We start from the raw sequence: 72,089 nt of genomic DNA, 5'->3' as shown, positions 1-72,089 counted from the left end.
TGGATGTGAAGCATCTGTTCACGCTTTCAAAAAATACTAGGACTAGGGTACTAGGACTAGGGGGCATGCGATGAAACTACAGTGTAGTAAATTTAAAACAAATCAGAGAAATTGTTTCTTTACCCAACGCGTAATTAAACTCTGGAATTCGTTGCCAGAGAACGTGGTGAAGGCGGTTAGCTTGGCAGAGTTTAAAAGGGGGTTAGACGGTTTCCTAAGGACAAGTCCATAAACCGCTACTAAATGGACTTGGGAAAAATCCAAAATCCCAGGAATAACATGTATAGAATGTTTGTACGTTTGGGACGCTTGCCAGGTGCCCTTGGCGTGGATTGGCCACTGTCGTGGACAGGATGCTGGGCTCGATGGACCCTTGGTCTTTTCCCAGTGTGACATTACTTATGTACTTACTTATGTGATACTTTATACCCGAGTTTGATTTGTTCTTGCCTTTTTCAGGGCACAGACCGTAGAAGTCTGCCGAGTACTGTTCTTCTATTAAGTTCTGAAGCTAACATCGAAGACTCTTAAATTTAGACTCCAGCCCATCCCTTATCTATTCAGTCATGATCAGGGCATAGACCGTAGACGTCTGCCCAGCTCCAGTTTTGTTTCCAATTGCCGGCGTCGCCACCCAATCTCTGCTAAGATTCCACAGAACCATTCCTTTGAAACAGGATTCCTTTGTGTTTATCCCACACATGTTTGAATTTAATTACCGTGTTCATCTCCACCACCTCCCACGGGAGGGCATTCCACATATCCACCACCCTCTCCGAGAAAAAATAGTTCCTGACATTAGTCCTGCCCCCCTTCAACCTCAATTCATGTCCTCTAGTTCTACCGCCTTCCCGTCTCCGGAAAAGGTTCATTTGCAGATTAATACCTTTCAAAAGAACCCCTTAGATTCTAAGCCCCTAGGAACAGACACCTGAATGCTATTTGCCTTGCACTAGTGAGAAAGTTGTGATCTGAATTCAGTGCAAACCTCTCAGACATTTCCAAAGATATTACTTTAAAAGCAGAAGCATGAGAAATGCATGTCTTTTGTTATATGAAAAGCTTCAGAAGGACCAATAATCCATTGGGGATGATAACCGAACAAAGCCTCTTGCAACGTACTTTGAACGGCAGCGACATCTTTCCAACCACACCTCAGTGCATACAATCCACGAAGTGCTCTGATGGTGACAGAACGGGATGAATACTGATTGTCCCTGGTTCCTCACAGCACACACTAGGGTGGAAGCTGAGATAATGAAACTCGGAGAAAAATGAAGGCGTCTGCCATTACCCATCATTTCCCATTGGAAAATTGTATTCAATTTCTTAAGAACAAAATTATTTTAAAATGTGAACAGCCTGTTCTATTATGCCTCAGTGCTTTCGCTATGAATTTTCATAATGTGCAGCGAGTGGCTCTTGTCACACGGTTGTTTATTTCCATCAAACTTTTACATTTACAAGTTTTTGATGTACAGTGTGCCCCTGCCATTAGCAGAGTGGTCTTATGTCTGCTTGTCTGGCTTGGAATTCCGTCGTGTTTTGTTTTTTTTTTTTTCTTTTGAAAAGGTCAATAGAACAAGGTTGCATTCTTTCCATTTTTTTTCCTCCTATGAAGTAGCAAACTCACTATTTACAGACCTGCATAACAATCAGCCTTTCAAAGGACACCTGCTTTTTAATAACGCTAATGGCATTTTGCATGCAAACTTTGGCTTGGTATATGCGTAGTCAGACAAATGAGGTATGTGCGCTGCTTTAACCCACCTCATGGCATCAGTTTGCTGTTAGTTGCTGTACGCTAACACGCTTAGGGGCCCCGTGCTTCACTTTTGAGTTACCGCCGGCTACCACGTGGCCCTTGCGGTAAGTTCATTTTTCATGCGCGTCCGCTACGCGCGTCGGAAAATATTTTTGTTTTCTGGCACACGGGAGCAATCGGCATTTTACATGCATAGACTATTACCGCCCGGTTACCACACCTGAGACCTTACCGCTAGGTCAATGGCTGGCGGTAAGGTCTCAGACCCAAAATGGTCAAATTGGTCTCAGATCCAAAATGGACACGCGGCAATTTTCATTTTGCTGCACGTCCATTTTTGGCGAAAATGTTTCTTAAAGGCATTTTTTACAGGTGCGCTAAAAAATGATTCTGCACGTAATGTAATACCACTTGTATCTCTCACTCCGGAAATGGCGATCGCCATGACGGAACAATGTAAGCCACATTGAGCCTGCAAATAGGTGGGAAAATGTGGGATACAAATGGAACAAACAAATAAATAAATAAAAGGGCCCCTTAGGTCCAGTCAAGGACAGGGCATTTAGCAGGGTAATATATGCTAATGTTTTATATGTATGGCCTTATTTTATTTTATTACTTTGTGGGTGCAGAATTTTTAATAACTTATTTTCCATGATTTTCATTTATTTTTGTTCTGATTGAATATATTTTTGTATTTCATTTATATTATTGCATGCAGAGGAGTGGCCTAGTGGTTAGGGTGGTGGACTTTGACCCTGGGGAACTAAGGAACTGAGTTGGATTCCCACTTCAGGCACAGGCAGCTCCTTGTGACTCTGGGCAAGTCACTTAACCCTCCACTGCCCCATTTAAGCCGCACTGAACCTGCCATGAGTGGAGAAAGCGCAGGGTACAAATGTAACAAAAATAAAATAGATACTATTGGAGATTCTACATGGAATGTTGCTACTCTGAGATTCTACATGGAATGTTGCTACTATTGGAGATTCTACATGGAACTATTCCACTAGCAACATTCTATGTAGAAGGCTGTGCAGGCTTCTGTTTCTGTGAGTTGGACGTCAGTCTCACAGAAGCAGAAGCCTGCGTGGCCACATTGGTGATCTGCAAGGGCCGACTTCTACATGGAATGTTGCTAGTGGAATAGCAACATTCCATGTAGAATCTCAAATAGTAGCAACAGTGGAGGAGTGGCCTAGTGGTTAGGGTGGTGGACTTTGGACCTGAGGAACTGAGTTTGATTCCCACTTCAGGCACAGGCAGCTCCTTGTGACTCTGGGCAAGTCACTTAACCCTCCATTGCCCCATGTAAGCTGCATTGAGCCTGCCATGAGTGGGAAAGCGCAGAGTACAAATGTAACAAAAAAAAAACATGTGAGTATATACTTGTATTCATACAATTGTATTTTATTTTATGATTATTAGGCTTGTTGACCCATGAGGTAGGCTCACACGCTGAAACACGGCCGTGTCAGGTCCTACTATGTGATACAATAAAGGTCCTTGAATACTGGATATCCTCTTGGTATTTGCCTCACTCTTTTGTTTGGTGTTCACTCTTCCGTGAGGATTTTGTTTCTTTCCTCCTCCTTTTTTCTCCTCTTCTTAAGGACAGGGCAAAGATAAAAATGACAAAACCCTTGAAAAATTGCAGTTATATTTCATATAGTAACAGAACACTGTAGATGACAGCATATAAAAACCTGCACAGACCACCCAATTTGCCCAATAAGATAAACAGATAGCACATGAAGCAATAATGTGATGGATCATGATCTTTTATTAAATTCTGCCATTACAATGGAACATGACTTGCAGGCACTCTATCAGGACACTGTGAATGTAATTTTGCCGGTTTGTCTCCCGAAGAAGCAGATAATGAAACGGAAGCGTTCTGTTGAGCAAATCGAACAAGAGAAGAATTTCCTCTGAAATAGATAAGTGCCCTTTAAGTCTTAAGGTTTCAACTAGAGAATGAAAATATAAATCTCAAGTAAAGTAAAGTGATTATCCACCTTATAATTGAAAGAGAAAAACGCCTAGATTTTGACCCAAATCGGGAGATAGACGTTTATCTCACAAAAACGAATAAATCGGTATAATGGAAAGCCGATTTTTGACGTTTTCAACTGCACTCCATCGCGGAAGCGTACAAAGTTGACGGGGCGTGGCGGAGGCGTGGCGAAGGTGGAACTGGGGCGTGGTTATCAGCCGGAGAGATGGGCGCCTTTCACCGATAATGGAAAAAAAGTATGCGTTTGTAGCTAGAATTTAGGGCACTTTTCCTGGACCCTGTTTTTTCACGAATAAGGCCCCAAAAAGTGCCCTAAATGACCAGATTACCCCCAGAGGGAATCGGGGATGACCTCCCCTGACTCCCCCAGTGGTCACTAACCCCCTCCTACCACAAAAAATGATGTTTCACAACTTTTTATTTTCACCCTCAAATGTCATACCCACCTCCCTGGCAGCAGTATGCAGGTCCCTGGAGCAGTTGTTAGGGGGTGCAGTGGACTTCAGGCAGGTGGACCCAGGCCCATCCCCCCCCCTGTTACACTTCTGCTGGTAAATGGGAGCCCTCCAAACCGCCCCCCCAAACCCACTGTACCCACATGTAGGTGCCCCCCTTCACCCCTTAGGGCTATAGTAATGGTGTAGACTTGTGGGCAGTGGGTTTTGAGGGGGATTTGGGGGGCTCAACACCCAAGGGAAAGGTGCTATGCACCTGGGAGCTCTTTTACCTTTTTTTTTTTTGTAAAAGTGCCCCCTAGGGTGCCCGGTTGGTGTCCTGGCATGTGAGGGGGACCAGTGCACTACGAATCCTGGCCCCCCCCCCCCCCCCGAACCAATGCCTTGGATTTATTCGTTTTTGAGCTGGGCGCTTTCATTTTCCATTATCACTGAAAAACAAAAATGCCCAGCTCACAAATTGTCGAATAAAACATGGACGTCTATTTTTTTCGAAAAATACGGTTCGGTCCGCCCCTTCACGGACCCGTTCTCGGAGATAAACGCCCATGGAGATAGACGTTTTCGTTCAATTATGCCCCTCCACGTGCAAGAATGAAAAAAAGATTATTTAATATTATTAGCATATTATTAGCATTAATATTATTGAAGCATTTGAGGTATTTTCCTTCCTCTAAAACAATATAATCAATATATTTTGAAGTAAAATCAGCAATATTAGATTAACTTGCTTCTTTTATATGTGGAGTATTTCTAGCAGCAAGATTTATGTCATATGAGTTTTCAATAGATTAAATTTAGTAGACTAAAATCTTGTTCTGGTTTTAGGGCTTCCTGAAGTCTTACAGAGCAAAAATGTTGGGCACATTATCAACGCCTTCATCTCCAAATTGTGGTTTGCCGCAAGGCTCACTCCTATCTCCAATATTATTTAATGTCATGATGGCTCCACTGGGGGGGGGGGGGGGGGGGGGGGAAGGGAGTTCCCATCCTTTTATCTATGTGGATGATGTCACTATTTACACCCCTTTTCAAGGTGACATGCAGGGAATTCTATATAGGATTAAAACTGGCCTTGATTTAATGGAATCCTGGGCCTTTCAATTCAGGCTAAAATTAAATCAGGAGAAGAGTAAATTTTTGGTAATAACTAATCTCTTTGACCATAATCCCTGCATCGATTTTAGCATTGACTGTATTTCTTATCCTTTGGAGTCCACTCTAAAAATTTTAGGGGTTGTTGTTGAACGGCACTTAACCTTTGAATCTCAGGTGTCCTCAGTGGTTACTAATGGGCTCATTTTCGAAAGAGAAGGACGCCCATCTTTCCACACAAATCGGAAGATGGACGTCCTTCTCCCTGGGTCATCCAAATCGGTATAATCGAAAGCCGATTTTGGACGTCCCCAACTGCACTCCGTTGCAGGGATGGCCAAAGTTCATGGGGGCATATCAGAGGCGTAGCGAAGGTGGGACTTGGGTGTGCCTAACACTCGGACATCCTTGACCCATAATTGGACCTGTTTTTCTTACGACTAAGGCATAAAAAGGTGCCCAAAATGACCAGATGACCACTGGAGAGAATCAGGGATGACCTCCCATTACTCCCCCAGTGGTCACTAACCCCCTCCCACCCTCAAAAAACATCTGTAAAATTATGTCCTGCCAGCCTCTATGCCAGCCTCAGATGTCATATTCAGGTCCATGACAGCAGTATGCAGGTCCCTGGAGCCAGAAGCAAAGCCAGGATGAGACAAGTTGATGGCGCGTGGGGAGCGAGAGCGGACTTCCACCGGCGCTGGTGCACATTTTCACTGCAACAGGATGAAAGAAAATAGGCGCTGATGCCTGCAGAACTCCGTTTGGGGAAGCGACCGCTCCCCTAGAGCCCCACCTAGCTACGCCACTGCCTGGAGCAGTTTTAGAGAGTGCAGTGCACTTCATACAGGCAGACCCAGCCCCATCCCCCCTCTACCTGTTACGTTTGTGGAGGAAACAGTGAGCCCTTCAAAACCCACCAGAAACCCACTGTACCCACATCTAGGTGCCCCCCCTTCACCCATAAGGGCTATGGTAGTGGTGTACAGTTGTGGGTAGTGGGTTGGGGGAGTGGTTGGGGGCTGCGTTGGGTTTACCGACACTTTGTAAAAGGATCCCAGAATTAGGGAAAGGAGAAGGGATTTTGATATACCACCTTTGTATGATTACAATCAAAGTGGTTTATATAATACATAGAGGTATTTATTTTGTTACTGGGATGCAATCGAAGTTTAAGTGACTTGCCCAGAGTCACAAGAAGCTGCAGTGGGAATGGAATCTGGTTCTCAGACTAATGCACTAACCAGTGGCCCACTCCAATTACCCCTGTATAGCCTTCTGGAAAGTTGTGTTTTAAGTAGAGGGAAACTTGTTTTGTTGATTTTTTTTTCATTTGTTTCTGTTTTCGTGTATGCAAAATTGTTTCAACACACACAAAAATGATTTAACGGGTGCTAAAGCAAAGAACCAAAACAAAATGAAAAAAATTGTTGTTTTTTTTTCTGTTGTTTCAGATATGAAACAATACAAAAACAAAAAATGTTTGCAAAGTTGTTTTGAAAGACTGCTCATCCCTAATTTTAAGTTTATGGTTCTGCCTGGGTAGAAATACTAGGATACTGTTTTGCTTACACAGAAAATAAAAACATACAAATGCTTCATTGTGGCCTATGAAACATTCTATCTACAGAGATGCATAAAGGGACCGTTTCTCATCTTTATCGGCATAATAGTAGAGGAAACCGCAGGACTAGTGGGAACCAGCATGGTAGGCTTTGAGCTTCCAGGTCTGGGGCTCAGATTAGTAGTAATCAAAAGTAATCACCATCCAAAGAACATCTCCCATGGGCAGAGGCAACGGGTAAGGGAAATGATAGAGGAGTTTCAGGATGTTATCAATCCCCTACCTGTTCAAAAGGAAAGGATCCTCAGGAGCTTAACCGAGATTGGATAGCAGAGCCGGTAGTGGGAGGCGGGGCTGGAGGTTGGGAGGCGGGGATAGTGCGGGGCAGACTAATACGGTCTGTGCCAGAGCCGGTGGTGGGAGGCGGGGATAGTGCTGGGCAGACTTATACGGTCTATGCCAGAGCCGGTGGTTGGGAGGCGGGGCTAGTGCTGGGCAGACTTATACGGTCTGTGCCCTGAAGAGCACAGGTACAAATCAAAGTAGGGTATACACAAAAGTAGCACACATGAGTTGTCTTGTTGGGCAGACTGGATGGACCGTGCAGGTCTTTTTCTGCCGTCATCTACTATGTATATGTTACTATGTATTAAGCACTGTATTAAGCACTATGTAATAGCACTGTGGGCTGCTATTAAGTCAGGTTATTTCACCACAAGTCGTGCTATTGTTCTACAGGGGCTCATTGCAAGTTAGTGGTTAAGTAACATGTCTTAATGGTAGCCCACATTTATTTATTTATTTATTTGTTTATTGCATTTGTACCCCACATTATCCCACCTATTTGCAGGCTCAATGTGGCTTACAGAGTGTTGTTATGACATAGTCATGGCAAGATCTTAGATACAATCAGTTATAAGCAGAGATTGGGAGAGGAATTAGAGAAGAAGGTGTTAGATAGGGTAGTGTCCGAGGTGTATTTTGATATCTGGGTGGGTTGGTGTGGTGATTTTGTGTCGTTAAGGGTTCACTTTGTAGGCTTTGTTGAAGAGGTGTGTCTTCAAAGATTTGCGAAAGTTAATTAGATCATCCATGGTTTTCAGGGCTGTGGGTAGTGCGTTCCATAGCTGTGTACTCCTGTTCGAGAAGGAAGTGGCATATGCCTGCTTGTATTTAAGTCCTTTACAGCTGGGGAAGTGTAAGTTGAGGAATTTGCGGGCTGATCTTTTGGCGTTTCTGGGAAGTAGGTCCACTAGGTTTAGCATGTAGAGTGGGGCATCTGCGTGAATGATTTTGTGTACGGTCATGCAGATCTTGAACTCAATGCGTTCCTTGAGTGGGAGCCAGTGAAGTTTCTCTCTTAAGGGTTTCGCACTTTCATATTTGGTTTTTCCAAATATGAGTCTGGCTGCAGTATTTACTTATTAGGATTTATATACCGCCTTTTTGAAAGAATTCTCTCACGGCGGTGTACAGTAAGAATAAATGAAACATGAGCAATAGACAATTACAGTAGTAAAAATATTCAAATAACAGTACAAAGTATGGCGTGAGTGTACTACTTACAATGCCATACATAATAGAATACTTTAATAGACAGCGCAGGGTATAAGCAAAGATATAACATATAAATAGGTAAGAAAGAAAGAGGAGTTAGAAAATAAGGTGACTAATTTAAAGAAAGTCACATTGAGGTCAGAGGGATGATTAAATGTTATCTCAGCTAGGGTAGGAGTGGATAAACATGTCCACATGCAGCCCATGTCACTTCTTGAGTGTGTGTGTGAGACTAAGAAGTTAATTACTTCTTCCATTAAAGGCCTGGTTGAAGAGCCAAGCTTTTACCTGCTTCCTGAAGTAGAGATAGTCTTGTGTTTGATAACTTCTCCCCTTTTAGTGTGAAGAGTTTTGCTATCTAGTAACCAGAGCTCGTATTGTGATGTCATAATGGCTCATTCCACCAATGCCTAAGAGCTGACCTCATCAGTGATGTCACAATGACTTGGCTCACTTTTAGGGAAAGGGACTTGATATACTGTCTTTCTGTGGTTACAATCAAAGCAGTTTGCATATTATATACAGGCATGTATTTTGTGCTTGCATATACTTGCTCAGAATCACAAGGAGCTGCAGTGGGAATCGAACCCAATTCACCAGGATCAAAGCCCGCAGCACTAGCCAGTGGTGATCCTAGGTCGGCTGCCATCCGGGGCGGATCGCCGCTGCACGCTCCCCCCCCCCCCCCCACGGGTACAGCAGCGTCCATCCCCCCAGTGTGCAGCATGACACCCCCCCCACGGTGCAATGACACCCCCTCCCTGGCGCATCAAGCCCCCCTCCCCCCCCGGGTGCATTCTTGCCTGCTGGAGGGTGCAGAGAGCAGCCACGCGCCTGACAGCTCCACTGGTTCCCTGCTTCCTCTGCCCTGGAACAGGAAGTAACCTGTTCTGGGGCAGAGGGAGCAGGGAACCAGCGGAGCCAACAGGCGCGTGGCTGCTCTCTGCACCCTCCAGCAGCAAGCACCCAGGGCGGACCGCCCCCACCGCCCCACCCTTGCTATGTCACTGGCACTAACCATTATGGCTTTTGATTTCGATTTCTAGAGACTAGTAACTAGGTCTCAATGCATAAAATGGGACATGTTAAAATAGCACAAGTTAGTGATAAAATAACCCAATTTAAAGGCAGCCGTCTTTGATAACTTCCCCCCTTAGTGTGAAGAGTTTCAGTCTCTGGTAATCAGAGCTGATATTGTGATGTCATAATGCCTCATTCCACCAAAGCCTAAGAGCCAACCTCATCAGTGATGTCACAATGGTTGAAATACCCTATACTTTGCTCACTTTTATTACATATAGCAGTGATTTTTATTTCATAGAGACATTTCTCTTTTCTTGAATTATAGGAGAAGTTATTGATGTAGGCTACTTAAGACGGGATATTTTACTGTTAACCCCAGTTATTAGTAACTAGGATTAATTGTATAAAATGGGACCCTGTGCTAAAACAGCACAACTTGTGTTAAATGAACTCATTTTAATGGTAGCCCAACATTGATAACATCCCCCCCCCCCTTAGGGGCAATTCCATAATTGGACACCTCCATTTAGGCACTCGGAGACCATGCAGTAGGATCTATTCTGTAACGCTACCAAAAGGGACATAATCGAATGGCGCCGGGCATCTATATGGCCGGCTCCGCAAAGGGGCGGTGCCAACCGTATTAACAAAAAAGATGGCCGGCCATCTTTTCTTTCGATAATACGGTTGGGGCCGGCTAAATCTCAACATGTTGAGATCGCCGGGTTTACAGATGGCCAGCTTCGAAAAAGTGGGAAAAGATCCAAGCACTTGGGCTTCTTCAGTAGTACCAGTAGGAATTGAACTGGCCACCTCTGGATTACAAGAACAGCATTCTAACCACTTGGCTATAGCTCCACTTACTTGCATGTCCCTCCCTTTTGATTATGCCCCTTCAGGTCTCTCTCAGCCAATCACAGACAGGGGTCTCTCTCAGCCAATCACAGACAGGGGTCTCTCTCAGCCACTCACAGACAGCTGAATGTGCTGTGATTGGCTGAGAGAGACCTGAAGGGGCATAATCAAACAGGAGGGACCTCCAAGTAACTGGAGCTGTGGCCAAGCGGTTAGAGCACCCCAGTTCAAATCCCACTGGTAGTAATGAAAAAGCCAAGCAAAAATACTTTTGATTTAGGACGTCCCTGACGAGCACTTGGATTTTTTTTTGGGTGGGAGGGGATTGGTGACCACTGGGGGAGTAAGGGGAGGTCATCCCCAATTCCTTCCGGTGGTCATTTGGTCAGTTGGGGCTCCTTTTTGAAGCTTGGTCATGAAAAAAAAGGGACCAAGTAAAGCCGGCGAAATGCTCGTCAAGCCTGGCTTTTTTTTCCATTATCGGGTGAAGCCGGCCATCTCGTGAGCGCGCCCCCATCCTGCCTTCACTATCCTACCGACATGCCCCCTTGATGTTTCGCCGGCTTCACGACGGAAAGCAGTTGGCACCGGCCAAAATTGGCTTTCGATTATACCGATTTGGCCGGGTTCAGGAGATCGCCGGCCATCTTCCGATTTGTGTCGGAAGATGGCAGGCAATCACTTTCGAAAATGAGCTAGCAAGGCACCTAAGTACCCTTAGAGAATATCAGTGCAGCCTACTCGTAGCTGCCCACATTTATGCCAGTCATAGAGCTGACACACATGTGAGCAACTAAATGCAGCAGGGACGCTCTCCCTGTGTCCCATCCATGCTCCGCCCATGTGTACATACCCTTGCAAATACACACTATGGGATTACTTTACTAAGCTGCTGTAAGCATTAATGCTTGCTTCTGAAGCTTAAGATGGTGTACTGAGGTATCCCATAGTAATTTCTTAACGTGCACATGCAAACCACGCACTAAAATATTTTAAAAATATTTTCATTCTGAGGGCTTGTCTGGGGGGGGGGGGGGGGGAGATGGACAGTGGGCGTGTCTATGCTAATCAGCACAACTAAATTGTTGCATGCTAAATGATTAGCTTGTGATTAGCATGTGAGCCCTTATCACCTACAAAATAGATAACAGTAATCTTTTGTAATGGCCAATGTGCTCATGGGAAAATTAGCACGCGGCCATTAATACAAAAAAATAGGAAATGTGGCTGTTTCACTGCTGTGGTAAAAATGATCTTAGCACACAGCCACGTAAGACTACACTAAGGCCACTCTTTCCAAAAATACTAGGACTTGGGGGCACGCAATGAGGCTACAAAGTAGTAAATTTATAACAAATCAGAGAAAAGGAACGTGGCTATGGGAGGAGCATGAATAGGTCACGGGCATTCCTAAAATATATGCGCAGTGTTTTAGACTAGCCTGCTTCATGCCTAAAGTTAGGCGTGAGCATTTACACTAGGTTTTCCTTGGCATAATTTGCTGTGTCTAAATTCTAGTCGTCTGGACGGGCTTAGGCGTATTCTCTGAATTGCGCCCAACTTGAGGCACGGTTTATAGAATATACCTAACCATATGTAATGAGTTTATCTTGTTGGGCAGACTGGATGGACTGTACTAGTCTTGATGTGCCATCATCTACTATGTTACGTCCCATGGCAACCTCTAATATTGAACATGGTTTGCAAGATATTAAGAAATTAGACGATTCTGAGAAACTGATTTGACTCTGATCTGAAATGTATTTTGTTACCTACTTCAATTAGACTACTACAAATCATATATCTAAATCAAAATACATTATTCTTTATTATCAAAATAGTTAAACGACACCATCACATAAAATCCCACATATCCCACATCAAGTCTGATCAGCAATGTGGTGAGCCGCATATTGGGGGAACTCCTTGGTGTTCCAGACAATTTTGAAAGGCTGTATGAGGGTCTCCTGATGAAGAGATTGAAACACGGCCGGTGTTGAGACCGTTTGTAAGTGAAGAATGCATGTGAAGATCACGTCTGGTTTGGTCAAGCCTTTGGTTATGTAGTGGAAGTGAAGATTTGTTTAAGCTCCTGTGAAGAGTGACGGATCAAGTACCAAGTGGATTGGATTCTAATTGTGAGATTTCGAGAGTGTGGATTTCATTCACGTTCATCATTTATGGTGAAAGCAAAACACTCAACAGGAGATGTAATGAGTTGAAAATTGTGGACTTTATTTCCTACATAACGGACTATTTTACGGGACTTGATGTGGGATATGTGGGATTTTATGTGATGGTGTTGTTTAACTATTTTGATAATAAAGAATAATGTACTTTGATTTAGATATATGATTTGTAGTAGTCTAATTGAAGTAGGTAACAAAGTAAGATCTACTGACATTTATTATAACCCTTGTATTGTGTAAGCTGATCTGAAATGTATGAGAATTAAGGAAACCTGAATTTCAAACTACGTACTCAGTGACTTGTACGTCTCTAAGTAAAGCCAGTGGCATAAACCGTGCTTTTCATTTAATGGGGTTTTTTGGCATCAGAAAGACTCAGCCAAATAAAAAAAATGCAGGGTTGATATTGAAAAAGATTTAAGTGATTAACTTTGGAAAGAGCTACCTACATACTTCTTTTTCTTTAAATTCTGAGTCAGCCAAAGCATAAGATTTACCCAAACATCTCAATATCCAGGGAAAATTTACATATGTAGGAAAAGACAGGCCAGAGGAGTTCTGGGGTTAAGATCAATGGTGATAGTGTAGAAATAATTAAATACCTTGACTTAAATAATTATGTTTTTATATTTAGGACAAGAAGTCAAAAAGTGGGAAATGAAAGACGGCTAGACAGACCACTGGTTCAACCAATCCAAACGTATATAGTATTTAGGACCACATATTCAGCAGTCCTAAACAAAGATGTAGAGGAATAGTCTAACGGTTAGAGTAGCAAGCTTGGAATTGAAGGTCCAGGTTCAAATCCACACTCAAAAGGGGAAGAAACGATATCCAAACCAAATATACAAACACCACCAAATACTCAGAAGCTCATAAGTACATAAGTAATGCCACACTGGGAAAAGACCAAGGGTCCATCGAGCCCAGCATCCTGTCCATGACAGCGGCCAATCCAGGCCAAGAGCACCTGGCGAGCTTCCCAAACGTACAAACATTCTATACAATCTAGCCATTGTGACATCACTAATGAGGTTGGCTCTTATTGGTGGAATGAGCCACTATGACATCACAATAGGTTAAATCACTGCTCTATGTAATAAAAGTGAGCCAAGTAGAGGACATAAGTACATAAGTAATGCCACACTGGGAAAAGACCAAGGGTCCATCGAGCCCAGCATCCTGTCCACGACAGCGGCCAATCCAGGCCAAGGGCACCTGGCAAGCTTCCCAGACGTACAAACATTCTATACATGTTATTCCTGGAATTGTGGATTTTTCCCAAGTCCATTTAGTAGTGGTTTATGGACTTGTCCTTTAGGAAACCATCTAACCCCTTTTTAAACTCTGCCAAGCTAACCACCTTCACCACGTTCTCTGGCAACGAATTCCAGAGTTTAATTATGCATTAGGTGAAGAAAACTTTTCTCCGATTTGTTTTAAATTTACTACACTGTAGTTTCATCGCATGCCCCCTAGTCCTGGTATTTTTGGAAAGCGTGAACAGATGCTTCACATCCACCTGTTCCACTCCACTCATTATTTTATATACCTCTATCATGTCTCCCCTCAGCCATCTCTTCTCCAAGCTGAAAAGCCCTAGCCTCCTTAGTCTTTCTTCATAGGGAAGTCGTCCCATCCCCGCTATCATTTTAGTCGCCCTTCGCTGCACCTTTTCCAATTCTACTATATCTTTCTTGAGATGCGGCGACCAGAATTGAGCACAATACTCAAGGTGCAGTCGCACCATGGAGCGATACAACAGCATTATAACAACCTCACACCTGTTTTCCATACCTTTCCTAATAATACCCAACTTGTGGCCTTGGACAATGTACTTAACCCTCCATGTCTCAGAAGAAAGCAGTAGCAAAAACTATTCCTGTATGATACTAAGAAAACCACAAGGGGCGGGGGGGGGGGGGGGGGAGGAGGTTCCTCCCTCATTGTGTGGTCACCAGGAGTCAGCTCTGATTCAAGGGCAGATCTGGGTCTAAACAGAGAGAGACAGTGGTGTTCCTTGGTCGGCTGGCACCCGGGGCAGATTGCTGCTGCACCCCCCCCCCCCCCGATGCAGTGTCATCCCACTCCCCAGGTGCAGCGTCATCCCTCCCCCCAGCGCATCACAGGGGCATAGCTAGACAACTGATTTTGGGTGGGCCTAAGTAAGAAGTGGGTGGGCACCAAGTGTTCTCTTCCCCCCACTCCCCCCACCACCAAACAAATATCTCAGCTGGTGGGAAAATGCTTCTTTCCACCTTGGCAGTCTGCAGCAGGCATGCATTGAAAACTGAGAATGCGCAGGTGCTGATATCATGGAGAGTTGCGTTTTATTTACCATCAGAGGGAAGTTTTCAATGGCAGATCTTGGGATCCCCACCAGCTACTGCTAAACGTGTGCTACTGTTGGGTGGGCCTGAGCTCTAAGTGGGTGGGCCCTGGCCCATCCAGGCCCACCTGTGGCTATGCCACTGGCGCATCACCTCAAGACACCCCCCCCCCCTAGGTGCATTGCCTCTTACCTCCTGGGGTGTCGTCTCCGCCGGTTCCCTGTTCCCTCTGCCCCGGAACAGGAAGTAGCATCAGACGGAGCAGGGAACCGGCGGAGTCGACAGCCACGTGGCTGCTCCCAGCACCCCAGGAGGTGAAAGGCAATGCACCTTGGGAGGGGGGGTGTCTTGAAGTGATGCGCCGGGGGGGGGGGGAGAGAGGGGAATGATGCTGAAGCTGGGGGTTGGGATGATGATGGGGGTCATATTTAGTTTGAAGTGGTCAGACTAGGGGGTCTCTGACCATTTGTTGTTACAGAAAAGATTTGTTCTGTCGTGAATCTGTATGCTAGAAGGTCGAGTGCGTGACCTTTTACTTGTGTTGGGTGCACCTGTGGCCACCGGAAATCTCACAGTTGAAGAAGTTCGATGCACTCTTATATGCAGTTTGAATTTTGATCTTCTAGAAAAACTATTTTATTTTGAATTTCTTAATTGGAATAGGTTAGCTTTTGGAAATTACAATTGCAGGTGTAAGACCAACAATATTTTGATTGCTAGTCCTTTGCTATAGATTGGTTTGCTCGGGCATTTAAGCCTGTGTGATAAAGTTCAGCATTTTAAACTATTTTTTGAAGGCCTTTCTAGAAGAACAAAGTGTACTGAAATAACTGGTTTTCAACTAACCAGGCCTGATATATTAATTGCTGTTGATTTTTGTTGTTTATTATATTTTAATGTTTTTATTGATTATATGTATGTGGTTTTTTTTCTGTTACCCTCTTTGGGCAAAGGCGGGATACAAATAAAAGTAAGAAATTTTTTTTTTCGATAGAACGTCTAAATCAGAATTTGGACGTTTTTCAAAAATGTCCAAATTCTGAATAGGAAAGAAGGTCATTTTCGAAAAAGATAGACGTCTATCTTTTGTGTTCGAAAATACTATGGACGTTTTGTGATTTGGACGTTTTTGTTTTTTGGTCATTTTCGATAAAAAAAAAAAACATCCAAGTGCAAAACATTCAAAATCAAGCCATTGGGACATAGGAGAAGCCAGCATTTTTAGTAGACTGGTCCCCCCCCCCCCCCCCCGACATCCCAGGAAAGCAATAGGGCACCCTAGGGGGCACTGCAGTGGACTTCATAAACTGCTCCCAGGTACACATCTAACCATTGCTCCCTTACCTTATGTGCTGAGCCCCCCAAAACCCACCACCCCCAACTGTACACCACTGCCATAGCCCTTGCGGGTGAAGGGGGCACCTATAGTTGGGTGCAGTGGGTTTCTGGTGGGTTTTGGAGGGCTCGCTGCTTCCTCCACAAATATAACAGGTGGGGGGGGGGGGGGTATGGGCCTGAGTCCACCTGTCTGAAGCGCACTGCACCTACTACTAAACTACTCCAGGGACCTGTATGCTGCTGTAATGGACCTGAGTATGACATCTGACGCTGGCATAGAGGCTGGCAAGTAATGTTCTTCATCACAATTTTGGGGGGTGGAAGGGGGTTAGTGACCACTAGGGGAGTAAGGGGAGGTCATCCCTGATTCCCTCCGGTGGTCATCTGGTAATTTGGGGCACCTTTTTGTGCCTTATTCGTAATAAAAACAGGTCTAGCTCAAAACGTCTAACTGTTTTGTTCCATTATGGCTGAAAGATGTCTAAGTCTTAGGAATGCCTAAGTCCCGCCTTGAACACGCCCCTCACATGCCCCCTTGAGATTTAGACGTCCTTCTGACGGACTTCAGAGAAAAACGTCTAAAAAGAGGTTTCGAAAATACTGATTTGGACGTTTCTGTGAGATAAACGTACAAATGCAGACTTATGTCATGTTTTGGACATTTTTCTCTTTTGAAAATAAGCCCAATTGCCTATTTAAAGTGTTAAGAGCTTTGCATTTAAGTTTCCCTTTCTGTAGTATTGCTGTATGCAGAATCTGCCTTGAGGTTTCCAGTTCTTTTTTTTGTTTGTTTGTTTGTTTTGCCTTCCTTTCTCTATTACTAATCTGTGACCCATTGCTTCATATTTGTTTTGTGTGTTTCCAAGGCGTAATATTCTGCTAGCATGTCGTTTCTGTGTAGAGATCTGTAGCATTCCAGTTTGTTCTGTTTTCTCACTAGATAGTGTGTTGGTGTTGTAATGCCTGATGTAGTGCTGCCTTTTCACACATAAGGTTATTGCTCTTTGAGTCCTGGGAGTTAGTGCTTTTGTGTTTGTTTGTTTTTGTTTTTTTAATGGTAAGGTTCTGAATGTGTTTTTGCACAAGCCTGTGAATAATGTTTTGCAGTGGAGGGATTGTGTGTTGGCCTTATTGAGGTGATATCAAAACTTTAATATAATGTTAGTGTGTCATAACATCAGACATGATCTGATGGCTGAGGGCAACTGAGATGTGTAAGAGATAAGAGAAGCAGACTTTTTTTTTTTCAATCTGCTTTAATTGAATTGCTTAAGAGACGTAAATATGTCTAATCTCTGCAACACAACCAAACTAAAGCACGTAATGGACATAACACAACTCCTCCGTTCTCCGATTAACTAATGTGGCTGTGCCACATGAACTTGATCTTACCACATCATCACCCTGTATTTGTTCACACTGGAGCCTGCAAAGGCCTCTCCGGTACTATGTAAGCCACATTGAGCCTACAAATAGGTGGGAAAATGTGGGATACAAATGTAACAAATAAATAAATAAATAAAAAGACAAGAACATAGTAACATAGTAGATGACGGCAGAAAAAGACCTGCACGGTCCATCCAGTCTGCCCAACAAGACAACTCATATTTGCAGCTTTTTGTGTATACCCTACTTTGATTTGTACCTGTGCTCTTCAGGGCACAGACCGTATAAGTCTGCCCAGCACTATCCTCGCCTCCCAACCACCTGCCCCACCTCCTGATCTTGACTAAGCTCCTGAGGATCCATTCCTTCGGCACAAGGACAGGGCATTTGGCAGGATAATATATGCTAATGTTTTACATGTATGGTCTTATTTTATTTTATTACTTTGTGGGTACAGAATTTTTAATAACTTGTTTTCCATGACTTTCATTTATTTTTTGTTCTGATTGACTTTCCTGCTTATAATCGAACGAGAAAAACGCCCAAGTTCCGACCTAAATCGGGAGATGGGCGTTTTTCTCACAAAAACAAATAAAGCGGTATAATCGAAAGCCGAACTTTGGACGCTTTCAACTGCACTCCGTCGCGGATGCGGACAAAGTGGACGGGGGCGTGTCGGAGGCGTGGTGAAGGCGGAACTGGGGCGTGGTTATCACCCGAACAGAGATGGGCGCCTTTCGCCGATAATGGATACGTTTGTAGCTAGAATTTAGGGCACTTTTCCTGGACCCTGTTTTTTCACGAATAAGGCCCCAAAAAGTGCCCTAAATGACCAGATGACCCCCAGAGGGAGTCGGGGATGACCTCCCCTGACTCCCCCAGTGGTCACTAACCCCCTCCCACCACAAAAAAATGATGTTTCACAACTTTTACTTTCACCCTCAAATGTCATACCCTCCTCCCAAGCAGCAGTATGCAGGTCCCTGGAGCAGTTGTTAGGGGGTGCAGTGGACGTCAGGCAGGTGGACCCAGGCCCATCCCCCCCCTACCTGTTACAATTGTGCTGCTTAATGCTTAGTCGTCCAACCCCCCCAAACTCACTGTACCCACATGTAGGTGCCCCCCTTCACCTCTTAGGGCTATAGTAATGGTGTAGACTTGTGGGCAGTAGGTTTTGAGGGGGATTTGGGGGGCTCAACACCCAAGGGAAGGGTGCTATGCACCTGGGAGCTCTTTTACCTTTTTTTTTGTTTTTGTAAAAGTGCCCCCTAGGGTGCCCGGTTGGTGTCCTGGCATGTGAGGGGGACCAGTGCACTATGAATCCTGGCCCCTCCCACGAACAAATGCCTTGGATTTATTCGTTTTTGAGCTGGGCGATTTCATTTTCCATTATCGCTGAAAAGCAAAAACGCCCAGCTCACACCTTGGCGAGTAAAGCATGGGCGTCTATTTTTTTTTTAAAATACGGTTCACTCCGCCCCTTCACGGACCCGTTCTCGGAGATAAACGCCCATGGAGATAGGCGTTTCTGGTCGATTATGCCCCTCTTTGTATTTCATTTATTTTTTTTTTTTTATTATTTATTTATTCATTTCTTTCAATAACTTTACAAGCAAAAATACTTGCACAGAAAAGAGAAATTAATACAAAAAAGTTAAAGGAAACCTATATTTCAAAGAAAATATTAATTATTATTCTTAATTCTCATAAGTCCTCATTTGGGATCCCAAGATGACGTTATGGAGAGTTTGCGGATAGAGATCTTTAAAAAAAAGACCCTTTAAATGATATAACTAGACATGTGACGGTGTATTCATACTAGAGCTTCTAAGTGTCTTTAGTTCCTTCTTGTCTTGCTGTGACAAATGATGACAACTGAGAGGGTTCGTAAAAAACAAATTTCTGTGACCGGTAACCGACCAAACATTTACACGGGTACTTGATGAAAAATGTACCACCTACTTGAAGTGTCTGTTGTCGAAGTTGAAGAAATAGCTGACGCCATTTCTGTGTGTCTTTCGACACGTCGGGAAAAATTCGAACTTTTAATACTTTAAACAAGTTATCTTTCTTTTGGAAAAAAAGTCTCAAAATCCAGAGTTTATCATGAGGCAAAGCTACTGTAGCTACCAAGGTAGCTGTTGTTAACTGTTCCAAGTCTGTCATCTCGAGTAAAGCAGAGACATCTATTGGTTGATTATCCTGAGGTGTTTTCTTATTATCTCCTTTAGTGGGGAGATAATATACTTGTTCAAAGGGGGGATATTTTCTTCCCCTATCCCTAGTATCTCTTTTAAGTAGTTTTTTTTAACATTTCTCGAGGTGATATTAATTTTTGAACAGGAAAATTAATGAAGCGCAAGTTTTTGCTTCTTGAATAATTTTCAAAATTTTCAGATTTTCTTCTTAGATACAGCAAGTCTTTAATCATGGTATTTTGGATTTGGACTGAGTTTTGTAAATTGTATTTCATTTATATTAATGCATGCAATCATGTGAGTATATACAAATAAATACATAAATACTGAAGTTTGTACTGTTTAATTTTCTTACCACTATTTTCGGGTACTTGAAGCATATTTAATATCTAAACTTAATAAAAGGTATTACTTGCCATTATTTTACTGACCCTCCCTTTTGCATGTTGTCAGGCAATTATGGACTCAGGCCCCGTCCCAGCTCCACCCGAGCCCTGCACCTGTCCCTGCCCCAGCATCATCCACTAAAGCCCCCCAAACAGCCACTGACCATTATGTTGCCAGTTGTCAGCTGCACTGGGAACAATGGCATCCTTGAAAGAAAGTCCATGGCAGGAGAAGAGACGTCCGATTTGTCGCCATCCTCATAAGTATTGCCATACTGGGAAAGACCAAAGGTCCATCGAGCCCAGCGTCCTGTTTCCAACAGTGGCCAATCCAGGTCACAAATACCCGGCAAGATCCCAAAAATGTACAAAACATTTTATACTGCTTATCCCAGAAATTGTGGATTTTCCCCAAGTCCATTTAATAATGGTCTGACTTTTCCTTTAGGAAGCCGTCAAAACCTTTTTAAAACTCCGCTAAGCTAACCGCCTTTGCCACATTCTCTGGCAACGAATTCCAGAGTTTAATTACACATTGAGTGAAGACAACTTTTTTCTGATTCGTTTTAAATTTACTACATTGTAGCTTCATCGCATACCCCTTGTCCTAGTAAGTTTGGAAAGCGTGAACAGATGCTTCACATCTACCCGTTCAACTCCACTCATTATTTTATAGACCTCTATCATATCTCCCCTCAGCCGCCTTTTCTCCAAGCTGAAGAGCCCTAGCCGCTTTAGCCTTTCCTCCATTTCTCATAAACAGAACAGCTTTTGTCTACCTGCTCCTGCTGCCTGGGTAGCCTCTGAAAACAGCAGCACCTCAATGTTATGACTGTCAGATGTAGGCTGAGTGCCCATTTTCTTGGGGAAAATGAGGTTTCATAGGATTAACGTGCTTGGTAGTACAACTACACAGCGCCCTGTAAAACTAATCACAAGAATGCATTTACGGTCTTGTGGGTCGAATAATGAAGCCCCTGCAAAACAAACTCCCTGGAAACCTTGTTCTTCATCGCTTTTCTATGAATTCTTGCAGAAAATAAAACATTCGTTCTTACCCACTGTTCTGACGGTACACATTTAGGTTATTATTTTCCTGTCTGCTATTTTTCTGTGAAATGTAATGTGGCAATTTTTTCTTACCTGCCGTACAATCCCTCTGTGATAATGCTCAGATAAGGAAGAGAAACTCCCCTCCTTTATTTTAGTTTTCAGCTCATAAGGTCTTCATAGGGCTCAGCGCTATTAAGAAACTAGGCATGGCACCTTTAAAAAAAAAAAAAAGCCCAAGAGATGAAAGATTCAGAACCTCCCTGCTGTAATTAGTAAATTCAATTTTTATATTGAAGAGAAAAGGAAGTTGTATGTATCCGGGCATTTTGGAAAGCACAGGTCAAAATTATGGAGCAGGAGCAGTTAATTAGAACAGTTTCATAGCTGGTGGATCCTTCCAATATACAATCAGTAGGCAATAAAGGGGTTATTTTAGAAGCTCTATTCTTGTTTTGGACATCCGAGAACTGGCATTTAGATGTCCATATTGCATTGGATGTCTAAATCCCAATTTTACAAAAACAGGATATGGACTTCTAACACTGCAGTGGGTCTATATGGCAATGGGACATAGTCTAGATGTAATTTGGGCGGGACTAGGGAGGGAGCAAAATATGGACATCAAACTCTGATCACAGAAGAGGAAGGGACATCTAAGTCTAAAAAGATGGATGTTGTTATTTAGACCTGGTACTTGTCAAGTTCAGATTACAAAGAAGTACTCTGAGCAGCTGTCCAATGGAGAGATTAAGGTGTAACACCTCATTAATCCCCCAGTGGTTGCTGTCTTCCTTCCTCTCTCCCAAATGTGAAAGTGGCAAGGGATACCAGGTTCTATGACAGCTTCAGATACTATGGACATTCATAAGCAAACAACCTACAGGTCTGAGGAGTAGCCTAATGGTTGGTGCAGTGGGTTAAGACCCAAGCAGCCTAGGTTCAAATCTCATTTCAGCTCTGTCTTTCAAAAAACATTGTGAGCCCTCCAGTGACAGAAAAATACTTACTGTACCTGAATATATAAGACACCTGCAAGCCTTTTTAACACGATAGTGCAACTTCCCCCCTCCAATTTAATCCACTCTATCATCTGGGAGGAAAAGTCCATAGTCTGCTATTGAGATAGATATGGGGAAGCAACAGTACTACTACTGCTTCTCATTTACTACTACTACTACTATTTAGCATTTCTATAGCGCTACAAGGCATACGCAGCGCTGCACAAACATAGAAGAAAGACAGTCCCTGCTCAAAGAGCTATGTAATAAAAGTGAGCCAAGTATAGGACAATCAAGCCATTGTGACATCACTGATGAGGTTGGCTCTTATTGGTGGCCTGAGGCATTATGACATCACAATATCACCTCTGATTACAAGAGACTACTACTACTACTACTACTATTTAGCATTTCTATAGCGCTACAAGGCGTAGGCAGCGCTGCACAAACATAGAAGAAAGACAGTCCCTGCTCAAAGAGCTATGTAATAAAAGTGAGCCAAGTATAGGACAATCAAGCCATTGTGACATCACTGATGAGGTTGGCTCTTATTGGTGGCCTGAGGCATTATGACATCACAACATTAGCTCTAGCTACAAGAAACTACTACTACTACTATTTATCACTTCTATAGCACTACAAGGCGTACGCAGCGCTGCACAAACATAGAAGAAAGACAGTCCCTGCTCAAAGAGCTTACAATCTAATAGACAAAAAATAAATAAAGTAAGCAAATCAAATCAATTAATGTGAACGGGAAGGAAGAGAGGAGGGTAGGAGGAGGCGAGTGGTTACAAGTGGTTACGAGTCAAAAGCAATGCTAAAGAGGTGGGCTTTCAGTCTAGATTTAAAGGTGGCCAAGGATGGGGCAAGACGTAGGGGCTCAGGAACTTTATTCCAGGCGTAGGGTGCAGCGAGACAGAAGGCGCGAAGTCTGGAGTTGGCAGTAGTGGAGAAGGGAACAGATAAGAAGGATTTATCCATGGAGCGGAGTGCACGGGAAGGGGTGTAGGGAAGGACCAGTGTGGAGAGATACTGGGGAGCAGCAGAGTGAGTACATTTATAGGTTAGTAGAAGAAGTTTGAACAGGATGCGAAAACGGATAGGGAGCCAGTGAAGGGTCTGGAGGAGAGGGGTAGTATGAGTAAAGCGACCCTGGCGGAAGATGAGACGGGCAGCAGAGTTTTGAACCGACTGGAGAGGGGAGAGGTGACTAAGTGGGAGGCCAGCAAGAAGCAGATTGCAGTAGTCTAAACGAGAGGTGACAAGGGTGTGGATGAGGGTTTTGGTAGAGTGCTCGGAAAGAAAGGGGCGGATTTTCTATAGCACTACTGGACGTACACAGCCCTTTACACTTGAACATGGAGATACAGTCCTTGCTCGACAGAGCTTACAGTCTAATTAGGACAGACAGGACAGGTAAGGGATAAGGGTTAGGACAGATAGGACATATAAGGGATAAGAGACAGTTGAAGTGAGGATGATAAGGTGAGGGTTCTGAACGGGCGAGTGGGGGTTAGGAGTTAAAAGCAGCATCAAAAAGGTGGCCAGAGATGAGGTTTGACGTACTGGCTCAGGAAGTCTATTCCAGGCATATGGTGCGGCAAGATAAAAGGAACAGAGTCTGGAGTTAGCGGTGGAGGAGAAGGGTGCAGATAAGAGAGATTTACCCAGCGAGCGGAGTTCTCGGGGAGGGGTGTAGGGAGAGATGAGAGTGGAGAGGTACTGAGGAGCTGCAGAGTGAATGCATTTATAAGTCAGTAAGAGGAGTTTGAACTGTATGTGGAAATGGATAGGGAGCCAATGAAGTGACTTGAGGAGAGGGGTAATATGAGCATAACTACATTGGCGGAATATTAGGCGTGTAGCCGAATTTTGAACAGATTGAAGAGGAGAGAGATGGCTAAGTGGGAGATCTGTGAGAAGCATGTTGCGGGAGGTGATAAGAGTGTGGATGAGGGTTCTGGTTGCGTACTCAGAAAGGAAAGGGCGAATTTTAGTGATGTTATAAGGGAAGAAACGACAGGTTTTAGCAGTCTGTTGAATATGTGAAGAGAAGTAGAGGGAGGAGTCAAAGATGACCCCAAGGTTGCGTGCTGATGAGACAGGAAGGATGAGCGTGTTATCCACAGAAATAGAGAATGGGATTGCCCTGGGATTGATAGCATGGAATATTGCAACTATTTTAGCCTTCTATATTAATGCTTTGCATCTGACTTGCCAGTGCTTATGTTGTTTCTTATTTTCTTCAATTGGGTCCTTTCTCCATTCTTTGAATGACAATCTTTTGGCTGTAATTGCCTCTTTTACTTCACCTTTTAACCATGCTGACTGACATTTTCTCTTCTTTCCTCCTTAGCAAATACGTGGAATGCATCTGGACTGGGCTTCCAAGATGGTATTTTTGAATAATGTCCATGCCTGATTGAGAGTCCTAACCTTTGCAGCCGATCCTTTCAGTGTCCTTTTAACCATTTTCCTCATTTTATTATAGTTGCTCTTTCGAAAATTAAATGCAGCTACAGTAGATTTCTTTTGTGGGTTCATCCCAGATAGTAGCTCAGACTTGATAATGCTATGATCACTGTTTCTCAGGGGACCCAACACCGCCATATCTTGCACTATGCCTTGCATGCCACCAAGGACCAGATCTAAAATGGCTCCCCCTCGTGTCGGTTCCTGGACCAGCTGCTCCAAGAAGCAGTCATTTATTACATCTAGACATTTTACCTCCCTGGTGTTAACATTTATCCAGTCAATATTGGGATAATTGAAATCAACAAAATTCAGAAATTCTACCTCATGTACAACATGTTTGAGGGCAACTATGGCAGGCACAACGTGAAAAAAGTGGAGAAAAAAAAGCCTTCAGAAAATTCGGAAACTCCTCGTTCTTAAAGGACACGCCTTTGGTATAATGAGGGAACCGTTGCCATCATATGTCTTCACAAAAAAAAACTCCACTATATAAACTTTCATATAAGCACTGTCATGTGCCACAACAAACAATTGTAACGGAGACTCAAAATTCACATTTATCACAACTTGGAAAGAGTACTTAACTCAATCAATGATATCTTCACCAGTCATAATCCAGTCCAGCCTCATATGTCGTACTCTTAAAGTCCATCAAATCCCAACAGGGAAGCCCTGCTTCGCTATTACAAAGCTGTTCAGGGGAATTTTTTCTTTTAATCCAAGCACATAATATCACTCTCCGTCTCCAAATGACCCTGGAACAAAAATGGCGGACACATTATTACAGCATTGAGCAATTTGCCAGCTTTCCTGATCTCTGTAAACATTTCTTCATCCATCTGTTCATTCTGTCCCAGTGGACGGTAGTACAGCCCTACAAGAATACTCCTTCCCTTCACAAATGGAATTTCTATCCGTAATGATTCCACGCTGCTATCTGTGTCATGTGAAATGTGTATTTTATTTGACTCAATTCCCTCTTTAACATATAGCGCAACTCCCCCTCCAATTTGAGCCTCTCTATCATTGCGATACAATTTGTACCCAGTTAGCACAGTCCGGTTGATTGTTCTCTTTCCACCAAGTCTCTGAGATGTCTATTATATCTACCTCATCATTTATAGGCAGATGATCAAAAGCAAATGCCAGCGCTAGAGGCTGTTAGCACCATACTAGCGCCGGCGTTAGCTACTGCCCATGATCAGAGCCCTCGAGCGCGTGAAACAACGTGCTCAAGGGCTCTTAGCGCAAGTAGCATGCAAATGCATGCTAATCAGCGCTTAACGCATTCATCCCCAATGATCAGCGTCCAGCGCGCCAAAGATTGGGTCGCTGGCCGCGACAAACCCTACACCAGCTCTGAGCTGGTGTTAGGGTTTGCAGATCATTGGAGAGAAATGGTGAACCCTGTCCAGCATGCATTTGCTTGCTGGCAGGCCCCCATTCCCCCCTACAGCAAACCTGCCAGTGAGGGCAGTTGAGGACGTCCAAAATTTGGACGTTTCTGTGACGGGGGCAGTTGAGGACGTCCAAATTTTGGACGTTTCTGCAATGGGCAGTTAAGGACGTCCAAAATTGGATGTTTCTATGAGAAAGACGTCTTTCTCATAGAAACAACCAATTTTGGACGTCCTTAACTGCCCATTGCAGAAACGTCCAAATTTTGGACGTCCTCAACTGCCCCTTCGATATACCTCCAACATCCCCTTGAAATTTGGCCATCCCTGCAACAGGGCAGTTGAGGACGTCCATCTTCCGATTTAAAGATGGGTGTCCTTCTCTTTTCATTGGTCTCCAGCCCAGACCTGTCAAAGAAGTGCAGGAGGATTGTGCTGAGCGCATGCTCAGGCACAATTCTCCCACACTTCTACCCCATAATCAGAGATAATTGCGCTGCTTAAATTTGCATGCATTATCTCTGATCATAGGTCTAATAGCGTCCCGCGCTGCTCCAGCGCTATTTTAGAGTGCTGTTTGGAACAGCGTGGGGCTTTTGATCATCTGTCTGCTAGTGCTATATATTCTAATCTCCCATCTTATTTTTTAGGCGTCTAGCATTTGTATACATTTATTTATTTATTTATTGCATTTGTATCCCACATTCCCCCACCTATTTGCAGGCTCAATGTGGCTTACATAGATTTGTTAACATTGTCATATCAGGATAATAGATACAGTTAGTAATGTGAGGCGATTAAGGAAGGGAAGAAGGAAGAGAGTTAGGGCACTTCAATTTGTGTTTTTTCCTTTGATCTACAAGCTGCTTAGAAGTTGAAGGGGATAATGCCCATCCTTTATCCTGCTCTCTCATTAAGCACAACTGGTTTACTTTCAGCATTGTTGAAACCTCTGTAGTGGGATTCCCTAAACGTCCTGTTTCAATAGTATCCTTCAAGGATACTCCACACCGAACCATGCGTTCCTGGGTGACAGTTGGCTTCCCCCACACCCCCAACCCATTCTAGTTTAAAAGCTGCTCTATCTCATTCCTAATAAATCGAAATCCCCGTACAGAAGAGGACTGCAAGAGAGGTACATTAGCTTTCTTTACCTTGTGCCCTCAAGCACCGTCAACTGAAAACTGGATTTGTATATAACTTTCAAAAACAATCTGTGCCTAGCAGGATCTCTTAACGATACAGTTTGTGGCCTGCAAATTAAGACAGCAAATGTGTTCTTCATGGGTGAGAATCATTTCACTTCCAATCCCTGATGTCTTTCCAAACTTAAGTGGCAGTCCTGCCAGGTAAGATGTTTTGCAAGCTATAAAGCAATTTGCTATCAGAGCATCTCATGGTATTAAATTCCTTCCTGTATTATCATCCAATTTTGTTTGGGCTTTTAATGTTTTCAGACTGTTGTTATAAACCAAATCACTTTAAAAACTCCCTAAAAACAGGACAAAAATAAACAAAACCAAACCCGCACAATAATCCTGTAGGCAGATGCTACAGACAATAATTATGGGGAAAGGAAAAGACCTTCGTAAATTTCGTCTAAGCTCACTGCACAGCTGCCTGTATAGCGGAGAAAAAAAAAAAGGCTTAATGATATTTGTAATCATAGGTGCATTCCTAATATCAGTGTTTGCTAAAGCCCAGTCAAGCACCACTATAATTATTACAAAATCACATATACATTTTGAAAAGTAATGGGAACCAGAAATCAAATGTTTACTTCACGTACACACACAAACACACATACACAAAGCTTGCAAAAGGACAAGGGATGCTTCACTGTGCTTTAAACTTCTATAACATCCCATCATTCGCATCATAAGCAGGATTGCAAGAATAATTCAGACACAGTACTTACTACATTTTATGTGGCTTCCAAGGCTATATGACTTGATCTGCATTTTTGAGACATTGTCTTAATAATATTGCCATATTGTTCCTTAGCTCCTGTGTTCAATTCTGGTCGCCGCATCTCAAAAAAGATATAATGGAATTAGAAAAGGTGCAGAGAAGGGCGACGAAAATGATAAAGGGGATGGGACGACTTCCCTATGAGGAAAGGCTAAAGCGGCTAGGGCTCTTCAGCTTGGAGAAAAGGCGGCTGAGGGGAGATATGATAGAGGTCTATAAAATAATGAGTGGAGTTGAACGGGTAGATGTGAAGCGTCTGTTCACGCTTTCCAAAAATACTAGGACTAGGGGGCATGCGATGAAGCTACAATGTAGTAAATTTAAAACGAATCGGAGAAAATGTTTCTTCACTCAACGTGTAATTAAACTCTGGAATTTGTTTCCAGAGAATGTGGTAAAGGCGGTTAGCTTAGCGGAGTTTAAAAAAGGTTTGGACGGCTTCTAAAGGAAAAATCCATAGACCGTTATTAAATGGACTTGGGGAAAATCCACTATTTCTGGGATAAGTGGTATAAAATATTTTGTACATTTTTGGGATCTTGCCGGGTATTTGTGACCTGGATTGGCCACTGTTGGAAACAGGATGCTAGGCTCGATGGACCTTTGGTCTTTCCCAATATGGCAATACTTATGTACTTATGTAAGCAGTAGGTATGAAACTTGGCACGGAGTCGGGTTTTGGTGACCTACCTTAGTTCCAGTCTTATATGGAAGGCTGACCCCTAATGGTTGTACCATGAGAATACTAGTATGAGCTAATACTGCTATTTTTAAACTTGGAGCTGGACGGTGTGAGAGCAGAAGGGAACCATTCTTGCACGAGCCTATTAGATCACAAGAAATCACCAGGTAAGTCCCAGGGGTGGTAGTGGGGAGATCTGGGTTGGGGACAGGTGGAGTGGAGCTTGGCTTGGGGGGGGGGGCTTAGAAGAGGAATTGGGTTGGATTGGAATTGGAATTGGGGAGGATTAGAAGATGGAATGAAGTGATCAGAATCAGGGGGTGTTACCGGAAGGGAGATCAGGGGAATCAGAAATAAGGATGTTTGGAAGTAGAAACCAAATGAAGTTTGGTTTCAGTTTCAGCTCCAAAACCAACCCAAAATTGGTATTCAGCCTTGTTTCAGTTTTGGACGAATAGGCCTGTGCATTTTTGGCTGAAACCAAAGTTTTGTGCTGTATCCCCATAGTGTGTTCCCCCTTCCCTAAACAAGATGAGACTCTCTGCTCCACTCATCCCCCTCCCTCCCTCTCCAAACAGGAGCAGCCTCCCCTCCCTCCCTCCCTCTCTCCCTAAACAGAAGTATGCCCCTTGGATCTCCAGGCCTACTTTACAGCCCCTGGTGGTCTAGTGGTGTAGTTGAGGCAGGAACGATCCCTTGTCACTCCTGGTCATGCGATCTCTGCTGTCAAAATGGCTGTCATGACTTCCAGTGGCAGTCTAGAAAGACCGCTGCTACGAGTCGTAGTAGCCATGTTGAGATTGGAGCCGGCATGGGCAGGAACAACTGAAGATAACTCCTGCCCACGCAGGCTCCAATCTCAAACTGGCTGCAGTGATCTAATCTAATCTAATTTGAGAGTTATATTCCGCTGAATCCCATGAAGTACAAAGCAGATTACAAAAGTGGCAATACAAATACAAAAGCCATCAAATTAATTAGGAAGTACAAATAAATTGATTAATCAGAGTACAATTAACATTAGAATTTTAAAAACAAAAAAATCATGAGCTTGTCGAAAGGACTCGTGGAGGGGCATAATCGAACGGCGCCGGCCAAATCGATGGGCGGCCATCTTCGGGCTAAGTAGATAGTAGAAGAACATGCATTTAAGATAGATATTGCTTATATGTGGAGTTTTTTTGACGTCACATGATGGCACGCCGAGCTCTTGCCTTATAGCCCGCGGAAGTGGACTGGCAGGGCAGCGACTCTGAGACTTTTTCTCAGGGCTTTTTTTGAGGGGGTACTTGGGGGTACTGAATACCGGCACCTTTTCCATTGTCTGCTAAAATTGACCCAAGGACCCCAAGTTTTAATGAAAGAGCTCAGGCTCTACACACCAATTCTGCCTTGTCATAGGTTCTTTGACTGGTTGCAGGGGGCCTGGCTATTGTGGGGTGGATCTCTCAGTGATCACTCCACCCTTGAAGGATGGCCTAGCATTTGAGTATCGGCACCTTTTTTGCTAGAAAAGGTGCACTGCTTTTTCTCCACATTATATTATACATCTGGATATTTAGATATATTTGACATATTAGTGATTTCGAGGCACTACTGTCCAGCTGGGAGGGCCACGAGATTTTACACAGGAAGTGTGAGCCTTTGTGGGTATCTTCACAAAATTGAAGATTTATTGAGCCAGAGCGCACTAACTTTCAATGCTAAAGAGTAACATAATAATATTCATTTTGTAGTGCTATGGAAAAAGTCATCAGATTTTCACCACTTACGTAAACATTTACTGCTGAGAGATAATCTGTCGATAATAAGGCTTTCATATTTCATGTACATTAGTAAATAGTTCCACCATAAATAGGCTGTGTCGGCATTAGCGCACGGCAACCGCTAGCGCAGCTTAGTAAACGGGGGAGGGGGTTAGTTGGGTGTGATTCCTGGTCATAAGTGCTCTTCAATAAACCATGCCTAACTTTTAAGCGCAGCTTATAGAATAACGCTTTTTTGGTGCTGATATTTGTGGCACCATATACAGTACAATCCGCTTAAGTGCAAGGGTCTGGGACCAAAGAAATGCATGCAGTTAACTGGAGCGTGCACTTAACCATTGTGACCCAAAGAAGCTTGACATCTGATATACATATGTACAGTACTGTTTATTATTATATGAACAGTATACAGTCTCAGTTAACTGACATTAGGCTTACTTGAAATAATCAGTTATAGTCCTCTGTACACTCTTGGGTCTGTGAGTTCCATAGACTACGTCTGCCAGACGGTAAAAACTGTCATAGCACTGACATCCAGTGGCTTCCAGATAGGCCCACACGGTGTTGAGACTCTCCAGCGCTCTTGCAAAAGTGACAGGAGGAGGTTGTTGAATTTCATCAGCATGTGCCTCGCTGCTCATTTCTTCATCTGTTCCATCATCAGCCATTGTTGCCTGCGTGTATATCTCAACGTCAGTGCTGACTTCAGCTGTTTGTAGATCGTAATCAACAGCTACGTGGCGATGGAACTCCTCTTCAGTAACACCGGCTGGTATGTCCATAACCTCTTCATCTGACACGTTTGCAACAGCTGCGGAGGCATCCTTAACAAAGCTTGCCCGCTTGTAGCAGTTCACAATGGTTGCCTGTGTAACATGATTCCAGGCTTCTTTCTGCATATGTAGGCAATCCAATAGTGATATAGGCTATCCAATAGTGATAGATTACGAGCCAATTCAACAGCACGTTTATCCTTGGCAGTCTGGTCTTCCATAACGCTCATCAGACGACGTAGCACAAGAGCCCGATAATGTTGTTTGAAATTGACTATTATGCCCTGATCCATAGGTTGGATCAGAGAGGTAGTGTTTGGTGGCTGGAAGACCACCTTGATGTTAGACAGCCTGACATCATCCCTGTGTGCAGCACAATTATCACAAAGCAGCAAAATCTGATGCTTTTCTGCCTGCATTCTAGTGTCTAACTTCTTTAGCCACTGCTTCCAAATTTCCCCAGTCATCCATGAATTTGCGTTAGCCTCGTATGACACAGGAAGTTGCTTAACTTTCTTGAAGCAACAGGGCCGTTTGCTCTTTCAAATGACGAGGGGTTCCAACTTCTCATTCCCATCTATATTGCAGCAAAGTTGGATTGTCAGTCGGTCCTTCAATGTTTTATCTCCAGTAGTTTCGGCATGTTTGAATGCAAGTGTTCCATCAGGAATCGCTCACCAGTAGAGATCATTTTCACCAGCATTGAAAATGTCACGAGGTGCAAACTCGTTCAAGATAGTAGGAAGAACTGAAACAACCCAATTTTCAGCACCAAAGTCATCAGCGTCTTGTTTTTCACCATGCTGTTTCTTGAATTTTATGTTGTTCCTCTCCTTCCATCTTTCCAACCATCCAACAGTGGCTTTGAATTCGGTTAGTCCAAGACTTTCAGCTAGCTGGTTAGCTTTCTCCATAAGCAGTGGACCACTGACAGGAAACTGTCTGCTCCTAACTCCAGAAAACCACCGAAGAAGAGCATCTTCTACCTCCTCAGCTTTTCCCGCCCGTTTTCGTTTCCGTTGTGGATTTGTATTGTTTTGCCAGTCTTCCAGAAGCTGGTCTTTCTGCTTCAAGACACGTGAAATTTGACTGGGATTGACACCATATTCTTTAGCAATAGATGCTTGACTTTGTTTGTTTTCTAATTTTTTAAGAACTTCTATTCGTTCAGCCAGTGTTAAAGTCTTACAGTTCCGCCGCAACGACGACCCCAGTGTACGCCCTAACAACATTCTTTTGCTTATTCTGCCTGTAGCAGTTAAAGAGGCAGTAAATTTGAAATCTCGTTGGTTGTCACGTGCCAATCGGCTTCCATATTCCATGCACGCATTTATGCGGAGACTTTCCTGCAGAGGAGTGGTATTGAACCATGCATATAAGCGAATCTTGCACTTATCAGTGGTGCGCTAAACCGAAGTTTGTCCCCATAGAAATTGATGGTGCCAAAAACGGAACCGAAGTACGGCATGCAGTTAAACAGAGCATGCTCTTATCCGACGTGCACTTAAATGGAGTGCACTGTATATAGAATCTAGCCCTTTATACTCCCCATCTTACATTTTCCCCTGGATTCTATATATCGTGCTGAGATTTCCGCTTGGAAATCGAAGTGTATTCCATAACAATGATATAACCAAATTGGTTAACAAGCCAATCAGCGCCGATAATTGCCAATTAACAAGCAATTATTGACACTAATTGGCATTAATTACAATGTACGCGCAGAATTGTCTAAGCATATTCTATAATATAGTGCAAGTAAATTCTAAGTTGCATAGTTGAAAAGGGGTCGTGGCTATGGGCGTGGAATGGGCGGGCCATGGGTGTTTCTATAATCTATGTGCGTGGTTATAGAATGCACCCGGTCTGCGTGTAATTTAGGGGTCGGCATTTACACAAGGTCTTACTTGGCATCAGGGACATATCTACGTGAGGCCACGGGGGCATGGGCCCCCGTAGATTTGGCCCTGACCTCCCTGCCACCGCCAACCCTCCCCTGCCGTCGGGTACCTTTGCTAGCGGGGGTCTCCAACCCCCACCAGCCAAAGTCCTGTTCTCCGGTGCAGCCACAGATCAGCAACGCAGCCACGCTGGAGAAGAGGACTTTGGCTGGCGGGGGTTGGGGACCCCTGCCAGCAAAGGTACCCAGTGGTGGGGGAGGGTTGGTGGTGGCAGGAAGAGGGGGGCGAAAGGGTTGGTGCTGGGGGGGGGTCAAAGGTGGTGGTGGCGGCGTGAAGGTCAAAAATGGTGGGGGGGTCGGCAGCGCCAGGGGGAGCTAAAATGTGCCCCCTCACCTCGGGCTCTGGACCTCCCTCCCGCCGAAGTATGGCTACGCCCCTGCTTGGCATAACAGTCCACAACTAAATTTAGTCACAGGGACCGGTGCTCAGCGTATTCTATAAACCGAGCAAAACTTTAGGCTTATTCTATAAAGTATGCCTAAATTAAGACGTACTTTTTAGAATGCGCTTAGGTAAAACTCATTTTGGTGCTGAATTTTTAGGAGTGATCTATAGAACCTAGTTCAGCCATTCTCAACCCAGTCCACGGGGTGCACCTAGTCCCATCGGGTTTTCTGGATATCCACAACGAATATGCATGAGACAGATTTGCATGCACTGCCTCAATTGTATGCAAATCTAACTCATGAATATTCATTATAGATATCCTGAAAACCCGATGGGACTAGGTGTACTCCGAAGACTGAGTTGGGAATGGCTGATCTAGTCCCTTACGACTGTGTTCTGAATAAAAGCTGATGATTTACTGTAGGAATTTGCTTCTCGGTATTCTTCTACTCTTGTCTGGGTACATTTCCATGTTCTAAAATGTATTTCATTAGCCTCATTTTGCTTAAGCTGACATAATACACACTTGCAGACTCCACCTGAGTTTATTTTTCTGCTGCACGCTTCTAACTCTAAATCAGTCTTTTTGCTAAAATTATGCTCCCATTCAGACTGTACTTTAGCCAGCTGGGTAGGAATCATTTTAAAGATCTTTTTTTGGTGTGTTTTCAATTGCTTTTCATTGTTGAATGATTCAGACTGTGACTTAACCTGTATGAGGACTTCTTTGCATGCTTCAACCCATCCTCAGCTCGAATGCATTCATGCTTGAAGTCCTGCATCTAAGATATTTTCAACTAATAAGGTTGAAGGATTTTCATAACTCCTGTCTACTCAAAAAAAAATGAGTTAATATTATCTGTCACTCTTGCTTAATTCTGCCTTCATACCCTTGGTATAGAGTTAAACATGTTCCATTCAACCACTTTCATCGTCAGCATCCTTATCATAGCTTGTCAATTTTAACCACGTGTATTATAATAAAGATTTTTTTTCTGAAACCTCCTATTTGTCGTGCCTATGAGGGGCATAATCGAACGCGAATGGCCATCTCTATGGGCGTCTATGTCCGTGAAGGGGCGGGACAGACCGTATTTTCGAAAAAAATGGGCGCCCATCTTTTTTCGATAATACGGTTTGTGCCGGGCAAATGAATCGGATATGTGCGGATTTGAGCTGGGCGGTTTCGTTTTTCAGCGATAATGGAAATCGAAGGCGCCCAGCTCAAAAACGAACAAATCCAAGGCATTGGGTCATGGGAGGGGCCAGGATTCGTAGTGCACTGCCCCCCCTCACATGCCAGGACACCAACCGGGCACCCTAGGGGGCACTTGTAACAACAAAAAAAGTAAAATACCTCCCAAGTCCTTAGCTCCCTTCCTTTGGGTGCTGAGCCCCTCAAATCCCCCCAAAACCCACTGCCCACAACTCTACACCATTACCATAGCCCTTATGGCTGAAGGGAGGCACCTAGATGTGGGTACAGTGGGTTTTGGGGGGCGGTTTGGAGGGCTCCCATTTACCACCACAAGTGAAACAGGTAGAGGGGGGATGGGCCTGGGTCCACCTGGCTGACGTCTACTGTACCCACTAACAACTGCTCCAGGGACCTGCAAACTGCTGTGATGGAGCTGGGTATGGCATTTGAGGCTGGCATACAGGCTACAAAAAAAAGTTGTTAAAGTTGGTTTTTTTTTTTGGTGGGAGGGGGTTAGTGACCACTGGGGGAGTCAGGGGTGGTCATCCCCGATTCCCTCCAGTGGTCATCTGGTCATTTAGGGCACTTTTTTGGGACTTGTTTGTGGAAAAAAAGGTCCAAAAAAAGTGACCTAAATTCTCGCTAAAAACGACCATTTTTTTTTATTATCAGACGAAGGCGCCCATCTCTGCTCGGCCGATACACGCCCCAGTCCCACCTTCACCACGCCTCCGACACGCCCCCGTCAACTTTGTTCATTCCCGCGATGGAGTGCAGTTGCAGGCGCCTAAAATCGGCTTTCGATTATACCGATTTGGGTGCCTTTGTGAGATGGGCGCCCATCTCCCGATTTGGGTCGAAATATGGGTGCCCAGCACTTTCGAAAATAAGGCTGTATGTGTCCTACAGAGAAGGGACTCTCTTTTATGGGCATATGTGCTGTGCTATGTAGATCTAGTAACAGAAATGTTAAGTCATAGCAGAAATGACTCTGACCATAAACCATTATTAAGGTAGACTTGGGAAAATCCACTGCTTATCCACTCAGCTCTATGATACAAGTTTTGGGCAAATGTTCTTTGAGAGTACGACATGCCATAATAAAATTATAACAGCTTTGCTTGAACTTCATGAGCTTCCTATGTCTTCTTGGCTTGGGTTTACCCTTGTTTGCACACTGTCTAGCAAAGATCTCCTCTCTTTTGCACTCTTCACCTCTGTTTATGAGTTACTTCATCTCCCTCCACCTCCCAGAAAGTTACACCCTGAATAGTGCCCCAAATACACTTTTCGTATTTGTCCAAATAGTGATTTAAATTCAAATAAGTACATAAGTACATAAGTAGTGCCATACTGGGAAAGACCAAAGGTCCATCTAGCCCAGCATCCTGTCACCGACAGTGGCCAATCCAGGTCAAGGGCACCTGGCACGCTCCCCAAACGTAAAAACATTCCAGACAAGTTATACCTAAAAATGCGGAATTTTTCCAAGTCCATTTAATAGCGGTCTATGGACTTGTCCTTTAGGAATCTATCTAACCCCTTTTTAAACTCCGTCAAGCTAACCGCCCGTACCACGTTCTCCGGCAACGAATTCCAGAGTCTAATTACACGTTGGGTGAAGAAAAATTTTCTCCGATTCGTTTTAAATTTACCACACTGTAGCTTCAACTCATGCCCTCTAGTCCTAGTATTTTTGGATAGCGTGAACAGTCGCTTCACATCCACCCGATCCATTCCACTCATTATTTTATACACTTCTATCATATCTCCCCTCAGCCGTCTCTTCTCCAAGCTAAAAAGCCCTAGCCTTCTCAGCCTCTCTTCATAGGAAAGTCGTCCCATCCCCACTATCATTTTCGTCGCCCTTCGCTGTACCTTTTCCAATTCTACTATATCTTTTTTGAGATACGGAGACCAGTACTGAACACAATACTCCAGGTGCGGTCGCACCATGGAGCGATACAACGGCATTATAACATCCGCACACCTGGACTCCATACCCTTCCTAATAACACCCAACATTCTATTCGCTTTCCTAGCTGCAGCAGCACACTGAGCAGAAGGTTTCAGCGTATCATCGACGACGACACCCAGATCCCTTTCTTGATCCGTAACTCCTAACGCGGAACCTTGCAAGACGTAGCTATAATTCGGGTTCCTCTTACCCACATGCATCACTTTGCACTTGTCAACATTGAACTTCATCTGCCACTTGCACGCCCAATCTCCCAGTCTCGCAAGGTCCTCCTGTAATCGTTCACATTCCTCCTGCGACTTGACGACCCTGAATAATTTTGTGTCATCGGCGAATTTAATTACCTCACTAGTTATTCCCATCTCTAGGTCATTTATAAATACATTAAAAAGCAACGGACCCAGCACAGACCCCTGCGGGACCCCACTAACTACCCTCCTCCACTGAGAATACTGGCCACGCAATCCTACTCTCTGCTTCCTATCTTTCAACCAGTTCTTAATCCATAATAATACCCTACCTCCGATTCCATGACTCTGCAATTTCTTCAGGAGTCTTTCGTGCGGCACTTTGTCAAACGCCTTCTGAAAATCCAGATATACAATATCAACCGGCTCCCCATTGTCCACATGTTTGCTTACCCCCTCAAAAAAATGCATTAGATTGGTGAGGCAAGACTTCCCTTCACTAAATCCGTGCTGACTTTGTCTCATCAGTCCATGTTTTTGTATATGCTCTGCAATTTTATTCTTAATAATAGCCTCCACCATCTTGCCCGGCACCGACGTCAGACTCACTGGTCTATAATTTCCCGGATCTCCTCTGGAACCCTTCTTAAAAATCGGAGTAACATTGGCTACCCTCCAGTCTTCCGGTACTACACTCGATTTTAGGGACAGATTGCATATTTCTAACAGTAGCTCCGCAAGTTCATTTTTTAGTTCTATTAATACTCTGGGATGAATACCATCAGGTCCCAGTGATTTACTACTCTTCAGCTTGCTGAACTGACCCATTACATCCTCCAAGGTTACAGAGAATTCGTTTAGTTTCTCCGACTCCCCCGCTTCAAATATTCTTTCCGGCACCGGTGTCCCCCCCAAATAATCTAGGGCTCTACTGTGCTAAATCCCACTGAAATTTGATCTCTAATGTCACATTGCTTCTTTTATCATTTTTTTATGTTATTTATTTATTTTTATGTTTGTTACATTTGTACCCTGCGCTTTCCCACTTATGGCAGGCTGAATGTGAGCAGGCAATGGAGGGTTAAGTGACTTGCCCAGCGTCACAAGGAGCTGCCTGTGCAGGGAATCAAACTCAGTGCCTCAGTTCCCCAGAACCAAAGTCCACCACCCTAACCACTAGGCCACTCCTCCACTCAATGCCCATTATTTCTACTTTGTATTTGTGTTTGGCCGAATAATATTTTTTGTTATTTGTATTTGGCCAAATAGTGAAATATGCTATTCGGTACAGCTCTAGAACATACCCCAAACAAGTATCAGCTAAGTGAAATCACAAAAAAAAAAAAAAAAACCACAAAACAAAACCACATAGGGGGCAAGCCCCTGTTTTATGGCATTCCCTCCAGATAGAACTATAACAGCCTTATATAAACTATTCAAGAATTCATTTACAACTTGGCTGATCAACCAAGCTTTCCAACCAGGTTAAAATGTCTACATGAGAAATTAGGACTCTTCAGTTAAGATGACCTGAACACGCTAATTGAGTTTTTAAATGTTAGTAACTATGAATAGATTATTATTTATAATTCTCAGTTAATTATTCAACTGTTAAAACAGGTTTTCCACAGTCTTCTGTAATCCACTTCAAGGTTTAAGGTACATAAATGCTGAATTTTACATTAATTTCATCTGTCCAGGCCACTACAGAATTTAACTTGAAAAATGAGGTGGTGCTACAGGTATTTCAGGGATGCAGTTAAACCTGGGCCATCTAGTTCTGATATTATTTATTACTAGTAAAAAAAGGCCATTTCTGGAGCCAATGAAACAGGCGCTAGCAAGGCTTTCCTGTGTCCGCCCCACCGAACGCACCTTGGTTGTTAGTGACGGCATTGCGCTGCCGTGGCCGCCGTCGATGTGTGACTGTGGCTCCCTCACCCAATGCACCTTCGTTGTCAGTGGGTGGCCCATTGCGGCACCCTGGCCGTCGTCGATGTGAGTGAATTGCTCCGCCTCCGCCCTCAACGTCATAACGTTTGACGCGAGGGCGGGGCCCCGAGGCTGTGAGTTTCTTGGCTTCAGAGCTTCGAACTTACGAACCTTGCCTTCAGTGACGTCATCCGACAATAGAACGTTGAGGGTGAGTTTTATATATATAGATAGGCCTCATTGACCTACAATAAAGAGTGGGGTAGGAGAATTGGGGGAGGACAGGGGGTGGGATAGGAGTTTGAATGAGTGTGGGTATGAGTAGGATTACCATAGTTTGTCCTCTCAAAAAGAGGACACATGTCCCGCCTCCTGCCCCACCCACACCCCTTTCACATCCTCGCCCTGCCCCCTCCCCCCCCCGGTTCACATATTCCCCTCCCCTGCCCCCCTGTCACCTCCCCTCCCCCGGGTCATCTCCCCTCCCCTTAGTATCTACTGCCCTGGTGGTCTAGTGACCTCTTTGAGGCCGCTTCAACTCTTGGCTGCCATTTTGAATCCCGAGACCGTCACAGCAACAGGATGCAGGGCAAAGACAGAGCTCCGGGCAGGAAAGAGGGGGCTCCTTCCTGCCCCGAAGAGGTCACTAGACCACCAGGTCAGTAGATAGTAAGTAAGAGGAGGGGAGGGGAGGTGACCTGGGGGAGGGGAATATGTGGCCCGGGGGGAGGGGAGGGGAATATGTGACAGGGGGCAGGGTGAGGATGTGAAAGAGGTGGGATGTGGGCGGGACAGGGGGGCGGGACAGGGGGGCGGGACATGTGTCCTCTTTTTGAGAGGACAAAATATGGTAACCCTAGTCTTACCCACCCTCGCTCACGGTACTACAGGGAATATGACTGTTATTTGATGTTAGGGTAAATGAAAAATATCAGCAGGGTGTGAGTTGTGTTCGAACAGTCCTCTGAATAAGAGTCCACCAGCTGTCAATTGCCCTAACGTGATTTATACTGGAATCAATGGTTCGATGATCATCATTACGTATTATATCACTCCTTACAATGTTCTAATATTTCCATGTTTCCTGTTAATTCTCAGGCATGTTTGTTAGTTGCTAAGTGAATTTTGTACACCTGCCGAATTGATAAATAACATTTTAAAAAATAGTAAGTCACCCAGGTAATTCTGAATGATCTGCCGCTAACTGAACAACTTTGCCAAGCTGAATTTAAGCCGGAAATTCTGCCTGACTTTATTTCGGACCTCAGTGGAAGTAAACCCTGGACTGGATCAATCTGTCCTCCGTTACTTGGAGCTATCTGGTAACCCTAACTAACTGGCTAAGGTTAACTGGCCAAAGATAACAGAATGACAGAAACGCAAGTAAAACCCAACGGTATGTGTTACTGAACTCATTCATCTTTCTTTTCCTGGAGGCCTCCTTGCTTCCGCAATCACTTTGCCGGTTGGCCAACTTCTTCTCGTGAGGCTGCAGCTGAACAATGCAATGTTGATGCGAGTAAGTTGAGTTGCAGACCGGTCAGAAAAGAGGCACAGGGCACTTTTTCTCAAATGTAATCAGTTCACCGCCCATCATGATCACCCTAGACAGGAACAGAATGCATAATTTTCTTTCAGATGCAACAAGACATGACATAGTGTTGCTAGGCAATGTTATTTCACTTGTTACTAAATAGATTAGTAGGCTCAGTCACCCCCAGGCAGAAGGCAGATTTGATCAAGCCTGAGAGGACTGGACATGCTCCAGTAGAGGATGTGATTGACTGAATTAGAAGAGCAAAGAAGTTGAGCAAAGCGATTTCAGAAAGCCAGCAACCTGGTACAACCTTTCAGTCGTTCCCAGAGAAGTAGTGGCGTTCCTAGCCTGGATGGCACCCGGGGCGGATTGCCGATGCCCCCCCCCCCGGGTGCAGCGCGCCCCCCCCCCACCGGCGAAATGACACCTCCCCCCCCACCGGCGAAATGACACCCCCCCCGGGTGCACGCCGCTGGGGGGGGGTGCCGCGGCGCGTGCCTGTTGGCTCCGAGTTTGCTAACTTCGCTCGTTCGCTGCAGCTCCCTCTGCCCCGGAACATGAAGTAACCTGTTCCGGGGCAGAGGGAGCTGCAGCGAACGAGCGAAGATAGCGAACTCGGAGCCGACAGGCGCGCGCCGCGGCACCCCCCAGCGGCGTGCACCCGGGGCGGACCGCCCCCACCGCCCTCCCCTGTGGGCCCCTAATACTAAGTTGAGGCAAAAGGGGGCCTGCACGGGCCTTGGCGTGTGTTTTTCATTTGTGCCGAGGCCCCCTTTTACCGCAGTGGTTAAAAGGGAAGTTTCTCTTTCCTGCAGGAAATGGCCATGTGGCAAATAAAGTACCTGCTGCACAGCCTTTTTGTGGGGGGGGGGAGCCATTACTGCCACCCATTGAGGTGGTGATAGTGGCTCACGCACTAACCCGGCGGTAACCGGGCAGTGCCGATTATGGCCGTGTACACTCTGGTGCTATAGGACTAATGGATAGTGTGGTTTAGATGTGTTTCAAAAAAAATAAATTCAGTTACCACAAACAAGCACCAACAATCTTTTCAGTTAACCTCTTAAACCAGTATATCAAAAACGTTCTAATTTGTGTAGTCAAACCATCAGCATAAGTCTTTAACCCAGATTTTCAGGACCAGTAACATAGTAAATGACGGCAGATAAAGACCTGTACAGTCCATCCAGTCTGCCCAACAAGATAAACTCATTTTACTTGGTATGTGATACTTTATACCAGAGTTTGACTTGTCCTTGCCATTCTCAGGGCACAGAGCGTAGAAGTCTGCCCAGGACTGTTCTTGTACTAAACATTCTGAAGATTCTGGAATCCTAAAGAGTTACAAGATTCCGGAATCCCAATTAGTAGCAGCATTCCATGTAGAACCCCAAAGAGTAACATAGTAACATATAGTAACATAGTAAATGACAGCAGATAAAGACCTGAACGGTCCATCCAGTCTGCTCAACAAGATAAACTCATTTTACATGGTATGTGATACTTTATATGTATACCCGAGTTTGATTTGTCCTTGCCATTCTCAGGGCACAGACCGTAGAAGTCTGCCCAGCACTCTTCTTGTACTAAAAGTTCTGAAGATTCTGGAATCCTAAAGAGTTACAAGATTCCGGAATCCCAATTAGTAGCAGCATTCCATGTAGAACCCCAAAGAGTAACATAGTAACATATAGTAACATAGTAAATGACAGCAGATAAAGACCTGAACGGTCCATCCAGTCTGCCCAACAAGATAAACTCATTTTACATGGTATGTGATACTTTATATGTATACCCGAGTTTGATTTGTCCTTGCCTTTCTCAGGGCATAGACCGTAGAAGTCTGCCCAGCACTCTTCTTGTACTAAAAGTTCTGAAGATTCTGGAATCCTAAAAAGCTACAAGATTCCGGAATTCCAATTAGTAGCAACATTCCATGTAGAACCCCAAAGAGTAACATAGTAACATATAGTAACATAGTAAATGACGACAGATAAAGACCTGTACAGTCCATCCAGTCTGCCCAACAAGATAAACTCATTTTACTTGGTATGTGATACTTTATACCAGATTTTGATTTGTCCTTGCCATTCTCAGGGCACAGAGCGTAGAAGTCTGCCCAGGACTGGTCTTGTACTAAAAGTTCTGAAGATCCTGGAATCCTAAAGAGTTACAAGATTCCGGAATCCCAATTAGTAGCAGCATTCCATGTAGAACCCCAAAGAGTAACATAGTAACATATAGTAACATAGTAAATGACAGCAGATAAAGACCTGTACGGTCCATCCAGTATGCCCAACAAGATAAACTCATTTTACATGGTATGTGATATTTTATATTTATACCCGAGTTTCATTTGTCCTTGCCTTTCTCAGGGCACAGACTGTAGAAGTCTGCTCAGCACTCTTCTTGTACTAAAAGTTCTGAAGATTCTGGAATCCTAAAGAGTTACAAGATTCCGGAATCCCAATTAGTAGCAACATTCCATGTAGAACCCCAAAGAGTAACATAGTAACATAGTAAATGACGGCAGATAAAGACCTGTACGGTCCATCCAGTCTGCCCAACAAGATAAACTCATTTTACATGGTATGTGATACTTTATATGTATACCAGAGTTTGATTTACATAAGTACATAAGTAATGCCTGATTTTAAGTTCTAACATTTGCAGCTGATCATTTTAGCTTCTTTTTAGCCATTTTCCTCATCTTATTATAGCCATCCTTTTGAAAACTGAATGCTTCTACAGTAGATTTCCTGTGACTTAACTCTAGATATTAACTCAAATTTGATCATGTTGTGATCACTGTTTTTCAGAGGTCCCGACACCTTACCTCTCATGCTGAGCCCTGCATTCCACTAAGGACTAGATTTAAAATAGATCCCCCTCATGTTGGTTCCTGGACCAGTTGCTCTAGAAAGCTGTCATTTATTACATCTAGGAATTTTACCTCCCTCGTGTCTACTTTCTGTCTTGCCTCTGAGACAGAAGTAACCTTCTGGAGGTCTCCTGGGGGGTTTGGACCCTCAAGTAAATCTTTATTCCCCCAGGCAGAATTCCAGGTAAGAAAAAAACTCTGGCTAGTAAATAAGTATTAGACATAATACATGTTTATTCAAATTGTCAAAGAAGCCAATCAGTAATTATTGACATGGTAACAAATAAACTCCCAATACAGTATAATATGTAGCAAATAAAAACAGAGTTTTCCCTGGGAGCTGTCCATATGTCTCTACCTGCTAGTGGACACACTGAGGCTCGCCATCCTCAGTTTTGTTTCCTCTTAAATACTTTTTTTCTTCTTTTCTTCATTATCTTAATTATAATTACCCTTCCTACCTAATGACTATGCATCTTTCCAGACTATTCTGTTTCCTGTTACGATGAATCATGTTCCATCAAATTCTATCATTTATTCCTTCATAATATTGACAGTTAGGGCCTGTCATGCATATAAGCATAAGATTTCATAAGATAATGGGTAAAGCTACTCTGTTACTACCCCCCACCCTCTTGCTAAGGCTATAATTTTACTCACACCCACTTACTTCTCCTTTTGATTGTTTATCTGGATACAGCAGATGTCCTTAGTCATAGCAGTCTCGGTCTTAGTTGCTGACCAGCAACCTATCACAAGTTAGCATAGGCCAAATGCCAAACCACAACCTTAGAAAGGTATTTTTCAGAAAAAGCACATTTATAACTCTCTTGCAACTCTTAAGTTTTCTCCCAGCGCAAGAAAAGCAAAATAGCTATATTAAAATAAAAACTAAAAATATGTATGGTTTGCACCTTTTCATGGCCTCTATGATATATACTAGCACTCATAGACAGTCGGTAGCCCAACTGTTTGGGGAGGCTAAAGGGGGCGGAGCTTACCTCCATACGCTCCGTGGCAGCGACGTCAATGAAGAAAAAGAGTACAGGCTCGCCGCCAGCTTCTCCCTTCTCTCTGCACACAGTGTCCCGTGATGCATTTCCTGTTTCCGCGAGAGCAGAGAGAAGGGAGAAGCTGGCGGCGAGCCTGTAGTCTTTTTCTTCATTGACATCGCTGCCACGGAAATAAAAGATAAAAATCCGCGGGGCGGGAGGGTGGGCTCCACAACAAGCGGAAGTCGACGATTCGGCTGGGGAGGCTTAGCCTCCCCAAGCCTCTTATACGGGGCGCCTATGCTAGCACTCCCTGATATGACATTTATCCAGTCAATACAGAGGTAATTGAAGTCACCCACTATTGTACTGTTTCCCAATTTGCCGTATTTCCTTTTTCATGTCCTTTGACATAAAGTAGTATCCTTTTAGGTAAACTCTTCTCTCCTTGACATAGGTAGAGCTTCCATCTGCTTCACCCACTATGGGTCCAAGGCTGGGGTTACTCCAAAACTCCTCTCTGTATACTCTATAAGATATGTTCACCCAAATGCTTTCATCACCTCAGTTAAAGGAGTGGTGTTTGAATACTATCAGGATCAAATGTGTTCCTGGTCTCCCCAAAATTTACTCCAACACATTTTCAGTTCATGTCTCCTAGGAAGGGAGATTAAATAATGAAAACACTTTCCTCTCCAAGACTAAAATTCAGAACTTTCTTTTAGCAAAATACAAAATCCGCTGCCATTGTATCTAGGATGTACCAAGAAGACTGGTGCCTGCACTATACCTCTCGGTGGTAGAGCTGGGAAGCATCTTAATGATCCCATGCGCCTTTCAGAGGGAATCAGAATTCTACTGAATCCATTTGCTCTCCAGCTGCTTATAAACTAGCTTTCCAAAACTGGACATCTCTCTCATTATTCTCCTTTAACAAAGATCCCTCCTTAGGGCTGTCATCTAGATCCAGATTCACCCGACAGAGTTGATCCCAGTCCTGGGTTTATCCCATTGTATGAAGGGACTTATAATTCTGATATGCCCATAGAAAAATAAGACTGCAGTGCATGCAATGGATAAACCCAGGGCTGGATCGCCAACCCAGGCAGGTGAATCTGGATCCAGTTGCAACTTTAAGATTAAGCTTTAGGAGTGAACAATAATCAGTGGCACAGAGTAGGTAGGGATGCGCAAATAGTATTTTTGTAAAGCACTCTGGAATTATGATATCAAAATTATGGCCCTAACTTGCTAGATCTGAGTTCTAATTCCTTTCTCTGGTAAATAAGTTTCAAAAAAACTAATAATAATAGAACACATTTATTTACATGAAGAAGAAGAATTTTGATTCAAGTGTTTGTATTGTTAAATAATTTCTGGTTTTAAAAGAGAAAAAAATGAAATCAGGTGTATTATTTCCACTGATATTGGACAATAAGTATGTTTCCAACAAAATTAATTGACTATACACCGTCTTGGGTTTGAAGAAGCCAACCAGACGATTAATGTGCCCAGTTGGTGTCCTGGCATGTGAGGGGGACCAGTGCACTACGAATGCTGGCTCCTCCCATGACCAAATGCCTTGGATTTGGTTGTTTTTGAGATGGGCGTCCTCGGTTTCCATTACTGGCGAAAACCGAGGTCGCCCATCTCTAAGGTCGACCATCTCTTAGGTTGACCTAAATGTTGAGATTTGGGCGTCCCCGACCGTATTATCGAAACGAAAGATGGACGCCCATCTTGTTTCGATAATACAGGATGCCCCGCCCCTTCACGGGGACGTCCTCAGAGATGGGCGTCCCTGTTCGAAAATGCCCCTCCACATGTGCATGCACAGTGGTTCAATCATGCACAATAGTTTGTGTATGTGCGAAAGGCATCCTCTTTGCAAACTTAGAAAAGTGCTCTCTATTATTGGCAAATGATAAAATGTGAATATTTTTTTGGGGGGTGGAGAGCTGCTCATTTTCATTTAATAACAACATAGGATATATCATTCACATTTTTTTCCATATTGACGAATTGCCATCCCTAATATGAAGTGTACTGTCAGATTCCTTGGCTGACAATACCATTTACTAAAATGTTCACTGTGAACTGGGGTTGAAGTGAATCCCTGTATACTGAAGAATGTGAGGTGCAAAAGGCAGCCTGCCCTCTTAAGGTCCCTTTTACCAAGCTGCAGCAAAAGGGGGCCGGCGCAGGTGTCGGGGCATGTTTTACACGCACGCCGAGGCCCCCTTTAACCGCAGCTGGTAAAATGGAAGGCTCATCTTCCTACAGGAAATGGCCGAGTGGCAAGTAAAGCACTTGCTGTACGGCCATTTCTGGGGGGAGCCCTTACCGGGCTCTCGCGTTAATCCGGCAGTGTGCAGCACTGCCCGATTACCGCCGGGTACACTCCGGCACTACAAAAATAAATACATTTTTGTAGCAGCAGAAATGACAGCGCTCTAGAGCAGGGGCGTAAACAGATTTTGGGTGGGCCCAGGCAAGAAGTGGGTGGGCACCAAGTGTTCCCTCCCCCACCCAACCACCACCAAAAATATATCTCAGCTGGCAGGAAAATGCTTCTTTCCACCTTGGCAGTCTGCAGCAGGCATGCGCTGAAAACTGAGCACGCACAGGTGCCGGTATCATGGAGAGTAGCATTTTCGTTACCATCAGGGGGAAGTCTTCAGCTGGCGGAGCTTGAGATCCCCACCAGCTACCGCTAAATGTAGGCTACTGTTGGGTGGGCCTGAGCTCTAAGTGGGTGGGCCCCGGCCCACGTGTGGCTACGCCACTGCTCTAGAGGTGGCAAGTACCGCCAGGCTGTTGCGGTAGCCCGGCGGCACTTCCAGAACAGTGACCGGTAAGCCTGCGTTGGGATTACCGCTGCTTAGTAAAAGGAGCCCTTAGTATAAGAAACAAGACAGGCCTGCAAATGGTGAACAAATGGTTTTATTCTCCCGTCAGCGACGAACAGGAAGAAAACATTCCTTTTAGACTAGGGCCCCGAGAGTCCGTCGAAATAGATCCTTTTAGTGCAGCTTGTAAAACTGCAATTTACACTTTCATAAAAGATAAGAGACTTTATAAATCATAGCCCTAAGTTATCTAGACATAACCCATTAACTGCTAAAGTACATTATCTGTAGTCATTATGTACAGTCATTCCTGGACGGCAGCCAGGCATGCAAACCATCTCGCCGAGCAGCAAGTGACATATTGTTACCCTATGCAGAAGCCACTAAATGTGTTCTTGATTTGCTAAACACTTTAGTAAAAGGATCACTGTTTTATATGTTTTCCCTAATCAAATATTCAGAAGAAATTATTTTCTGGTTGGGTAGTGTAGCAAAGATCAGCTGGCTCACAGAATAAACAAACCCCTTAGGACTATTTGGCTCGGCTGGAAAAGAATAACGCTCGCCACAGATCAGTTCAGTAATATATAAGGTAATTGTTTCTTTTCAGGTTCAAGAACAAACCGGTTGATATTTAAAACAATATAAGTGGGCTGGAGAGATGTGGACAGTTGACCTCTAGTGCTAGTACCATGACGCTACCCCTACAGCCGCGGCTGCTCAACAGCTAGAGGCAGGAGCGAGTGAGGATCTGTCCTGCTCTGATGACCCACTCAACCACCGGGGACTTAAAAATAGGCTTGAGGTGCTACTTACTTAAGGGGAGATGATTCGGGTGGGAATCGGAATCGGGGGAAGGAATTTCTGTTATGCTGTTGGGTTGGGGGGGGGGGGAGGAGGATTGATCCCTGTTTGCGGTTCACAGCCAATATTCAGGCAGGACCCTGCAAAAGTGCAGGTCCTGGATGAATGTTGGCTGGGACCCCCATAAATCCAGATGGCAAACTCTTGACCAGTGAGATCCAGATATTAAATGCCAGCACCTGGGAGCTGAATATTGACCAGAAAGGTGCATTTTTAGATAGTTTGTGTACGTGCTGAGATCCATGAGGGAGTGTTCATGTAAAGACTGGCATCACTATTTTAGAAGAACAAGGCTGAACATGTAGGTGTGATAAATACACCAACATACTCTCTGCCCCCAGAATTACATGAAAAAGTCACAATGAGAAGATAAAGATTGAAGGTTTCCAGAATAGGACCATTCCACATGTACAATACTATAGCATCAACCCCCGAATTCAGTTATGCATGCCCTTAATTGGTGCTTAATTGGCATTAAATAATACCACTACCTGACACTTGTTAGCAGTTACATGCTTAAGTGTGTTAGGCACCTCTTCTAAAAATTTAGCATACCTTCTATATCACACATCTGAAAAAGGGATGTCGATATAAAAACAGAAGAATTGCCATACTGGGTCAGACTGATCATCTCAGGACAAGTAGTGGCTTCCATATTTCTACCTTAATAGCAGATTATGGCTTTTCCTCCAGGAACTTGCCCAAATCTCATATAAACCCAGATACGCTAACCGCCATTACACATCTTCTAGCAACGAGTTCCAGAGCATAACTATTTGTTGGGTGGAAAAATATGTCCTCTTATTTGTTTTAAAAGTATTACTATGTAACTTCATTGAGTGTCCCCTAGTCTTTGTACTTTTTGAAAAGAGAGGTGTGGTAGCCTTTGTTAGTCCAATTTTAAAGGTAATCAAACACCCACCAGACAGGACTTAACAAAGATCTGGGTTTTCTAGCCCATTATAGTAACATAGTAACATAGTAGATGACGGCAGAAAAAGACCTGCACGGTCCATCTAGTCTGCCCAACAAGATAAACTCATATGTGCTACTTCTTGTGTATACCTTACCTTGATTTGTATCTGTCATTTTCAGGACACAAACAGTAGAAGTCTTGCCCAGAACTAGCCCCACCACCCAAACACCAGCCCCGCCTCCCAATCTCGGCTAAGCTTCTGAGGATCCATTCCTTCTGCACAGGATTCCTTTATGTTTATCCCACGCATGCTTGAATTCCGCTACCGTTTTCATCTCCACCACCTCCCGCGGGAGGGCATTCCAAGTATCTACCACTCTCTCCGTGAAAAAATACTTCCTGACATTTTTCTTGAGTCTGTCCCCCCCTTCAATCTCATTTTATGTCCTCTCGTTCTACTGCCCTCCCATCTGTTGTTAAAGAGAACTGATTGTTGTCTGTCTGACAGATAGGATTTGAACTATGTAAATACTGTAGCACTGATACCTATTTCTCTCAGCTTCGTAAGCATGATGCTGTGATCCACAGTGTTGAAGGCTGCTGAGAAATCCAGCAACACTAGTATCGGGGCAGATCCCCTGTCATGGTTTCTGTGCAGAATATAGCAAAAAGCACCAACAGCTTTCAGAGACGGGACACAGTTCTTTATTGGTTTGCTTACTTTATTTTTTGTCTATTAGATTGTAAGCTCTTTGAGCAGGGACTGTCTTTCTTCTATGTTTATGCAGCGCTGCGTACGCCTTGTAGCGCTATAGAAATGCTAAATAGTAGTAGTAGTATCGATAAAAATCATATACTGATGTTTGTTACATGCTTACTACTGTACTATGTATTTGTATTACTGAACCGGAGCCTACCTCTATGGTATTGTGTAAGCCACATTGAACCTGCAACTAAGTGGGATAATGTGGGATATAAATGTGTTAAATAAATAAATAAAATAAAATAATTGGCTTACGCACTGACAGGAAGGGAGACTTTTTTCAAAGCCTGCTGCCACCTCCCCTTTCTGCTGCTGCTGCTGCTGCAAAAAAAAAAGCCCACTGCCTCCCAATGCCCTAATCCCTCACCTCAGAAAGGTCCCCTATTTGTAATACCTGTTTTGACCCCCCCCCCAAAGATAATCTCCTGATTCTTCAAGATAACCCCTTGATCTTAGAACCCAAGCAAAACAGAAATTCTGTGGGTTCCTATCACAGCTGGACAAATATCTGACTTCAAAATACCTTTTGCCTTTTGGAAAGTATGAACTCCCCATAAAATCACAAGTCAGCAATAAAAAAAAAAACCTTACCGTAACAAATGTTTACAAAAAAAAATGTGTTCAGCCGTTTACAAAATTGTAAATAGGATTGATCAAATTCCTTGTGATAATGAATTCCATATTTTTGCTGATTGAAAAAGAAAAGAGTTTAAATCATGTGATTTTATTATATTTTTGGAGGTTCCTCATGACTTTTTTTGTTAAGGAAATATGTAGTGGGATTTTTTAATTCAGTTGCTTGTGTTAGTTATTTCTATGTTTTTGAGAGTGGTAGGTGTATTGAATTGTATTTCTGAACATTGTGTTCACTCTTTTATTCTGTAACCCACAGTGAACTGTATTGGTACTTGCAGGCTATAATTTCTGTATAAAATAAAATAAAGATAAGATGCTGATGCTTTATTGTTTTCTTTTATAAATCGTGAAGACCGCGTTGAACATGGCAGAGTTTGCTGTGGAACCGATATAGGAGGATAGGAGTACATACAACACTAAAGACTACTACTACTGCTACTTAACACTTCTATAGCGCTACAAGGCATACACTGCGCTGTACACCATACATGAAAAGACAGTCCCTGCTCAAAGAGCTCACAATCTAAATATGGAATGTTGCTAGTGGAATAGCAACATTCCATGTAGAATCTCAAATAGTAGCAACAGAATCTCCAATAGTAGCAACATTCCATGTAGAATCTCAAGTAATAGCAACATTCCAGAATCTCAAATAGTAACAACATCCCATGTTCCACTGCACTAACCACTAGGCTACTCCTCTACTAGCAACATTCCATGTAGAAGCCTGCCCTTGCTGCGCAGGCTTCTGTTTCTGTGAGTCTGACGTCCTGCACGTATGTGCAGGACGTCAGACTCACAGAGACAGAAGCCTGCGCGGCCGCGTTGCTGATCTTCAATAGTAGCAACATTCCATGTAGAATCTCAAGTAATAGCAACATTCCAGAATCTCAAATAGCAACAACATCCCATGTTCCACTGCAATAACCACTAGGCTACTCCTCCACTAGCAACATTCCATCTAAAAGCCTGCCCTTGCAGATCAGCAACGCAGCTGCGCAGGCTTCTGTTTCTGTGCAGGACGTCAGACTCACAGAAACAGAAGCCTGCACAGCCGCTTTGCTGATCTGCAAGGGCAGGCTTCTACATTACTACTACTGCTACTTAACACTTCTATAGCGCTACAAGGCATACGCTGCGCTGTACACCATACACGAAAAGACAGTCCCTGCTCAAAGAGCTCACAATCTAAATATGGAATGTTGCTAGTGGAATAGCAACATTCCATGTAGAATCTCAAATAGTAGCAACAGAATCTCCAATAGTAGCAACATTCCATGTAGAATCTCAAGTAATAGCAACATTCCAGAATCTCAAATAGTAACAACATCCCATGTTCCACTGCACTAACCACTAGACTACTCCTCCACTAGCAACATTCCATGTAGAAGCCTGCCCTTGCTGCGCAGGCTTCTGTTTCTGTGAGTCTGACGTCCTGCACGTATGTGCAGGACGTCAGACTCACAGAGACAGAAGCCTGCGCGGCCGCGTTGCTGATCTTCAATAGTAGCAACATTCCATGTAGAATCTCAAGTAATAGCAACATTCCAGAATCTCAAATAGCAACAACATCCCATGTTCCACTGCAATAACCACTAGGCTACTCCTCCACTAGCAACATTCCATCTAAAAGCCTGCCCTTGCAGATCAGCAACGCAGCTGCGCAGGCTTCTGTTTCTGTGCAGGACGTCAGACTCACAGAAACAGAAGCCTGCACAGCCGCTTTGCTGATCTGCAAGGGCAGGCTTCTACATTACTACTACTACTACTTATCACTTCTATAGCGCTACAAGGCATACGCAGCGCTGTACACCATACATGAAAAGACAGTCCCTGCTCAAAGAGCTCACAATCTAAATATGGAATTTTGCTAGTGGAATAGTAACATTCCATGTAGAATCTCAAATAGTAGCAACAGAATCTCAAATAGCAGCAACAGAATCTCCAATAGTAGCAACATTCCATGTAGAATCTCAAGTAAAAGTAACATTCCAGAATCTCAAATAGTAACAACATCCCATGTTCCACTGCACTAACCACTAGGCTACTCCTCCACTAGCAACATTCCATGTAGAAGCCTGCCCTTGCCGCGCAGGCTTCTGTTTCTGTGAGTCTGACGTCCTGCAGGATGTCAGACTCACAGAGACAGAAGCCTGCGCGGCCGCGTTGCTGATCTGCAAGGGCAGGCTTCTACATTACTACTACTACTACTTATCACTTCTATAGCGCTACAAGGCATACGCAGCGCTGTACACCATACACGTAAAGACAGTCCCTGCTCAAAGAGCTCACAATCTAAATAACACAGGTAACAGACAGAAAGCTAAGGGGTAAGAGGAGGGGATAAAAAGTACAGGCAAGTGAGCAGTGGTTAGGACTCAAAAGCGGCGTCAAAGAGGTGGGCTTTTAGCTTGGACTTGAAAACGGCCAAAGACGGGGCTAGACGTACATGCTCGGGAAGTCTATTCCAGGCTTGGGGTGCAGCGAGATAGAAGGAACGGAGTCTGGAATTAGCAGTAGAGGAGAAGGGGACACAGGGGGTCTTTTACTAAAGTGTACTAGTGTTTTTAGCGTGCACTAATAATTAAGATGCGCTAAACGCTAGAGACGCCTATATATTCCTATGGACATATCTAGCGTTTAGTACATCCTAATCATTAGTGTGCGCTAAAAACGCTAGTACGCCTTAGTAAATGACCCCTCCACACACACACACAGTGATCCAATGAGGCAGACAATTGTCAAAACATGGCCTCATGTCGGAATTGATGAGCTTATTGCATGACTAAGGTAAGGGAAAGAATGTTTTTAATAGTTTCATTATTGTCACTGTGCACATAGTATCAAGAATGAATTTTGAATGAACTATTTCTGGTTTGGGAATTGTGTTTTTAGAAAGTTTTATAAAAAAATTTGTTTTGTGAAAAAGCGAGTCCAAAATTAGTTCGACTGATGATGATGGGTTGGGAACTATCTTTGAATAATAAATATCCATGTTATATCATAGACTACTTTTGATATGAGTCTGATAGTTTGACTATTTTAAGTGATTATGAAACTATTTATGAGGAGTGGCGTTACATGAAGTATGCAGCAAAATAACACATTTTTCTGTGGGATAGGATTTCCCTCTGCTGTAGTCCTTACATTGGCCTGGTCCATTACTCTTTGTATGGCGAGGTACCTAGTTATCTGCTGAAGAGTATTGTTAAAGTAGCCAGCAAAGATGACTAGAGAAGGACAGATCGAAACAGCGGAGGTTCCTGGATTCTCCTGGGTCTGTGAGGAGCCATGGACTTAAGCAGCTATTTGGCCTGGTGATGTCACTTCCTCTCAATACACACTTTTTAATGTGGCAGTAAATTGTATGTCATTAGTTCACTGCAACGAGGAACAGAAATTGTGTGCTCAGCTTGCAGTAGAAGCTGCATGCTAAGCCATCACCTAGGGCTCTAGTAACATAGTAGATGACGGCAGAAAAAGACCTGCACGGTCCACCCAGTCTGCCCAACAAGATAAACTCACATGTGCCATTTTTTGTGTATACCTTACCTTGATTTGTACCTGTCTTTTTCAGGGCACAGATCGTATAAGTCTGCCCAGCACTATCCCCGCCTCCCAACCACCAGCCCCGCCTCCCACCACCGGCTCTGGCACAGACCATATAAGTCTGCCCAGCACTATCCCCGCCTCCCAACCACTAGCCCCGCCTCCCACCACCGGCTCTGGCACAAAAAAAAAAAGTAACAGCTTATATCAGCTTGTATGTTTGATAAATTCATTAAGAACAGTCATTGGTTACTAGAAAATGTGTTTCTTTACATGCAAGCCCATTTTATAGGATTGGAGAGGTCCAGGAAAAAAAAATAGTAAATTTACCTTAAATTGTTCAAGTCATACTCAACCCTGATCAGATCCAACTTGGTTTGATCTAACTAAGCCTACACAATCCTGTTCAGACAAATGCAAGTTTATTACCCACATGACCCAAGTTCATTAACCTAAACCAATGAGATAAGAGACAGGAGTTCTGATTTGGATTTTCAATTCATTCATATTTAGGACTTTGAAAAATGCTAAGTCAAAAATATATTCAGTGAGCTTGACAAATAAAATTAATCATTTCTTATGATAAAGAAAAGTGGCTCAGAGGACCAGTATATCATACAAAAACTTGATAACTCACAAAGGAGCTTTTTTACTAAGGCATGTAAGCACCTACGTGCGTCCAACGCACATCAATTTAGAACTATCGCCTGGCTACCATGTGCCCCGGGCAGTAATTCTATTTTTTACACGTGTCCAATAAGCACATCAAAATTTTTTTTTAATTTTCTACCATGTAGTGCTAACTGGGTCGTAATCGGCAGTGTACACACACTGACAATTACCGCCCAATTAATGCGTGAGACCTTACCGCTAAGTCAATGGGTGTTGGTAAGGTCTAAGGCCCAAAATGGACATGCGCCAATTTTTATTTTGCTGCACGTCCATTTTTAGCCCAAAAAAGGCCTTTTTTGCAGGCGCACTGAAAACTAGACCTGCGCACGTCCACTACATGCACTCACACCTGTGCAGGTCATTTTTCAGTGCACCTCAGTAAAAGGACCCCAAAGAGGGGCATAATCAAATGGGGCGCCCAAGTTTTCCTGAGGGCGTCCTCGTATTAACGAAACAAGATGGGTGGCCATCTTTTGTTTCGATAATACGGTCAGGCATGCCCAAATCTCTACATTTAGTTCGACCTTAGAGATGGTTGTCCACGATTTTTAGCGATAATGGAAACCGAGGATGCCCATCTCAGAAATGACCAAATCCAAGCCCTTTGGTCATGGGAGGAGCCAGCATTCATAGTGCACTGGTCCCCTTGACATGCCAGGATACCAACCGGGCACCCTAGGGGGCACTGCAGTGGACTTCAGAAAAAGCTCCCAGGTGCATAGCTTCCTTATCTGGTGTGCTGAACCCCCCCCCCCCTAGACCCCCAAACCCACTCCCCACAACTGTACACCACTACCATAGCCCTTAGGGATGAAGGGGGGCACCTAGATGTAGGTACAGTGGGTTTGTGGTGGGTTTTGGAGGGCTCACATTTAGCACCACAAGTTTAACAGGTAGGGGGGGATGGGCCTGGGTCCGCCTGCCTGAAGTGCACTGCACCCACTAAAACTGCTCCAGGGATCTGCATACTGCTGTCATGGAGCTGGGTATGATATTTGAGGCTGGCATAGAGACTGGAAAAAATAATTTAAAAAATTTTTTTAGGGTGGGAGGGGGTTAGTGACTACTGGGGGAGTAGGGGGAGGTCATCCCCAATTCCCTACGGTGGTCATCTGGTCATTTAGGGCACATTTTTGTGGCTTGGTCGTAAAAAAAAAAGAACCAAGTAAAGTCGGCCAAGTGTTAGTCAGGGACGCCCTTATTTTTTCCATTATCGGCCGAGGGCGGCCATCTCTTAACCACGCCCTAGTCCTGCCTTCACTACGCTCCGACATGCCCCCGGGAACTTTGGTCGTCCCTGCGACGGAAAGCAATTGAGGGCACTCAAAATCGGCTTTCGCTTATGCCGATTTGGGCAACCCTGGGAGAAGGACTCCCTTCTCCCAATTTGTGTCGAACGATGGGCGCCCTTCTCTTTCGAAAATGAGCCCAATAGTCCCCATAAAACCCAATATTCAGGATTTCAGACTAGATTCTATACTGCTACACAATATATTGTCATCCTTATTCCTACACACATGATCGTCAACATCTGAAACTGAGCAGAAAGATCCCTAAATTTATTATTATGTGTTTGAGAATACTCCATAATATCTGTCAAATCTAGAGTAAAATGCCCCAAATCCTTATCCAAGCATCAAATCACTGCAGTATCTCTACATATGCACTAATCCTCTTACACAGTCCAACTCCATAATATAAGAAGTGAAACATGGTATAATAGAGTTAGGGAAGGCTTACATGTGGAATTAGAAAAGGTACAGAGAAGGGCGACAAAAATGATAAAGGAGATGGGACGACTTCCCAATGACGAAAGACTAAAGCAGCTAGGGCTCTTCAGCTTAGAGAAAAGATGGCTGAGGGGAGATATGATAGAGGTCTATAAAATAATGAGTGGTGTGAAACGGGTAGGCGTGAATTGTTTGTTTACTGTTTCCAAAAATACTAGGACTAGGGGGCATGCGATGAAGCTACGAAGTAGTAAATTTAAAACAAATCGGAGAAAATTTTTCTTCACTCAATGTGTAATTAAACTCTGGAATTCGGTTAACAGAGAATTTGGTAAAGGTGGTTAACTTAGTGGGGTTTAAGAGAGCTCTGAACAGCTTCCTAAAGGAAAAGTCCATAGACCATTATTAAATTGACTTTGGAAAATCCACTGTTTATTTCTGGGATAAGCAGCATAAAATGTATTGAACTTTTTCGGGGTCTTGCCAGGTATTTGTGACCTGGATTGGCCACTGTTGGGAACAGGATGCTGGGCTTGATGGACCCATGTAGCATATAGGCTGGCCCACAAAGATGTAGGAGTGGGGTGACGGGCCTGGCAGCAAGAAAGGGAAGAGGGAGATGCTGGACAAGTGGTAGGGAGTAAGGAGAGGGAAAGGGAGATGAGAATACGGCCAACTGAGGGGGTAAAGAGGGGAAATGGAGAGGCCTGGGTGGGGGGTAGAGAAGGGAAGGCGTGATGCTGAACTACAAAAGGGGAGCCAGCACTGCTGAAGGTTCACCTAGGGTGTCCGACACCTTGGGAGCTAAGATATGCAAATACAGAAAGAACAATCTCATTAGTTTACTGAGCCTCTGCTGCTCATTCAGGGGAAGAGGGAGACAACTAAAGAAAGAGAGGAAATGTTGACTGCTAGTGTTTCCTCAGGATCCAGGCATTTGTATTGTTGCTCTACCTGGAGTTGTGTTAAAGATTGGACCTGAAACCATCCATTCATAAGACAGATACCCTTCAACTGAGCTACAGTCTTTCCCGTGAAACCCCCTCCAGCAGCAGCATTGCAACTAGACCAGAAAAAGTCAATTTTTTGGACACCACAGTCTCAATCAGTGATGGCTGTATACAAACATCTATATACAAGAAACCCACAGACAGATGCAGCTACCTCCACAACTCCAGCTTCCATCCTTCACATACAAAAAGATCCATCATTTACAGCCAAGCCACAAGATACCACCGTATCTGCTCTGACCCAGGGGACAGAGACAGACACCTTAAAAGCCTGACTGAATCCTTCAAACATAAGGGCTACAACCCCAAAATAATCTCCAAGAATATTGCATCCTCCCTCAAAACACCCAGGGAGAATCTGCTACAGTACAAAAAGAAAAAATCCACAGACAGAATCCCGCTTGTAGTGACATACAATCCAGAGCTGGAAAAATTGAGGAAAATCATAAGAGATCTACAATCTATACTCCAGGAGGATGAATTACTGAAAGAGATATTCCCATCCCCACCAGTACTGGCCTTCCGACAACCACCCAACTTAAAACACAAGCTAATCAGAAGTAAACTTCCATCACAGACTGAAAAGGAACAGAAGGGCACACGTCCCTGTAATTTATCCAGTTGCAAACTATGCCAAAATATTTCACAGTTACCCACAAAGGAAAGATATTCAACATAAAGGGATCTTTCACTTGCTCATCTTCCAATGTGGTATATATCATTCAGTGTAAAAAATGTAACGAAGGATGCTATATTGGAGAAACAGGCCAGATGCTTAAGACAAGATTCAATTTACATAGACATCATATGAACAATACTGGTGCCAGCAGGGTTCCCACGCCTGTTGGTCAATATTTTACAGGACCAGGACACTGTACCAGTGACTTCACAGTGAGAATCCTGAAAGGTAACTTTAAAACCATACAAGAACGTAAGACCTTTGAAGTCAGAATGATTGAATATTTTAACACCCAACAGAAAGGACTTAACAAGGATCTGGGGTTCCTAGCCCATTATAAACCATAAAGCTGTATGTCTCTGTTGATCACCCCACCCTCACCTATCCACACCCATCCTGTTAGAATATCAATGATATGCTTTGATGTCCCCATGCATACCTCCGACCCACCCCCATCCTCCCACCCTGTCAGACTGTCATAGTAATGCTTGAATGTTTTCACTTATATACACTGTCAGCTAGCACATTTGCTTATTTCCGATCTGAGGAAGAAGGGCAACCTTCGAAAGCTAATCAAGAAATGTATTAAGTTATGTCCAATAAAAAAGGTATCATCTTATTTTCTTTTCCATGTTTTATTTTGTTTGATTTCTATAGATTCTACATGGAATGTTGCAGATCAGCAATGTGGCCGCGCAGGCTTCTGCTGTACGTGCAGGACGTCAGACTCACAGAAACAGAAGCCTGCGCAGCCTTCTACATGGAATGTTGCTAGTGGAATAGCAACATTCCATGTAGAATCTCCAATAGTAGCAACATTCCATGTAGAATCTCCAATAGTATCTATTTTACTGTCATAGTAATGCTTGAATGTTTTCACTTATATACACTGTCAGCTAGCACATTTGCTTATTTCCGATCTGAGGAAGAAGGGCAACCTTCGAAAGCTAATCAAGAAATGTATTAAGTTATGTCCAATAAAAAGGTATCATCTTATTTTCTTTTCCATGTTTTATTTTGTTTGATTTCTATTGACAACTAGACCAGCAGTAACTGCCCTTCTATTCTGATTGTGATAATTCAGTGCACTGGATCCTCTATGATCCCTCTTACAAGCTGCTGCTTCTCTCTGCTTCTCTGCCTTAGTGCCGTTATGAGTCTGACCTTGTTGGGGAGGGCTTGGCACTCTTCTCCCTCTGCCTGTGTCAAAGCCAAATGCCACCTGTTTGCCACATCCACCCTCCAGTACTTGCTCTGCGTTTATAATCTGTCTCATTTTCTCTTTGCTAAATTAAAGGTCTGTGCTGCCAGTTTCAGTGTAGTGGTTCATCTATGATTTACCTTTCAATGCCTCTTTATCTGCCAATTTGCCTGCATGCCTGTCAAACTCTCACTTTTGTTACAGCTGCTGCCACGATTTGCTGCCAACTGCTCAAGCTTTTGCAGTAGCTATTGGTGAAGTCTCAGCTCCAAAACTTTGTTTCCAGTTTCAGCTCTCTAATTCTACTTACTTGTAATCCCTTTTTACAAAGATCATGATGGAACTCTCCAGAGCTGCTGAGGAGAGGGTTCTGAGGTTGTGGGTGGTAAAGGATCCAGCTCAAGGGGGTGGGTTCCTGGTAAGTTGCAGAGGGAAATGTTTCTGATTGTTGAATGATGTTAGGGGAGGAGATAGGAGTTTAAGTCCATAATCTGCTATTGAGGCAGACATGGGAAGCAAGTGCTTGCCCTGGAATTTCTAGTATGGAATGTTGCTACTCTGAGATTCTGAATGGAATCTTGTTACTCTAGGATTCCAGAATCTTGCTATTCTTGGGGGTTCTACATGGAATGTTGCCATGATTTGGGTTTCTGCCTGGTACTTGTGACCTGGCTTGGCCACTGTTTGGAAAACAGGATGCTGGGCTAGATGGACCATTGGTCTGACACAGTATAGCTACTCTTATGTTCTACTTGACCATCTACTTGCCCAAAAATGCCAAGTTTATTTATTGGGATTTAACTGCTGTTATGAAGAGATTACCCAAGGCAGTGTACAGCAGGTACAGTTTAACTTTAACAGCATAACAATAGCAAATTGAAATAATAGGACTAACATGAAAGTGTCAGAGACATACAATCCTATAACAGAAAAGTATCAGTTCAGTACAAACAATAGTTGGTAATAGCATGGAAAAATATTCAAATAACATATTCAAACATGCGTGGGATAAACATAAAGGAATCCTGTTCTGAGGGAATGGATCCTCAGAAGCTTAGCTGAGATCAGGTGGCAGAGCTGGTGGTTGGGGGGCGAGGATATTGCTGGGCAGACTTATACGGTCTGTCCCAGAGCCAGTGGTTGGGAGGCAGGGATAGTGCTGGGCAGACTTATACGGTCTGTGCCAGAGCCGGTGGTGGGAGGCAGGGATAGTGCTGGGCAGACTTATACGGTCTGTGCCAGAGCCGATGGTGGGTGGCGGGGCTGGTGGTTGGGAGGCGGGGATAGTGCTGGGCAGACTTATACGGTCTGTGTTTCAGAACCAGTGGTGGGAAGCGGGACTGGTGGTTGGGAGGCGGGGATAGTGCTGGGCAGACTTATACGGTCTGTGCCAGAGCCGGTGGTGGGAGGCAAGGATAGAGCTGGGCAGACTTAAACGGTCTGTGCCAGAGCCGGTGGTGGGAGGCGGGGATAGTGCTGGGCAGACTTATACGGTCTGTGCCAGAGCTGGTGGTGGGAGGCGGGGATAGTGCTGGGCAGACTTATACGGTCTGTACCAGAGCTGGTGGTGGGAGGCGGGGCTGGTGGTTGGGAGGCGGGGATAGTGCTGGGCAGACTTATACGGTCTGTGCCCTGAAAATAACAGATACAAATCAAGGTAAGGTATACACAAAAAGTAGCACATATGAGTTTATCTTGTTGGGCAGACTGGATGGACCATGCAGGTCTTTTTCTGCCGTCATCTGCTATGTTACTATGTTACTATGTTTGTTTGTTTGTTTATTTATTTATTTCACTTGTATCCCACATTTTCCCACCTATTTGCAGGCTCAATGTGGCTTACAGAAACCTGTTATGGCGTCGCCATACAGGGTGCATGATACAACTGGAGTTACAATGAGATCAAGGGATGACAGGAAGAATTATTCAAGTGATTATAGAAAGAAGACATTCAGAGTAAGGGCGGAGTGGAGGAGTGTTATAGTCAGGTTATGAGTTCTCGTGGTAGGCCTTGTTGAAGAGATAGGTTTTTGGTGATTTGCGAAAGTTGTAAGTGTTGTAGTTGGGGTAAGCATGAGGTCTTTGGTTGCCTCTACCTCCGCCGGGAGCCTTGTAGGGGGTGTCCTGGATGGGTTCAAGAAACTAAGGCTGACCAAAGAGGAAGTTTCTGCCATTAACGCATTGACCGTAAGAAATCAAGGAGTGCTCCAGGTGGGAAGTAGGAGATCCCAGCCTGGGAACAGGAACTGGAGAGATCTTTTCACAGGCAAAGGTGGTAGCCCATGAGAGGTACTCCTTTGAAGGAGAGGAGTCCGGACAGGCAGGGACATAAGTGTTGCCGTACTGGTACAGACTGAAGGTCCATCAAGCCCAGTATCCTGTTTCTAACAGTGGCCAATCCAGGTCACTATTACCTGGCAAGATCCCAAAACGTTACAATACATTTTATGCTGCTTATCGTAGAAATACGCAGTGGATTTTCCCCAAGTCCATTTTAATAGTGGGTTATGGACTTTTCTTATGGAGGTTCGACCCAAAGGAACATCTGCTTGTTGCACAAGTGCTGTAGGCACAACCTTAGATTGTTTCATCCAGAAGGGATGGATATTTATTTATTTATTACATTTGTACCCCGCGCTTTCCCACACACAGCAGGTTCAATGCGGCTTACGTGGAGGGGCATAATCGAATGGCGCCAGCCAAATAGATGGCCAGCCAACTATGTGGCCGGTGCCGTAAAGGGACGGAGCCAACCGTATTATCGAAAAAGATGGCCGGCCATCTTTTCCTTTGATAATACGGTTGGCGCCGGCTAAATCTCAACATTTAGGTCAAATGTTGAGATTGCCGGGTTTAGAGATGGCCGGCTTCGGTTTTTGGCCATAATGGAAACCAGGCCCGGCCATCTCAAACCCGGCGAAATGCAAGCCTTTTGGTCGTGGGAGGAGCCAGCATTTGTAGTGCACTGGTCCCCTTGACATGCCAGGACACCAACCGGGCACCCTAGGGGGCACTGCAGTGGACTTCAAAAATTGCTCCCAGGTGCATACCTCCCTTTCCTCGTGTGCTGAGCCCCCCAAATCCCCCCCCCAAACCACTCCCCACAACTGTACACCACTACCATAGCCCTAAGGGGTGAAGGGGGGCACCTACATGTGTGTACAGTGGGTTTTGGGGGGTTTGGGAGGGCTCAACATTTACCACCACAAGTGTAACAGGTGGGGGGGATGGGCATGGGTCTGCCTGCCTGAAGTGCACTGCACCCACTAAAACTGCTCCATGGATCTGCATACTGCTGTTATGGAGCTGGGTATGACATTTGAGGCTGGCATAGAGGCTAGCAAAAAAAATGTTTTATTTTAATTTTTTTTTGGTGGGAGGGGGTTGGTGACCACTGGGGGAGTAAGGGGAGGTGATCCCCGATTCCCTCCGGTGGTTATCTGGTCAATTGGGGCACTTTTTTGAGACTTGGTCCTAAAAATAAATGGACCACGTGCAGCCGGCAAAATGCTCGTCAGACCCGGCCATCTTTTTTCCATTGTCGGGCGAAGCCACCCATCTCGTAACCACGCCCAAGCCCTGCCCCGTCGCCTTTTATATCATGCCTTGAAGATTGGCCGGCTCCGCGACGGAAAGCAGTTGGCGCCGGCCAAAATCGGCTATCGATTATACCAATTTGGCCAGGTTCAGGAGATCGCTGGCCATCTCCCGATTTGTGTTGGAAGATGGCCGGTGATCTCTTTCGAAAATAAGCTGGATAGTAAGAAAAAAAAAAGAATTACAGAGTCCTGTAAGGAGAATATTATAAACTGCAATAAACATGGACAGGAGAAGCTGAAAATATATACATAGTGTAGGATTATAAATTGAATTCAAGAAGAAACACCGTATCCCTGAGTTTGGCTCTGGATTTATTGCTGTTGCATATCAAGGTTGGATTATAAAGTAACTTTTGAGCTGACGAATTTGAGCTGCCTATTGCAAAAGTTAAGTAAAATTGTTGTTGTATAAAATACAATCCTTGGAGTGATGAATATTTTTTAAAGTGAGACTGAAGTGATTGTTACCGGACTATCAAAGAGTATACAGTAAAGCCCAGCTTAACCCCATACGGACTACCGGAGTAAGTCCGGCCCCTGGCCTATGCCCAAGTTCATGTAAGAAAGACTGAACTATGTGAAATTGGAGAAAAAGTGTGTTTTGTGGCCCGTGTCAGGGGTGTCCTGACCCGAGAGCTAGTCAGTGCCCCAGGACACTGCGCTGGAGGTGGTGCAACCCAGGTTACATAGTTATACCTGCTATTAGAGATGGATAGCCAGAAAATGCTCCTTTTATGTTTCACATGTTGTTTATAGGAATTTTATTTATTTATTTTGTTATTTATTAAGTTGCCAATAATACTTTACAAGAATTGGTACAAGAACTCAGAGATCTGACAGTAGTGAACGCCGAGAAGCCTATCTGGGAGTTTACTACCAGCTGATTTCTACCATGAGCTAAAAATGCTACCACAGCTTAGTAAAAGATTCCCTTAGGGTCATAACTTCCAAAGTGAGGGGTTCTTTTAATAAGGTGCGCTGAAAACTGGCCTGCGGTAGTGCAAGCATGTGTTTTGGACACGTGCGGATCCATTTTTCAGCACACCTGTAAAAATGCCTTGTTTTATTTTGACCGAAAACGGATGTGCGGCAAAATGAAAATGGGCGCGCATCCATTTGGGGTCTGAGACCTTACTGCCAACCATTGACTTAGCGGTAAGATCTCACACGTTAACCGGACAGTAATGGTTTATGAGCGTCAAATGCCTTTTACCGCCCGGTAGCGCCACACGCCAGAAAAGAAAAATTATTTTCTGGCGCACGTAGTGGGTGCGCATCAAAAATGAAATTACCGCCCGGGACCCATGGTAGCCGAGCGGCAACTCAGAATTGGTGCACACTGGGCGCGCATAGGTGCTTACGTGGCTTAGTAAAAGGGTCCCTTAGGGTCCTAAAACCTTTGAAAATTGATTTACATCACAAGAAAAGTAACCAATGCATGGCATTTTCATTCCACCCTTCATGTTTGCAGTTCTCCCTCTTCACAAGGTACGTGCAGATCTTGTGCCTGCTGCGTTTTTATGATATATTTTTTCTGAACAATTTGTCTAGTGCTAGATCTTTTTTTTAATCATTTATTTATAATTTTTCATTTTACAAGGGTCACTTGGAAACAGTAATACAGAGATGATTTCACATTAATACAATATAAGAAGAAAACAATCCCAACTAGATATATGGATTATATACAATCTTTCTCTTTCTTAGACCACAAAGAGGGGCATAATTGAACAAAAACGTCTATCTCCATGGGCGTTTATCTCCGAGAACGGGTCCGTGAAGGGGCGGACCGAACCGTATTTTCGAAAAAAATAGACGTCCATGTTTTATTCGACAATTTGTGAGCTGGGCGTTTTTGTTTTTCAGTGATAATGGAAAATGAAAGCGCCCAGCTCAAAAACGAATAAATCCAAGGCATTTGTTCGTGGGAGGGGCCAGGATTCGTAGTGCACTGGTCCCCCTCACATGCCAGGACACCAACCGGGCACCCTAGGGGGCACTTTTACAAAAACCAAAAAAAGGTAAAAGAGCTCCCAGGTGCATAGCACCCTTCCCTTGTGTGTTGAGCCCCCCAAATCCCCCTCAAAACCCACTGCCCACAAGTCTACACCATTACTATAGCCCTAAGGGGTGAAGGGGGGCACCTACATGTGGGTACAGTGGGTTTGGGGGGGTTGGACGACTAAGCATTAAGCAGCACAATTGTAACAGGTAGGGGGGATGGGCCTGGGTCCACCTGCCTGAAGTCCACTGCACCCCCTAACAACTGCTCCAGGGACCTGCATACTGCTTGCTGCCAGGGAGGTGGGTATGACATTTGAGGGTGAAAATAAAAAGTTGTGAAACATCATTTTTTGTGGTGGGAGGTGGTTAGTGACCACTGGGGGAGTCAGGGGAGGTCATCCCCTATTCCCTCTGGGGGTAATCTGGTCATTTAGGGCACTTTTTGGGGCCTTATTCGTGAAAAAACAGGGTCCAGGAAAAGTGCCCTAAATTCTAGCTACAAACACATACTTTTTTTCCATTATCAGCGAAAGGCGCCCATCTCTGTTCGGGTGATAACCACGCCCCATTCCCGCCTTCACCACGCCTCCGACACGCCCCCGTCAACTTTGTACGCTTCCGCGATGGAGTGCAGTTGAAAACGTCCAAGTTCGGCTTTCGATTATACCGCGTTATTCGTTTTTGGGAGATAAACGCCTATCTCCCGATTTAGGTCGCAATATAGGCGTTTTTGTCTTTCAATTATAAGCTGGAAAGTGAAATAAAATAGGGAGAGTGAAATAAGAAAAGGAGATCAATTAAACAGTAAACAGAAAAAAGAAAACATGGTATTAACCTGATTATCCCCAGATATTACTCATCTAATTCATTATTCCACATTGATCATCTGGTTGGCTTCCTCAAGACCAAATACGGCGTATAGTCAATTCATTTCATTGAGAACATACTTATTGTCCAGGTTTTAGTTAGAAATAATACATCTGATTACATTCTCTCTCTTTTAAAAACCAGAAATTATTTAACGATACATATACTCAAGTCTCTAATTCAAATCCCACTGATTAAAGCAATCCCAGTTTTCACAGGCTTCACTCCTTTCGAAGTAATAACTAAGGAAATATTTCTAAGGAAAATTTTAGGAGTCATACCTGGAACTCTGGGAAAAACAATAATCTCGACATTAATCATCCACAAAAACATCCACTTTATTATTCAAAGTTTCTGGTCCATTATCATTTTGAAGATCATAACCACTTCTTGCTTGTGCAGAACTTCATCTAGTGCTAGATCACTTTAAAAAAATAAAGGATTGATGTTATTCGAGCAACTTCTAAAATCCTGCCCATCTCTCAAATTAATAATACCCTTAGGTCTGTGGCCTTGAAAGCAATCTTGTCTTTCTACAGACAGTGATGTTCATGCTTTCTGTCTCTTACTCCGTCTCTCTAATATCACTCCTATCAGGCTGTGAAAAGACACTTTGCAGGGATCAGGACGTGGCTAAGAGGCAGACAGAGTGTACTAACCTGACCTTTTGTCTGCTGCGTAGAATCATTATCATTTCCAATAAAGGCAGAGAGAGAGAGAGAGATTCGATAGCCTCATTCATTCAGTTCTCTTATACTGGAGTAAAATCCCCAACCTATCATTATCCCCAAACTATACAGAACCCCAGGGCCGTGCCAACACGGTAAGCGGGGTAAGCATGGCAGGGGGCCGCACCATGCTTACCTCGCTCACCCTCCCGCTCCCATTGCTCAACTGCCCGCCCTATTCTACCCCTCAACATTCCCTTTCCTTTTAAATTTACCTCCGTGACCGTCCAGCAGCGCAGCGTCAGTGAAGGAGGTGGCGCTCCCGAGGTATCTAGCCTTCCCTTCGCTGTGTTCCGCCTTCTTCTGACGTCAAGGAAATGACATCAGAAGAAGGCGGGGCACTGAGCGAAGAGAAGGCTAGACACGTCGGGAGCGCCGCCTCCTTCACTGACGCTGCGCTGCTGGACGGTCACGGAGGTAAATTTAAAAAGAAAAAAAGAAAAGGGATGTTGGGGGGGGGGGGAGGAGAGGGCGGGCAGTTGGGACATGGGAGCGGGAAGGCAGGGGAGAGAAAATTCTTCAAAAAAATGATTGCCCGGGTGCTTGAGAAGAGGTGTTTGTGGTTCTCTTGAAGCCCTATGCCTGGGGGATAAATGTATTTATTTAAAAGCAGTTGTAACCCACACTGTGTACAAATCCCAGCAGTGAAAACATAAAACAAACAAAAATCAGCTATAAAAACCAAGCATATAAAACTCAACTGGCATGGGAACGGCAGTGCCAAGAAATACGCAGAAGTCGCTAGCACCGGGAAAGTGCCCGTTGAACCTCTCTCGGTGCCCATCTCACTCGATAAAGTAGTGCAGCTGCCGTGTTAACACATGTGTATATGTACAAATAAAGGTTAAGCAATAAAAAATAGAATATTCAGCCAACTGGTTACGTTAGCTTTCAAGAGCTAAAATGCTCCTTCCTGATTTCAGGAAGGAATCTAAGAGGTTTAGCTCCTGACAGCTGGTTAAATGATGAATTATGTCAGTCTAATCCTAAGGTATTGCAGTATACTTATATGTTTTTATTAACCTTTGTTTCGTTGGTTTTCAGTCCTGCACTGCATCACTTTCTGTATCTCTCTTTCTTCCCTTACTTTCCGCTATGTCCATTCTCTTCTCTCTTTAACATTGCTTTTGACTGGTAACCACTTGTATCCACTCGCCTCCACCTACCCTCCTCTCCTCTTTCCTGTACACATTAATTGATTTGCTTGCTTTATTATTATTGTCTATTAGATTGTAAGCTCTTTGAGCAGGGACTATCTTTCTTCTATGTTTGTGCAGCGCTGCTTATGCTTTGTAGCGCTATAGAAATGCTAAATACTAGTAGTAGTAGTATGGATACGAGGGGGGGAGAGAGGAGCATGGATGCGAGGGGGGGAGAAGAGGGCGGGCAGTTGGGACATGGGAGCGGGAGGGCAGGGGAGAGAGGAGCATGGATGCGAGGGGGGGTTCATGGAAGGGAAAGAGGGGAATTGCTGGATAGGGATTAATGGAGGGGGACAGAGGAGCATGGATGGGAGGGCAGGGCTCAGGGAAAGAGGAGAATTGCTGGATAGGGAATTAGGGATGAATGGAGGGGACAGAGGAGCATGGATGGGAGAGCAGGGCTCAGGGAGAGAGGGGAATTGCTGGATAGGAATGAATGGAGGGGGCAGGGGACAGAGGAGCATGGATGGGAGGGCAGGGCTCAGGGAGAGAGGGGAATTGCTGGATAGGAATGAATGGAGGGGGCAGGGGACAGAGGAGCATGGATGGGAGGGCAGGGCTCAGGGAAAGAGGGGAATTGCTGAATAGGGAATTAGGGATGAATGGAGGGGACAGAGGAGCATGGATGGGAGAGCAGGGCTCAGGGAGAGAGGGGAATTGCTGGATAGGAATGAATGGAAGGGGCAGGGGACAGAGGAGCATGGATGGGAGGGCAGGGCTCAGGGAGAGAGGGGAATTGCTGGATAGGAATGAATGGAGGGGGCAGGGGACAGAGGAGCATGGATTGGAGGGCAGGGCTCGGGGAGAGAGGAGAAATTGCTGGACATAGAGGGGAGGGAAGAGAGATGAAGGAGATGAAATGAGGGGAAAGGAAGAGAGGAGAAAAACTGCACATGGATGAAGAAAATAGGCAGAAGCTGAGGACCAGAAATGAAGAAGAAAGGAGGAAAGGAAAAAAATAAATGGAAAGGAAGCCCTGGAAATGGAGTTAAGAGGACAGATAGCAGCAGAATTAGATACTGGGCCAGTATGATCAGAAAAAGAAAGTAACCAGACAACAAAGGTAGAAAAAAATCATCTGCTATCATTTTCACGGGGGGGGGGGGGGGGGGGGGGGGCACCGCCAACTGATAGTCTGCAGGGGGGGGGGCGCCAACTGATAGTCTGCAGGGGGGCACCAGAGACCCTAGGCACGGCCCTGCAGAACCCCAATGGAAACCTACACCTCCAGTTCTGCATTCATCACCGCTGGGTGTGGAGCAGAACTAAGAGTCAAACTCTGGTGTCACCTCAGTAACCGTGACACAAATTCTCTCTACTATCAGACAGTTCTATGACAGAACACAAAACTATGCAAAATACACATTCAGCACCTCTGCGGCAAACCTGCCAAGCCAAACAGCACCAACTCCCAGTACTCAGACAGAAAATATGCACAACACCCTCACTTGCAGCACATGACAATAAGGTGATCTACAACATTGGAGTTTCACTTGTCTTTTGCCATTTGCGGGCACAGACCATAGGAGTTTCTCCAGCATCAGCCTCTGTTCTCCCTGTGCTGGAGTTGCCAAATCTTCTTTCAGTCTTTTGCCATTTGCGGGACATAGACTATAGAAGTGGATGAGGGACCATTCCCTAGACACATAAATGAGATCACTCTACCTGACAGCTTACCAAAAATCCACAAATTCCATTTTCTATTTATCAATTACTCAAAAAGTATGGGAAGAACGTTATGGGGGGGGGGGGGGGGGGGAACAGAAAACAGTGAGAAAGCCGCTTGAAGATAACCAGACATCTTAAGTGAAATTTTCTGCCAGTCTTTCCATTTAAGTTGGACTACCAGACATGCATTCTAAACTTAAGCCAATAATATATTCATTTAAAATGAGGACTGCCTAAACAGATATAGCTGCATAACCCTAGCATGTCCTTAATTTCATAAGAGGGTGCCTATGTGGAACGTCAAATATTCCTATTCTATGTCGTCGTCAAGAAGCCCATCTTTTTGAACATAGAAATCTCTTCCCCTTCTGGATGGCCGCTCAACGTATTCTATAAACCATGAAGAAGTCAGTAAGTGGGCTTGAGACAGAGTTAAGTAATGTGATATGAGCACTTAGTCCCCTGAAGAAGCTAATTAAATAGTGAAACGGAGAGCCCCATTGGGCACAAGAATAAAGCTAATTTTATAATTATATGAAATAATATAAGTAATATCCAATAAAGACTTGAACAACACATGGAGATCTTAGTGCACAATATAGTTACATAGAGCCCAGTACATAAGTACATAAGTATTGCCATACTGGGAAAGACCAAAGGTCCATCGAGCCCAGCATCCTGTTTCCAACAGTGGCCAATCCAGGTCACAAATACCCGGCAAGATCCCAAAAATGTACAAAACATTTTATACTACTTATCCCAGAAATAGTGGATTTTCCCCAAGTCCAATTAATAACGGTCTATGGACTTTTCCTGTAGGAAGCCGTCCAAACCTTTTTTAAACTCCGCTAAGCTAACCGCCTTTACCACATTCTCTGGCAACGAATTCCAGAGTTTAATTGCACATTGAGTGAAAAAAAAATTTCTCCAATTCGTTTTAAATATACTACATTGTAGCTTCATCGCATGCCCCCTAGTCCTAGTATTTTTGGAAAGTGTGAACAGACGCTTCACAGTAACCAAGGAAGAGACTAGAACCCACGTGTTACATTTATATAGCCTGGCAAAAATAAGTTAATGTGGGAAATTTTCAGAGGCTGAAACACAGTTTTCAATAATATTGTAATTTGTTTCAATCTCCATTTGAGTTTCATGTATTCTTCCAGTCCATCATGAATGGACACATTCAACACGCACCCTTGCATAAAATCTTCTTATTTAGAAGATACACTGAAAGAAGTAGAAAAAGTACTTTGGTAACAAGAGCTGGTTACTTTGCAAAGTTCATTCAGTACATGTCTGCACATGTCAAAATTCCCTTTAAACCATCTGTGATCATTAGGCAGCCATTTGATGCTACCACTGCTCGTGAGCCTGCCACGTGACCCTGTATCATTTCATCTTAGGATTCGGCCTCAAACTGAAATTAATACATGGCCGCATATAACTCAGATCTGTGCTCTTTTAAAGAAAGATATTCTCAGTCGCCACCTTTCAAGATCAATTGTCTGCTTCACGTACAGATCCATCAAAGTCAGATGCTGGAGCTCATTATACAACTCTAGTTAGGACTCGCCTACCACGTCCCATACTGAGCATTTCAGAATCTGTCAAAGCCCAATTATTATTTGATAGAAGCAGATGATTAACATAACACTGACATCTATTAGTCACTGTCATTTTTCACAAGGACCCTCAAACCCAATATGTCTTTTCAAGAAGAAACTCTAAATTGCCCAAAACACTGCAGCTAGTCTCGTCTGGAAAGTTTTACATTTTGATAGAGCATCACCATTGTTATCCAAGCTGCATTGGCTTCCAATTAAAGCTAAGGTCACTTTCAAGATTTGTGTTCTTATCTACCAGATTTTGTTTGGTATGTCTCTTGACTATATGCAACCTCTTGTTGTCCTTCCTCCACGTAATACTGTTCTAGGGGCCAGGAAATATTTACAGTTGCACTACCCAATCAGTAGGAAAATAAGGAAGTCAGTTCTTGAGGCAGGATTTGGCCAACACTTTACAAGACCAGAACACTGCACCAGTGATTTCACAGTAAGAATACTGAAAGGTAATTTTAAAACAATTCAGGAACGTAAGACCTTTGAAATAAGAATGATTGAATATTTTAACACCCAACAGACAGGACAATAAGGATCTGGGTTTTCTAACCCATTATAAACCATAAAGTTGTATTTCTCTGTTTATTACCCTCCTCTCACCTACCAACACCCATTCTGTTAGAATATCAATGAAATGCTTTGATGTCCCCACGCATACTCCCACCCTCCCACTCTGTCAGACTGTCAAAGTAATGCTTTGATGTTTCTCTTATATATACTATCTGCTACCACATTTGCTTATTTCCGATCTGAGGAAGAAGGGCAACCTTCGAAAGCTAATCAAGAAAGGTATTAAGTTATGTCCAATAAAAAAGGTATCATCTTATTTTCTTTTCCATGTTTTATTTTGTTTGATTTCTATTGATAGCCACCTGGACAAAAATGTTGGAACTCCTTACATATATCTGTCCACGGTCAATGGGATTACATGACTTTTCGAAAAATGCTAAAGATCTTCCTCTTTAGCAGATTTCTGGAAGTGGTTTCTGATCTTCCTGTTTAAGTTGATCTGACCACGCCTACCATTCTATCTCCATGTCTGATCCAGGCATTGCGGTGTCTTTATTCTCTGTAATTCTTACATGATATAGTTATGTATTCACTTTGTTTGGTGTGCTTTATCCTTGTTTAACAGTATTGTTAGCCACATTAAACTCAGGTTGCTGAGATAATGTGAGGTACAAATGTCATCTCTCT

This window comes from Microcaecilia unicolor, chromosome 5 (assembly GCF_901765095.1).
Source record: "Microcaecilia unicolor chromosome 5, aMicUni1.1, whole genome shotgun sequence".
NCBI classification, from domain to species: Eukaryota; Metazoa; Chordata; class Amphibia; order Gymnophiona; family Siphonopidae; genus Microcaecilia; species Microcaecilia unicolor.
This window is presented reverse-complemented; position numbering follows the sequence as displayed.